The sequence below is a fragment of the Natrix helvetica genome, assembly GCF_964273705.1.
Source record: "Natrix helvetica genome assembly, chromosome: 1".
NCBI classification, from domain to species: Eukaryota; Metazoa; Chordata; class Lepidosauria; order Squamata; family Natricidae; genus Natrix; species Natrix helvetica.
In genome coordinates, this window is record NC_138548.1 from 169,765,543 (window position 1) to 169,826,917 (window position 61,375).

A 61,375-nucleotide genomic window follows, 5' to 3' on the forward strand; every position below is an offset into this window, starting at 1 on the left:
ATGATGCTTCTGCAAGCCTCCGTGACGCTCCAGTTGCTCGGTGGAGCATCGTGCAGGTGCTGTATGTGCCATGCGCATCCGCAGAAGCACCAACAGCTTCAAAAGACGGTAAGGAGCTCGGGCGGCTGTACCGGTGCAACCCGCCTGCAACCCACCACTGGAATAAACCCTGATGGATTTATCAATTTCGTAGCAATACCTTCTTTCTTGTCCCGCACCCTACCCTAGAAACTTGAAATGGTATAAAAGAGTCTGCCATATTTGATTCTAAAATCTGAGTCTGTTCATTAGTTTTCATAGATAAGTGCTTAAAGGTTGTAAATTAATTCTAGCATTATGCAGGATTGAAATCTATGTCCAATCTAGCCAGGTTATTTATTGGTGGTTATTATTTATATTTTATAAATTTTAATTTATAAATTTTATTAAATTTATATTACATTATTTATAAATTTATATTTAATATAAATATAACATGCCCCAAATGTAAAGATTCTTGACATTTGAAATGTGTTATGTGGCATTTTGACCATGTCCTGAAACTGATATTAGGTGTGTGGACCAAACTGGCCCTATGGCTTGTTTTCTAATTAAAATCTATTTCTATGCCACTAAGCATATAGAATGAATATGTATTTTATAGAAAGCATAAGGGAAGTGTGTTTTAAACAAGCCTTTTTTTAATTAACATATTACATTTTTAGAAATATAACTAAAAGTAGTTATATATAACTTCAGAAATTCACATCAAAAGCCCATATTAAAAGCCCAAAAGGTGGAGTTGCAAGTATTACAGAGTTTAAATAAAACATTCAAAATTATTTACAACTCTTTTCTCTCCTTCTCTCAAGAAACTAGATAAGTGTTTTCAGCTTCAAGAGGCATGCACTGCTTAAATTTTTAGGGTGTAATGTGTCCAAAAATTAAAAGAGAAACTGAAATATCTTCATGCATTATATAGGAAGAGCATGTCCTTTCAGAAATACTCAATATGTATTTTCAAATGTTGCTTAACAAGTTTTACTTGCAATGTGAAATATTTCCAAAACAATATTCTTGTTTTATTTATTTATTAAGTTTATATGCCACCCATCCTGCCTGGAGATAATTCTAGGCAGCTTACAACCAATGAAAACAACAAGAAAAAAGACTTAAGCATTGAAATAGTAAATATTAGCACTCAAATTGACTTAAAAATTAATGAAGATGGCAAGCAAGGGAGCAAGGTGCATATGGGGGAAGGTGGAGTCTTATCCCAGTCCATTAACTGCTTCCACTATGGCGCATCCCCATCAAGGCCCTAGGCCAGTGATGGCTAACCCTTTTCTAAAGGTGTGCCAAAATTGTGTGCGTGTATGCTATTGCGCGTGCGTGCCCAGACCCACAATGAAATGTGCCCCATCCACTTGTGCATGCACACGCCCCCCCTCGCATTGGAGGGGGAGTTTTCACTCTCCCCAGGCTCTGGAGGCTTTCATGAAACCTAAAGAGGGTAAAAATGGCCTCCCTCCCCCGGCCCCCTAGAGGCCCTCTGGAAGGCAGAAATGGATCATTTTCAAACTTCCAGTTGGCCCGTTGGGCCTGTTTTTTGCCCTCCCCAGGTTTCAGGAAAGCCTCGAGAGTTTGGAGAGGGCAGAAAATGGCCCAATGGGCCAACCGGAAGTTTGGGAACAACTTCTGGTTGGCCCATTGGGCCTCTTTTTCACCCTCTCTAGGCTCCGGAGGCTTTCCTGAAGCCCGGGGAGGGTGAAAACGGCCTCTCCCAGCCCTCTGGAAGGCCGAAAATCAGCTGGCTGGTGCACACATGCACATGGGAGCTGAGGGCTGTGTGCCAGAAAATATGGCTCTGCGTGCCACTTGTGGCACACGTGCCATAGGTTTGCCATCACAGCCCTAGGCCAATCGGCAAATCCAGGTCTGCAGACCATTTTGGAAGGCCAAAAGTGTGAGTGTGTATCTCACCTCAGGAGGCACGATGTTCTAGAATGTAGGAGCCATGGCAGAAAAGTTCTTCTCCTGGACCTTGTCAGCCAAAATTCCTTGACAGGGTCCCTAGCATTCTACTTCTGTTGGCATGGGTGGAGCATCCCAATCCTATTGGGATGAGACGATTCCTTTAGTTAACCTCAACCCATGCCATGAAGGGCTTTAAAGGTAAGAACCCACCCCTTGAATTGAACCAGGAAACAAACTTATATAGATGTTTTTAATGTACAACAAAGATGGTAGAGGCAGGGCTTGATATGTATGTTATATAAAGTAAAGCATGATATTTCTCTAGAAATACTATGGAAGCAGCAAAACATCTATGGAGATTCTTTGTCATCCAGGTCATAATTGTCCCAAAGTCAACAAAGTTCCTTTGTTTTTCCTTGAAGATGTTTCGCTTCTCATCCACGAAGTTCAGAGTCAGAATTGAAAAAGCTTCTTGGATGAAAAGCAAAAGGTCTTCAAGGAAAAACAAAGGAAGTCCAGTTGCCTTTTGAAAAAAGCACTTTTGGGATATGTTCAGAGCAGTTTTTAATAAGAGTCCCAAGTACTGTATATAGCATGTATATAGTGATCCAACCTGATAGCTATATGAATTGCTATAGGTACTGTACATCTTCCTGCCCTGGGTAGATTTACAACTGACATACCAGCCTAAGAGGATAAACAGACTTTCACATCCCGCTATCTCCACAGCAGCAGTCCTGGTCACAGATAAGACAACCCTTACAATTAGAGACACCGCACTCTTTTCTCTAGCCATGGTACTGATGTTGCTGAAGGACCTGATACCTGGCTGGGTAATCCCCATCAATGACAACATCATCACCTAGCTAGGTTTTGATAATACATGCCAGATCTGTTGTCTCATCCAATACCAAATCATGGATAAGAATAATCTTATTGCAGATATACAATATCTAGCATTAACTATCAACCATTTATGGCTCATGGCACCCACAACTGACCACCTGGTTCACAGGATGGGGTTGGCAGGTTAGAAGTGGAGAGAGTTCCCTTTTCCTGGGACAGCCAATCTGACACCTCCAGCCATATAGCCCTCAGCCCAAACTACAAGGCTATTCCTCCTCCTATCAAGGGCAGCTAGGACTCATTTCACCAAAACATCTTTCCCAATCAGAAATTTAAAAAAAGAGGAACCTCCCTCCAACTACTCAACTTCTAAACCAAGAATGTTCTGCAAAATAACTGTCCCCTGACATCTTCCCACTAGTATCAGGAAGCCACAGAATTTCATCTCATCTAACTTTTGCTTCTGTTGGTCTTGCCATTTGTCATGTTATCTTGCCTCCACCCAAATCACATTCCTCCAGTTGATGGGAAATAAGAAATAAAACCAAATTTAGGGAAGTCCCTAGATTAATTACAGATTAACTAAGAATATGTGAAATTTTCCATTTTGCATGTAAAACAAGAGTTTCAAACATGAACAGGCTACTTACATTTTGGAAGCATTTTAAGGTCAAAACACCTCTAATTCAAGCACAAAATATTTTAAGTTTGGAACACTTCTGGAGTGCTCAGAAAGTGATTTTCTGTGCTGGATACAACTGGTCCCATACCTGGAATGGGAGACTGCAATTTCATGAAGTTTTGCACTCAAAAGTGCAACACATTGAAGTGTTTTGCATAGCACTAAGAATTGCAGCATTCAGTTAGGATCACGGAATCTTACAGAACATTGCAATAGAAAGATGATAGGTTAAGCAGTTACAAATGATGATTTATTGTGCATAATGGGTGTGTAATGCCATACATCTGCACCCAGAAATAAATAAATGTAGGAAAACCGTAACATCCTTCTCATTGAATTGTGAGAATCAGTTTGGTCTAGTGAGTAATGCACCAAGGTAGAAACTGGAGACTGTGGGCATATTTAGGCATACAATTGAATCTGGACATAAAAACTGGTTCTGAGCCAGTCACATTCTCATAGCCCAACCCTTACAGGGTTGCTGTGGGGAAGGAAGGAATATTAGGTATGTTCGTCCCCTTGAATTCTTTATAAAAATAATAAAGGCAAGATAAATATGAATTATTTAAATATGTATTTATTTAAATTTAGATGTAGTCCATCTTGCTCTTCAGATACATAATATATATTAATAAATTCTGCTTTCAACATGCTGCTGCACTGCTTAGCTTCCTAAATAATTAGCTCAGCTGTCCAGAATGATACCTGTATATCTTATGAACCCTGAATTCTGCAACTTAGGAGTTGCCCTAGTTCCACATTTGAGGTTGTCCCAAGTGTTCATTTCACTGCACCAATTGGATGATTTATCTTATATTCACTAGTGATCCTGATTATGGATATCACCAGTAGAAAGTCTATTATCCTTCTTATCTTTCCCTGATGCAGGAGGTTTGGTTCTGCAATGCACCAGATCCCTGTAGTCATTCAGCAATCTGAACACAGTGCTTCTTAACTCCTTCAATTCATAGCCGAGTTGCGACTATTGCCGCCGCTGCTGCCGCCGTTCACAGGACCCGCCTCTCACCCTCTTCCTCCAGTCGGCAGGCTCCGATTCATTTGCTTCCTGCCAGGCCCTGGCGTCGCGTTCGAGCCGGAGGGGGAAAGGAGGAGGAGAAGGAGGACAACAAAGCCCCCTTTGCTTTCCCCGTTCCCCCCCCCTTTCGGCTTAATCCTTGCGACGCCCGCGCAAAGCCCCGAGGGGACAGATTCCTGTGCGGGACACATGGCAGGAAGGCCATAGAGTCCCCCCTCCCTCCGCCGTCCAGACGGTCCCTGAAGCCTTCGGAACGCTTAAAATGACGCTCCGAGCAACCCGGAAGTCACTTCCGTTTTGCTCGGAGGGTGGTTTTAAGCATTCCGAAGGCTTCAGGGACGGTCCCTGAAGCCTCCGGGGGGGGGGGGGCGGGGAGGCTCTTTTCGCCCTCCCCAGGCTCCTATAAAGCCTCTGGAGCCTAGGGAAGGCGAAAAATAGCTTTTAAAAAGGTGAACTCAGCTGGCCAGCTCGCGCATGCGCACTGGCCAGCTGACAGGGCAGAGCCTCGCGTGCCCTGACAAATGGCTCCACGTGCCACTTGTAGCACGCGTGCCATAGGTTCGCCATCACGGGCATATAGGAATGGGTGGCTATAATAAATTTAAACAAACATCGATAGAACTAGAATTTATTGGATCATTAGCACAATTGTCTGGATTTGCACAACTCATAAATTTATTGGTTAAAAAAATGAAGTTAGCAGAACATAGTAACATTGTAATCTAATGTATTTTTTAATTATTATTTTTTATTTTCAAAACAAACACAACACATCCTTCTTTACATACTGTAGAAAGTGTATCAGTTGGTTACAAAAAGGCTTTCATGCATCTCTTCCACAGTCAACAAACATAATCCATATTAACTCAAGTATTTTAACTCAGATACTTATACATGTTACCATCATCATGCCTCCATTTTCATTTGACTATAATTGTTTAAACGTCCTTCAACATAAAATATAGAAAGATTTAATACATAACCACATACTGGCATTTCATTTACTATTTCTAAAATCCTCCAATAACACTGAATCTTTATGTCCAATTCTAGCTAAACATCCATAATATTTAATAAGAAAGTTTTCTAATCCTCCTTTCCAAATCAGTTTACAATTTACATCCAGTTTCCTTATGTTGTACCCATACCTGTATATACGTTATCATTATTCCTCCTTTATTTAACTATATCCTGCATCATAACATTTCCCCCCTAATAATCAAGACTTAACTGTATCTAACTTAGTTCTTTTTTATTAACCTTTATATATAATCCAAAAGGATTTCTAATCTTCCTTTCATGGGTACCATTCAATATTCATATCCAATTACTACTTATCATAACACTACACATTGTATACATTATTATCATTATCAATTATTTATTTAACTATATCTATTGTCACTAAATTTCACTAAGTTTAACTAGTTTCAAATTTTACTCTTCCATCTATCAACCTGTATCTTTCCAGTAGCAAAACAATCTCATATCTTCTGCCATTTGTGGTATCACTCCTCTAATCATCTCCTTAATCAACTTTGGACTCCTCTTAGCAACTCCTTGCTTATAAAATCTCTCATGTAATTTCGATGCCCTTCTTCTGTTTCCTTAATCAGCTTATATTTGATTGTCGGTAGTGTTATCAATGATATTGCTAATAAAATTTCTCTCTTTAAATCCATAAATTCTTTTGTCTTTTCTTCTTCTGTATCTTGCCATCTGGGGTAGATTTCCCCTCCATTTAATTCCTCTTTCAGTATTCCACTCTTTCGATTTTCAGAGACAAACCAATCACCATAAATATCAGCAATTTTAATTTCTTTATATTCATTTTTTTCTTCGATTTTTAGGATTTTAACCACCACTTTTTTCACTTGATCAACATTTCCAACTTCTTCATCATATTTTGCTGTTAGATGCTCTAAGTCTTCCAACTTCTTCTCTATCCTCTCATGTATTTGATAATTTCTGTATTTCTGAGAATATCTTTTGCAGACTTAAAATTTCTTTCTGCTATTGAAATTGTGCCATTATCTCGAGCTAACAAACACTGCTGTTCTAGCTTGGAAGGTTTTAACAAGATTAAGCATAGATTCACAATAACGGTTTATTTTCACCTTTCTCTGGTTAAAGATATACTTCAAAGGGACATCTGTATGCTTTTCTTCTTATCACTCTCTATAAACAAGCAGTGAGACCTTGGAGTGCCAAGCCAGGATAATCAGTGAGAAAAGTAAGAGTGTTTCATTTCCAATACACAAACCTCCAGCCTCCGGGTAGCAGTGTTATTGTTGCAATTTTCTTTGTTTCTTTTTGTATCTTTTTTGTATTTCAAGTTTAAAAAAAGTTCAATTCTTAAATGAGTTAGAAAAACACCCACAGTAATGAAAGAGAATTCTAGTCCATAGGTTACAAAGAATAATAAAAGAAAAAAAATAGAAGAAAACTTAATCCATTTGCTTTAAAAGGCTTGCATAAATTCCATCCATGAAGATAGCATTTAAAAAGTAAGATAACCAACTGTCCAAAACCATTCCAAATTTAATTCCGCCGCTTATTTCTTCTATTCTCCAATTTAAATTAATTTTAAGTTTTTTATAGGCAGTCTCTTTTAAAATGGTAAAAATTCCTCACCAGCTGGAAACACTTTCTCTTTCATTATCCTTCTGTTTTGGAGCCACCCCGACTTCATCAGCCTAACGGCTGGATTTTTTGTCGCCAGCTTGAAGAACTTTTCTTGGATTGATCAGGGACTTTGCGATGTCCCTGAAATCAGCAAGATGTATTCTTCCTGTTCACAGTCTCTGCGGGACGGTTTAGGTCTGTTTGGACCACCCAGCGGCAAAAGCATCGACGGCAATCTCAGAGCATTGAGATCGCATGGCGTCTCATCGCGATATTGGCTCCTCCTCCGTAATCTAATGTATTTTTTACGATTTCAGATTCTGATTGATCAGGGTTGTTAGTAAACACAACTTTTTTGTGTGTCCACTACACAGTGGTATGGCATTCGCCAATGTTTCACAAACCTGGTAACTTCAGCTCCCAGAATTTTCCACCAAATACGACTATTATTGAAAATTGTAGAACAACTTCTACAATTTTCAGCAATGAAAATTGCTGAAACATCTGGAAGTTGCTAGGGTTAAGGAATATTGATATAGACATTCTAATCCTAATCTAATTGCTTTTTATACCACATTAGCAATGCTTGGATAACAGTATGAGCTGACAGCCTTTTAAATGCTATACTTCACATATGTGAAGCCACATTGTTGAACAAAGGTTGGAGTCACACACCAAATTAGCCTCCATCATTTCTGGCAACCTTTCGGAGTGTTTATGGATCTATGTACTGAGCATTTTATGTCACTTCATTTCAAAGCAATTTACAATTCTGCCCTGTTCTGAATAGAATAGAATTCTTTATTGGCCAAGTGTGATTGGACACACAAGGAATTTGTCTTTGGTAGCTTTCGTTAAGTTAAGGGGATAGTAAAAGTCTACCATGCAAAGACTTTCCATTCATAAGCATTGTTCTCATTCATCTCCAAAGATACTCAATTGGTTCCGCCTCAGTTTTATTTTACAAGCCCCTTTACTCCATTTTATTTTTACACATTCCTCGAGACCTCAATGGGGGGTGGGGAGCAATAATCTCGATTAGACACAGCCAAGAACATGTTACCAACGGACTTCTGGATCCTCTTAACTTCTTTCCTGAGGGTTTAAAAATTCGCCCGGACCGATGGACGCCTTTGGGATAATAAGGGAGAAATAATTTGCTCGCAGACGCTGACTCACGACTTTGGAACTTAAACGTCGCCCGAGAGAATTTGGAACCCCCTGGCCGCTTTTCGTGGCCTCTGCTTGGCACGTGGTTTGGGGAAGTCCGTGGGCTGAAGGAGCTTTTCCCCCGGGTGGAGTAGCCTGTCTACCTGTGGCGTAAATATGGGGGGGGGGAGAGGAGGAGTGCCACGTGTAGAGTTACCTCCAGGTAATTCTGAGAACATTTTCCCTTTAGTTTAATTTGCCGCCAGTTCCCAAGACCGCAGACTTTTCCCGCCCGGCGCCGCCAGGTCATTCTCCGGGGCAACCCAAGTACGTTTCATACACACATATACACACAACCCCCACTATCCCCCCCCCGCCCGACCGCCCGCTTCGTTGACATCCGCAGAGCCAGGCAGGCATCGGCTCCAAATTGAGAGCAGCTGCGGCGGCCCCGAGAGCTCGGACTCCCGCCCTCCGGGAGTCAACTTGGCGCTGTGTGGAAAAAAAAAGGGGGTTGCGAAGCGCCCCCGGAAACTCGTCGGAGTCGGCCCGCAGAGCCCACCCCACGACTCTAAAGCTGCCGCGGGGAGGCGGGTGGTGGTGGAGGAGGGCGAGGGCAGCTAAAGCGCAGCGTCAGCAATAATAAGTCATGAGAAGCCATCCCGACTTGGCGTTTTGGTAGCGGCGGTAAGGGCGGAGGGAGTTTCTCTGCTCCCCACCCCGTCCCCGTCGTCCGTCTCGTCCAGTCTTAACGGAGCGAAGCGGCTGGAGGCGACCAATTTATTTTTTCCCTGCTTGAATAGTTTGACCCCACCTCACTTCGCCCGCCCACCCTTTCCCTCCCTCCAACAACCCCAAGTTAGTGATGTGGGCTGCCTGGGACAAGCCGAAGATGGGATTTTCCTCCGCCCAGCTGCTGTTCTTGCTAAGCTGTTGCCCGACGGCTTGCCGCCTTTACAATCTAGATACTCGCAGCCCCCTGGTCTTCGAAGGGCTCAATGCGACGTGGTTCGGCTATTCGGTGCTGCTGCACAGCTTTGGCACCAGCCGGTGGTGAGTAAAGGAGGAGGAGAGGGGGGCTTTTCTCTGGAGGCTGCTCGCTTGTCCCGTGGGACTGAGGATTTTGTGACTAACCCCCCCCCCCCCGCCATTTAGCCCCCCCCCCCAGCGCACCTTTTTGAGCATGCCTTGCCTTGGACCAGTGGTCCCTAACCTTTTTTTGGCCATGCCCCACCTAAGCATCTCTAAAATCCTGATGTCCCCCTGTGATATATAATTCTTACTTTACTCAAAAAGTGAACTCCACTCAAGGGGAGGAAGCCTAAAAGGCCATTAACTTGGTTTAAACAAGGTTCAGATTTCCCCCGTTAAAAATATAATTGGCCCCCTCTGGGGCGTAGGCCCCACGTTGGACGGTTTATGGTTTTATTCAACGGTGGTTTCAAAGCAGGAGGTGAGTCCTCCTGTTCTGAGTCAGGCTAGTCTGGGAAAGGGTTTTTTTTTTTTTTTGTTTCCAGCAAAGTTTGGTGGCGTGTGTTGGCATCACAGCCTTCCCAATACCCTGGTGTGCCTTTCAGATGACTTAGAATTGCCGTTCCTAGTGATCTCTGAAAACATTTGGAACACGATGACAATATTCTCTGTTCGAAGAAAAGCTGTCCCTTTGGATGTCCTTACTGTTCTAAAACTGGCTTTTATCGTATCCTACAGGCATTTTTTTTATACATGATATACATATGCACGTCGATGTGAAAAATCTGGAAGCTGAATTAACTTTTTAAACTAAATTTACATACACGGTTTGATCTTTTTGTAAAGGTTTTCTTGTTTTTTGTCCTTGAATTTTCTTTTGCAAAGTGAAGTTATAAACATACAAAATGATTTATCCTTATGAACCTCTTTCAGAATTGCCCCCCTTTCAGATTTGGCCATTAATTGTTCCAAGAAACTAAGTTCACCATAATCTAGAGGTTACCAGCAGGAAGACAAGTTACTTCCTCACATCATATTTGGGTTATGGCTTCTGTGTTCTTCAGTCCCTTCCACACTTACCACAAACTAGCTATTAATGCAGAGTGGGGGAGTCTTCCAGTTTTATAAGTGGAAGCATTCATTTCTGTTTCTTTCTTGCTATCTCTGTGAGTCCCAGGCACTGAATGAATGCTTGGTTACTCAAGTCTGGACTGCTTTTGTGTGTGTGAGTGAGAGAAAGAGAGAGAGTTTTAAATCTTTTTCTTTCTTCCTTCAGGCTTATAGCCGGAGCCCCTAAAGCCAGCTGGCCCAGTAATAGCTCTGTGGTGAATCCAGGGGCAATATTCAGATGCCAAATTGGAAATAATCCTAAAAGAGATTGTGAGATTCTCCAAGTGGGTGAGTGGAAACTGAAAATTTGATCTTGCCTTTTTGGTTGTCAGAACCCTTCCTAAGCAACCATCGGGTCTGGAGAAGAAGAGCAAAGAAAGACTTCTCAGATTTAATAAGCTTTATTAGGAAAAATGTTGCTAATACAAGTATTCAAGCACATAACTTTGCTTCCAGAAAATGGTACCTATGTATAAGCAATTCAGTGTTAGAATCTGCCTATCTTCCTCCTGTGCGTTCACTGTAAGGACAAACTCCCTTCTCTATCCTTGGGGATTTTGATTACTAACCATATCAATGAAGAATCTCTTGCACTGGTGGTCAGTCCTGCTAACCTGAAATAGGAAGTTCTTTGCAACGCTTCAACCACGATCAGTTGATCAAATATATTGGGTAAACGCTTTACAAGAGTGTTCTGCATCACCTTATTTCATTATAACATTTATATACCAAATCTACATTGTCTTTTAGTAATTTCCTGGTGCCACTCTTGTCATGGCTTTCATAAAATGAAATGATAAAAGATTAAGGTGAGCACATAAAAGTTGATTATTCTGGAAGAAAACAAAGATTGATTAGCTTTTTAGGTAGTGCTTCCCATGGTAAACATGCTCTCTGATGCTTTAACTTTGGATTTTTTTCTTTATTTTAACGTATCTATTAATATTTACTGAACTGTAATGTATATTTATATAATATAAATAAATATATAATACTTAAATATAGTTTCTTCAATAAGACATCCAAAGCAGCATGTTTTGTTAATTACAAAAATTGCATTCCAAATTGTATATTTTGTCAAAAGTACAGTTCAGTTTCTTTTACCAAATGCTTATTTTAAAAATACACTGAAATCACAAACAAAAGAAAAGCTTCATAAATTGAAATGGAGTTAGAGGCCATAAACAGCAAATAATTTCTACATATCTATGTAGCTCTGTAATGGTTTGCACCTCTTTGAAGTGTATCCATACACTTTTAAGAAGATAGTTAAAACATACAAGACACTGACTACCAACATAATTAAGATTCAAGGCAATTTACAGATTAAAATCACTTAGCTGTTGACACTGAATTAGTTCTTGAAGCTAAAACTGTTCTCTCGTGTAGTCTCAATTTCTTCTTACAGACAAAGTTTGTGGAGTATTTATTCAAAAGCTTACTCTTAAAGATTTATAGAAATAAGAGTGTATGAATTTCAGAGAAAAAGTTAAGTTTTAATTTTAGCCAGTAAACAAAAAGAGGAGAATAACCTCTGGAATTTTAAAATTAGGCTAAGTGGACATTGATTTTCATTTCAGTTACTGAAATGCATTTTACTCAATGAGTAGATGCTGTAAGTAGAAGACATCATGATAAATTGGCAAAGGAATGCTCTCAGCACTGAGCATCTGTCTGCCATAATGTGTAGCTTTATGTAAAATACAACCATTCAAGGAAAAGGGTCATAGTGAGTGCTATATATTCCCTGTAGGCTTTTTGGGAACACAGTAAAATCTCTGTGTTGATGCATTGAAGACTAGGTGAAAGATCAACTCTTTTCTTTAAATCTTAAGAATTCCTGTGGACTGGATCACATATCTCTGCTCATTACTTCATAGCTGCAACTTCAAATGGCAGTATTTACAGTATGTGTGAAGGAATTGGGCCAAAGAAAGTTGTTGCACTATTTTACTACCTTAGGAAATATCTTCATATCATTCAATAATTGATTCACAAATCATGCAAAACCATGATTTACTTGCCAAATAAGTCACAGATCACTTGGTTTTATTATTTGTAAATTTTTGTACTACAAAAGTTGATTAAGTTGACAAGTTGATGTCATGCTATATCAAATCAAAACAAAAAACTTTTGTAGCTTAGTATGTTGTGTGAACTTTAGCAATTCATACAGGAAGTTAATTGACACATTGCAATGTAGTATGTATGATTTGAACGTGTTATAGGTCTTATGATTGTAAATGTATGTTATAGTATAATATATTGTATAATATATACCACGTTTCCCCGAAAATAAGATAGGGTCTCATTTTCTTTTGACCCCCGAAATAAGTACTTGGCCTTATTTTCGGGGAGGTATTATTTTTGAAGTGCAGGAGGCGGCTACCGTAATCACCTCATGGCTGCTGCTGTGTTGCAATATTTTCTGGGAGGGCTTATTTTAGCGCATGCGTTCAAAAGTCCGATTGGGCTTATTATCTGGGGAGGTCTTATTTTCAGGGAAACAGGGTAGTGTAATATAATAAAATAAGTTGTCTGTTGATTATAAGAAGAGATGCATTATTGTTTGTTTAGTTATGGCTTCCTTTCCCTAGCACACTATGTTCAAACAGTCCGTGGTAGGTTTATACAGTATAATAAAGCAAAGGGTTTCATGAAGAATTATCATTTAACTTTGGATAGTAACAATTCCATTAAAATCACCAAGATATTGACAAAACAGACCTTCATTGGTTTTCTTAATTTGAAAACAATTACAGTATCTCTCATTGCCAGCCAGTAAATTTATTTAAACATTGAAGTCTTGCATCCAGGTGCAGTATAATTAAATCCGAAACTAAACTTCCAAGTCTATCAGCCTGGAACTAAAAATACAGCTTTGAATGAATTGATTTTCACATTGAGGAAAGATATGCACTTTCAGCAAAGATGCACTTTCAGATTGGTATGTCATCAGACAGGTCATGGCACTTGAAAAGTACTTTCAGAATGAATCACCACAATCGGTAAGATTTATCATTTATTACTCTCTATTTTATAGATAAATCTTATGGTTTTTAGCAGTGAATTAAATAAATTGACTGCTTAGAATTTGCTTTAAGAGTGGAATTGGGATTGTCTGTTAAGTACATAGCAATTACTCAGAAATGGAGGATTGTCTCATTTCCAAATAAGTTGTACAAAAAAGCTATTGTGATGCTCAGCTCAGCACAGTCAAGAAAGTCAAAGTATGTACAGTATAGATTGGTAGCATACAGAAGTAAGCAAATTAACTGTAAGGGAGATTTTTTTGCCTTTGATGGATTTGTCATACCGGTAAACTTTGTTAGGGCCACTGTTGAAAACTAAAACATGAAGAAATGAAATTTGTTTTAAGGCAGATCAGAACTTGTATGATGCTACTCGTGTTTCTTTTAGGGGGACATTTGGAACTAGTATACAAACTCTGCTTCCCTTTGGTTTCACTCTTTACAAATAAGAGCTTCTTCTCTACTGAAACTCATCCTTTCTCATGTTTCATAATAATTTATGGAACGTGGCAAACAATTTTAAAGTTCTAATTTCTGTTGTCTGGTATTTAAATGTTTTGATCCTGTAATTGTTTTATTCTATTATTTAAGGTATTTTAAGACACCCAGAGTTCCTTGGTTGAGAGATGAGCACCATATAAATTTAATAAATAAATAAAATAAGACTTGGGACACCGAAAGGTTTAAATAGAGCCACTGGTGACATCTCTCCCAAGTATCAGACAGAGCAAGATTAGCCATACTAGAGAGGGCCATGATTAGATTTGGACCTACTAGTTATATACAGCATGTGCCTTTCCAATGAATTGCAGTCCCACTTGCTAGATATGCTAGAACAGTTGACTTCCAACCACGGACCGGTTTCATGGAGACAGTTTTTTCGCAGACTGGAGGGGAGTGGTTTCACGTGCATCCCATGGAGGGGCTTTGCTTGTTTGTGCGACTTGTTTTCTGCCATGCCGCGAACCTTTGCTGGGTGTTGGGGACCCTTGAGTAGAATGAGGGAGAAGGCTATAATCTGATATGAAGAGTGATTGTTTTTCTGTGACTGAATATCCTAAGCCGAAGAAGGATAGTTATACTGAAATATGCTCATAGAATGCAGTGTAGTTTTGAGGGGCTGCCATAAGTTTCAGTTCTAGGCCTTGTACTTATTAATATTTCTGTTAGAAACTTGGATAGAAAAATACCAAATTTGCAATGATGCATAATTGGATGGGATATTTATTACTCCAGAAGGCAGAAATCAGATTAAAAAAGAGAGCCAGATGGTGTTTTGGTTAAGGTGTTGGCCTAGAAACCTGGAGACTATCAGTTCTAATTCTATCCTATGATGAAAAACAGGTTGGTAACTTTAGGCCAGTCACTCTCTCTTAGTCCAACTCACCTCACAGAGTGGTTGCTATAAGGGAAATAGGAGGAAGAAGGTGTATTGGTATGTTCGCTGCCCTCAGTTGTAAATGGAAAAAAAATAGGTGGGAGTAAAAAAAAAAAAAATCCAGCGTTGATAGGAATATTCTTTATTAGCCAAGTGTGATTGGACACACAAGGAATTTGTCTCTGGTACATAAACTGTCAGCATACATACAAACAAAAAAGTAATGTCACAGATTATAAATCATAAGATACAAACAAGTGATAAATAATAAGATAACTAAAGGAGAAGTTAGTAAGAATTAGGTTTATATATGTAGGTTTAGCAATCAACAGAATTAAATTTTGCATAAAAGCAAAATTCTTCTGCTAGAAAACAGAACTAAATATTGGATGATGCCTATCTGGTTTAATAATACTGCTTTTCAGGAAGATCTTAGAATATAATAATTGGGCACTGCATTGGGCACTGAGTATGCATCAGCAATGTAATGTGAATACCAAAATATGCAGTTTTAGGCTGTATCAGCAAAAGTTTAATTGCCATGGCATAGAAAGTTATATGTTTGCCATGTGTTCTACATTGTTTAGAGTCACCTCAACTAACCTATTATGAGTACAACACTTTAAGAAGGGTTCAAAGAAACTGAAACTGATTTAGACAAAAGTAACAACGATCATGAAAGAATTGAATACTTAATCTCCGGAGAAGCTAAACGAATTGGGATAGTTTAGCCATGAGAACAGAATAAATATGTGAATGAATTCTCCAGCTTCTTGAAAATGGTCTTGAAGTTCTCAAGACCTCTTACCCTCTAAGAGTTAATCCATATGAGGCTGTTTTTGGTTTTCTGAAGCATTTTTGTTCATTTTCATTTGCAACATTATATGCTTGCTCATAAACTTGTATTTACATACATTCCGTTTTTCACTCTATAATGCAAGTTGTAAAAAGGAAAAACCTTTGACATAGTTACATATAGTTTGCTTTAAAATAATTAACTCTCAAATGCAAATCTTATGTATGGGCCAAACTGGAAATACGTTGGAGTAAAAAAAGAATACTAATTGCTTTTAGAATGGTTTCGTATTTCAAAATAAACATTTTACCTAATTTAGGAAATACAATCCCAGGGTTTTACAAAGAATTAACATTTTTGTTTTAATACAAAGTACTTGTCCCGTGTTAGATCATATATGTTTCTAGATCTAGAATATTTATTTTGAAAATGAGCTGTGCCTTATGGTATGCTGCATTTTACTTTTTACATTTAGTGTATTGTTTTAGAAAGCTTATGCGAGAGACAGTTATATAAGCAGCTAAATAGTTCAAACAGGGTTGACTAAGCTTAAAATCCAGAAAAATCATACTTCTGATCCTAAATACAACTATTGATGAAATAGGACTAAGCAGGTTGGATCAGATGGTTTGAAGTAATACACAGCCTCACCATTATTTAGGGACACATCTACTTCTGTTTTATGCACTTATGAGTTGGCAGAATGGCAGTTTTGTCAATGGAACCTGTTCTCCATTCCTTAGGATTCCCGGTTCTTGTTGGGCCCGGGAAGGAAACCTTTGTTTTTTTAAGAAAAACTTTATTAAATTTTAAGAAAAGCTAAAATATAAAGAAACAGGAAAATGGGAGTTAGAAAAAGGAGTCCAAAAAGCGCAAAATTTGGATTCCAAAAAAGTGTGTAGGGGAAATAAAACAACTTCAAATGTTATTTGATACAAATATAAAATAAATTAATCTCTTACTCTAAAATCAATAATACACAGTATAATCATAAACAGTTGCAATCTTCAAATCCTGGAATGAAATTTACTATATTTTATGATGCTGCTGGAATTACAGAATGTGGCTAAGAAACATTATTATAAAGACTTTGAACTGAGATGGTGTTACGGATTTTCCTTAAGTTTTTATAGGAACACCTATGAATTTCCAGTGAAGTTATCAGTTGACATGCAGAAATTATTTTCAAGCTCTCTTATGAAAGAATTATATTGAGAAATCAGTAATTAAGGTTGCTTGCTTATACCATAGGTTTTTTCCCCCCAACCTTCAGATTTCGGAACCTTTCCAAATTTGACAAGTGGTAGTTCTAAAATGCTGAGCAAGGGTGAAGAGAGAGGTTGAAAAAAGTTGCTGAATCGTGTTGGATGTGACTGGACTTATAGCCAGTTTTAGATATGTCTACTTGTACAATGTACACTCATGAAAGTCATAAAAGATTGAGAAGTAGAATTCTTATTTTTCAGCAAGAAAATACGAGAAGCTATGAAATATGCACTCAAAAGCAAAAGCTATCTGATAAGAGCATTTTAGCATTTGATAGAATAATGTATATCTGCAATAGGTGATAACCGCATAGCCCGAGATCACACTAAGGAAATTGGTGGCCTCCCCTGTGGTTTATATGTGGCAAGTGGAAATTGCAAATTCTTATTTACAGCTGGGTGTAACAGTCTTTGTTATTCTGGTGGTGAGGGTTTATGTGATTTTTGTCTAGGTTGTGTGCTTTTTTTCTCCCTGCACTGGATTTGCTATGAAATTAAGAATTCTGAGGACAAAGTGTTACTCATCTACCCTGCCTTTTTCACTTCTCTTTTGCTGGGTCACCTGCCAAACATGTATTCTCTCTATATGGACACAGAGATAAATCTAACTACCATATTTTTTGGCATATAAGACGCACTGGAGTATAAGACGCACCAAGGTTTTGAAGAGGCAATTTTTTTAAAAAAAGTTTTTTGCACTCTGCAAACATCCCAAAAATGGCCCGTTTTTCGCAAAAACTGGCCCGGCTTTTTTTTAAAAGGCATGAATAGCCTTTAGGGGGCTTGCAAACTGCTCCTGTGGGGTGTCCCCCAAAATGAGCAAAAAAGGCCCATTTTCGCAAAAACTGATACGTTTTTTGTCAAAAAAATTTGCAAGCATAGTCTTTAGGAGACTTATAGAGTGCTCCTGAGGGCTGGGGGGGGGGAATTGAGCAAAAAACAGCCCATTTTTCACTCGTTTCTGCCCACCCCAGCCCCCAGGAGCTCTCTGAAAGCCTTCTACGGGCTCTGCGTGGCCATTTTTGTGAAGGGGCGGGGCTTCGGGAGGCAAAAATATGCTGTATTCGATGTATAAGACGCATCCAGATTTTCAGTCTCTTTTTTGAGGGAAAAGGGTGCGTCTTATACTCTGAAAAATACAGTATATAGATTTTATATGTACAGCTATTAACTACTTTAGTAGGTGAATTATGTTTACTGAGTCAAACTTTATTTATGCACACGTACGAATGCATAATAAACTAAGGTGCAGGCAACCTGGGTGAGTATAAAAAACCTTTTAATTGCATTGTTAACAATAAAGCCATCTTTTCCAAGGTTTCATTGTATTATTTTCATCATTCCGCTTGTGTTCATTTTGATGTTTAGGTTTTTAGGAGAAATTTTTACATAAAGATTATATTTAGGATTAAGATTAACTAAGATTACAAGGACATGTGAGGGCAAAAAGTTCAGAGCCCCTGCACTAATGCAATGTCATTTTCTTTTAGGGCATCTCCATTATGGTGTAATTTTGAAATGTAACCCGTTTAATTATAATTTTATTTTCACATAGACAAAGCAGAGGTAGTTTGTTCAGTGACTTCAAAGTTCTGACAGCACTGAAAAAGTGGACTTGAAACCTAGCACTTGCGAGCATTGCAGCATCCCCGTGGTCACGTGATCTATAGTTGGGCGCTTAGCAACCAGCCAGCATTTATGACCATTGCTGCATCCTGCTTCAACTGCCCCTCCTCACCTATCTCCTCCCTCTCTCTGCTCTTTTGGCTGTCAAAATGCACAGCACGGCCAAAATGAAGAGATCTCTGTTCTGTCACCATAGCCTCCCTGCAGCAGCACGCTCTCTCTCTCTCTCTCTCTCTCACACACACACACACACACACACACACACACACCAGCTGGAGCAGCAAGCCCAGTGGAGGTGAGGAGAGGTGAAGACAGTCAAAGTAGCTGGGAGGGCTGTGGTGGGAAGGGACAACCGCTTTCCGGTTGCCTCTTCATTTTGGCACTGCTACGCAGGGCAAACAAAAGGACAGATATGTTGGGAAGCTTGAGAGAGTTGAAATGGAGACAGTTCACACAGGGCAGGAGAAGCATGAGGTCCTGGCCTAATGACTACAACTGGGATGGCTGGGACTGCCATATGCTGAGTGGTGCGTTCACATGATATTTAACAATTGCTTTGCTTAGCGATGGAAATTCCAACACGGCTTAGGACCATAGTTTGAAGACTACCTGTAACTAAAGAGTAACTCTACAATGTTACTGTGCTTTTGAGTACTTTCAAACCTTTTTTTAATTATTATTAAAGGTGATCCAAAAGGCGAAAGGTGTGGAAAAACCTGCACTGAAGAAAGAGATAATCAGTGGTTGGGAGTGAGCCTAGCAAGGCAGCCAGGAGAAAATGGCTCTATTGTTGTAAGTATTATCTTGCATTTCCGTGTGTAAATTAAGTATTTGGGAAAGGTCTCTGGTTTGATAACAAATTAAACAGAGGGCTGTAGTTCGACAGGCAAAAATACTGCATTTCTGAAACATTTTTCTTTAAAATCCTATAGTAGGATTTGATTGATGGATTAATAGCCTAACTTTGTGGCTCTGAAAGTAATTTTATCCTTTGTCAAGCTTTTTTTTTTTTCAATCACCACACTCATTTTCCTGTCTCATTTTTATCTAGGTCTGTGGACATAGGTGGAAAAATGTGTATTATATCTCAGAGCACAAACTTCCACATGGCATTTGTTACGAGGTACCTCCCAATTTTCGAACCTTGTTAAGTCAAAGAATATGCCCTTGCTATAAGGGTAAGTAAAAGATCTTGCTATTGAATAATAGAAAATAGAATTGTAAACAATTTGGAGAAGAGGCAACTAGGAAAACTTCATGTTCAGCCTCATGTATTTTGAGGCAGCTTTGAATGCAGTCTGTGTTTATTTTATTTAACAACATGGTTGGAAATCCTGCAAAGGAATTTTATAGTACATCTCTCTGTGTGACTGCAAATGTGCATTAAAATTATTTATATAAAAGGAAATGTTAAGGCTGTGTTGGAAAGACAGCATGATTGGTGTCTCTTCTAATATTTCCTGTATCCATAGGAAGACATGAACAAGAATGAAGCAAAAAATTTCTTAGGGTTCCTTGAACCTAGGCTGAACTTAGCCCTAGAGTATCATCCCAATACAGCTGGGTTCCATCCATGGACAAAAGCCCATTAAAAATGACAATAATAATAAAATTTCATCAGATTGCTTAGTTTTTCCAGGATTCCTCAAGATATTGGCCATTATAACTTAAAAAAATTATTTTGGTTTCCTCTTTGCTAGATTATCTGACAACCTTCCCCATGCTGATTTAGACTAAAAGTGGAAGTTAGTTGGACCAAGGCAAGCTGGTCTTCATTTGAGGCAGAGCCAAGGCCTGGAAGAATAAACAGAGTTTTAGAGAGAGAGAGAAATCCACTTGAACAGAACAAGTTTTCTGTGATGAGATTTTTACATCTTGATCAGGGGTCCCAGAATATTTTTAAACGGGAACATTCTCATATTCTTTTCACCAGATTGTGTCTGAAATTGTAAAGGGAATGGAAGAAAACAGCAATTCAAACAATTGTTGTCAGTAAAGTCTAAAATGGAAAATAAACAAATAAAAATCTACATAGCATACGTATTTATTAGGAAAATAATGAGTCTCTTCATTATTTAAATTATTTAAACTAGAGTTCTGGAAATGAGACTGGATAGCGATGGTTTCTTTTGAAAAAATTGCTTTCTTAAAAACCTTTATTCTTCTGGCATTAATAAGGATAATATCTTGCCATCAGGTAATAGTTTAGTTATTTTCGATTTGCTTGTCAAAACAACTGTAGAACGCATGTGATATTCATGAAGAATTATTTCTTTTAGTTCATTGGCCTTAATATGTTCTTTTTCTGAATCACATGGTGAATATTCAGATTTTTGGAGAAAATATGGAGAAAAATATGGATCTTGTCAGGCTGGGATATCAACGTTTTACACTCAGGTGCGCAAGTTAAGATTATTACTTCACTGTTGAAGCTATTTATTTTACTCATGAAATAAAATAGGTTTAGTTTGGTAATATACAGGTAGTCCTCATCTTACAATAATTCATTTAGCAACCGTTCAAAGTTACAACAGCATTTTAAAAAGTGACCTATGACCATTTTTCACACTAATGCCCTTACAGCATCCCCATGATCACATGATTTACATTCGGATGCTTGACAACTGACTCATATTTATGATGGTTGCAATGTACTGGAGTTATGTGATTTTCTTTAGCGACCTTCTGACAAGTTGAAGTTGAAGGGGAAAACCAGATTCAATTAACAACCATGTGACTAATTTAACAACTGCAGTGATTTGCTTAACAAATGTGGCAAGAAAAGTCGTAAAATGAGGCAAAACTTAACAAATTTGTCACTTAGCAACATAAATTTGGGGCTCAATTGTGATCATAAGTTGAGGGCTACCTGTATTGGGAAACTCACAGTTATTGCATGCTAACTCAAAGGTCTGAAACGAGACTTTTCTGGGAAGCTGCTACTTCATCTATCTGCAAACTGGAGCTTCTCCTTTATTCTCTTCAAGATTGAGCTTTCTCTCTCCCTTTTTAACCCCAACCATCACCTCTTTCCTTGGTGAGAGATGAGTGGAATGAGCTGTTGAAAAGAGGTTGCTTCAGGTTGTCCTCTCTAGAAGAGGGGGCCTCCAACCTTGGCAACTTTAAGCCTGGTGGACTGCAACTCCCAGAATTCCCCAGCCAGCAAAGGGGAATTCTGGGAGTTGAAGTCCTCCAGACTTATAGTTGCCAAGGTTGGAGACCCCTGCTCTAGGCTGCTTGCTGCATCTTCTTCCTGAGAAGCAGATGTTTTCACAGTGGCAGCTTGGAGTTCCAAGCAAAGATGGGATATTGTTGTTTAGTTTCAATCAAAACCAATCTGTAATCTTGGGCTGCTGTTGCAAAGATAGTAAGATTGTGACAAGGTTTTTCATAAATACAATACCCTGTATACGCCCAACATTTCTATTTTGAAATTACCAGAACATACATTATAATGCGATCTGGCGTTATTCATGCAAAGCAATAATAAAACTCACCACCTTCTCTCTGAGGTTGAACTTTTTTTATGCTTTACATGAGAAAATAACATTGTATAGTGTATTGCTCACAAAACGCCTTTTTTCATTTGGCCTGCTTGGATGTATTTATGAATGGAATAGCTTACTGGAGCTTCTAAACGGTGTATTAAAGGTTTACCCTTTTTGTTTTCTCCTAGGATTTAATTATTATGGGAGCCCCAGGATCAGATTATTGGGCTGGTTCCATCTTCGTGTACAATAAAACAGCAAACATATTTATCTCATATCTGGATGTGAGTCATCAGATAAAGTATGGAAGTTATTTAGGTAAATGTTTTTCTTTTTAATATTTGCGTATGAACCTTCAGCTTAACATGCCTCCTTGACAGTATGCTTCCCAGACAAAAAAAAAAAAGGAAGGTGTTGATGCTCTAGGGCAGTGATGGCTAACATTTTTGCCATCGCATGCCAAAAGCAGGGGGAGTGCGGGGGTCATGTGCGCACGTGCCCACACCCATAATTTTATGCGCCCCCCGTGTATATATGCGCAGCTCCCCCCATGCATGCAACCTCTGCCATCCCCCGCTTTTGGTGCGCGATAGCACAGTGGACTCGTTTTTTGCCCTCCCCAGGCTCCAGAGGCTTTCTAGGGGCCTGGGGAGGGTGAAAGTGGCCTCCCTCCAGAGGCCGGAAATGGTCTGTTTTTCGACTTCCAGTTTGTGCGTTGGGCTGTTTTTCGCCCTCTGGAGGCTTCAGGGAAGCCACCTGAAGTCTCCAGAGGGTGAAAAATGGCCCAACACGCAAACCGGAAGTTTGGGAACAGTCTTCCGGGTTTCCCTGTTAGGCCATTTTTCTTCCTCTGGAGGCTTCAGAAGGCTTCCCTGAAGCCTCCGGAGGGTGAAAGTCATGGCTGAAATCATGCGTACGCTGGAGTTCACAGGGCAATGCCTCACGTGCCCCCAGAAATGGCTCCGTGTGCCACCTGTGGCACGCGTGCCAGAAGTTCACCATCACAGCTCTAGGGAGCAGTGCACTTCCTGACAGGTTTCCTGTGCCCTACCTAGTTTAATTTTAACTTGTACGTTTCACTCAACAAAGTGAGTGAGAAATAAGCATGCTGTGGAGCTAAGCAGAAGCTTCAAGTATGATCAGCATTAACTTTGAGCCGTCAAAGTTCGTATTCATTCATATTCTTAATAAAGGAAAATGTTAAGGGACTTTGTTGTCTTCCAGACGTATGGGATTTTCCCTTTTAGCGCTGAACCTACAACAGGCCACACAGTTTATGGATTGTAGTTGTAGTAGAGTTAGACCATGTATAATTGACAGACTGGATTTTATTACAGATTTTAGTTATTTATTATTTTATATTAAAAAATTTAATTGTATATTTACTGAACACTTTTATTTGTTCTGGTATCTGGTCTAAGACTAATAAATTGGGAGTTGGGGGAGAGAAACAACTTTGAGCCCTCCATGGACTTTATTCGTATTCTTAGAAAAGGAAAATGTTAATGGACTTAGTTGCCTTCCTTATATATGGGATTTTGTGGGTTATGCAAAATATTTTGAGTGTGAGACATTTCTTGTGCTGTGCTTTTCGTTTAATGTGATGAGGGTTGTAAATCAGATTCCACCAGAGCTGATATTAAGATACTGCAGTTTCTTCTGTTTTCCCCAAGAATGTGTAGCATGCATTACTTTATTGCACTCTTTATGTAGAAAATCTATTTATTTTGATTCTAACTCAAAGGATTGTTTCATTTTTTTAAAAAAAAATTATTCACCTTTTAGATTTTCAACAGGACATATGCAAAGCAGTTCTCAGTGATTGCACTGCATATATATACACCCAGGAAGTTGGTTTTATAGTCAAACTTACCAATTTTAACTTTGGTGTAAGCAAACATTGAGCATTTCCCTCCCCCCACCCCTTGTTCAGTCATTCTGTTCAGTAAGATATGTCGAATGTGCCAATTCAGCATATAGTGGCATGTATTCCCACCCATATTGTGAGATAAACAACAGAGACACCTGATTGCCCTCTGGGCAGTATAAATGGGAATTATTCTATAGAAGCATATGTCCACATTCTGTTGAAATATCCTAATAGTTGTACCTAAATAGATTGCTAAAGGGATTGGATATCGAGCTTTTGGACATACAAGCACAGACTTAGTCTGTATATTTGTATGCAAACACACTCATTCCCAATTAATTGGGAATCAGTGCTCAAATAAAGAATTCCTTTAATCTAAAATTTCAGATTATTTGCAATGAAACAATGCTGCACCCGAAAACTCACTGCTTCCATTCACTGTTCTTTTATGGATAGGTTATTCTGTTGGAGCAGGTCACTTCCTTTCTGCAAGTAGTTCAGAAGTAATTGGAGGTGCTCCCCAGCAGGAGCAGACTGGTAAAGTAAGAGGATTTTCTTTAAAGTGGTAGATTATGAAAATATTTCTGTGTAAAAAATAAATGTATAGCTTGCAATGATACGGAAGAACTAACTGCCAGAGGTTCTTTGATGATAATGTAATAACACGAGGCTATTTTTTTCCATAAATGTTTTCCAAAGACATATTTTTCATGTATACATATGCTGCTTGTTTCAGTGGATGCAACTGCCAATGTGTATTTGTGCTAGAGATGGTCAACGATCCTCAGACTTTTATCCACCAAGTATTAATAGAAGGTTCATTTTTTCATTGCTAGAAGACTTGACGTGTCCAATTCAGACCATTGTCAAGAGATGTTCCTAAGTTGATCAGTGTTGCACTTTAGTGACCCAAGACATTTTGCTGCCTGAAGTGATTTCCTACTACTGATCTGTATAGAGAAGCTGGCTGGATCAGTGATTGAACCCTACATTTTAACTGATGAAGTAACCTCCTATTTCAGCTAAGACAGCAAGCAAGATTAGGTCAAATTGTGCAACATAATCATTTTGACAGAGGAACAGGAAGTTCATGAAAGTTGCTATGGCTTACTGCAACCCCATTGCCTCAGGCAGTTGCTCCATTCAGGCCATTTCTCATTTTTCACCTTGTAGAAACACTATATTTTATTAGCTTCTTTTACTGATAAAAGAAACTTCTTGGGTTTTGTTTGTTTGTTTAGGGCCTCTGATGCAGCTGACCTCTGTTGTTTGTTTCAGGTTTACATTTTTAAAATTGAACCCAAACAACTATCAATTTTAAGTGAATTAAGGGGTAAAAAGGTAATAATACTTCTGCATTTATAAAGTTTGTTAAATGTCACGATACATTCATACACCTTGGTGATTTCACGGCTAACCATTTTCTCTTCTGTGTGGGTAGTTTGGTTCTTACTTTGGAGCTACTATTTGTGCGGTGGATCTCAATGGTGATGGCCTTTCAGATTTACTAGTTGGAGCACCCATGCATAGTAAAGTCAGAGAAGAAGGAAGGGTTTATGTTTACCTCAACTCAGGTTCTGTAAGTATTTCTTCATTCTTGTTGAAGAATGTTGTGGGGTTCATTAAATGGATAAAAGATCCATTCCTAGGCCCAGCTTTTTCAAAACTATTATTATTTCTTTTATTCATTAAACATGAAATTCAGTCATTATTATTATTATTATTATTGCTTCCTTTGCAGGTAGAAATGTTTTAACATGGAAATGCAACAAATTTCTAGATAAAGCATCTATTTTGAAACTGTCAGAATATAGTTATGAAATTTTACAGTGGTCCAAATATTTCAACTCTTCTTCCATGCTATTTTTTTTCTTCTTCCCCACACATCTATAAAGAAAAGTCATGTTCTGACTGGTAGTGTTAGAAGGAGCCTTTACATCTGGAGACACCTAAGTTTTTTCTGACTAATTTCTGTCTTGTACCAGGTTAGCTTAGAGCAGTGATGGCTAATCTTTTTCATCACCAGGTGCCAACCTGCGTGCCGGAAATGGCACACAAAACCATCCCACAAGGAACGTGCAGCCTCGCTGGCCTTTGCACTTGTGGGAGTGCCGAAACCCAGAAGAGAGCATTCTGTCACACATGCATGTGCCGGAACCTGAACGTCCGGTTTCTGGCATGTGCACCCAACAAATAGCTGGCCTTCGCACATGTGTGCAACGAAAACCTGAAAGTTTTGGTGCCGGCGCGCATGCGTGATGGAACGCTGCTCTTCCGGGTTTCGGCACTCCCACATGCATGAAGGCAGGCTAGCCAGTGCACATGTGTGCATAGGAATGCAGAAGAGGAGCCAGTGAGGCCACACATCCCATGCGGGATGGCTCTGCATGCCGTTTCCAGCACGCGTGCCACCACATGCTTAGAGTGATGCAAAACAGTTCTTGGATGTCATCCCCCCTCCCTCTTTATAATTGAAAGATAGTATCGAAAAGCTAGGAAGCACAGCTACTTCTTTACATTTTTATAATGCTGTTGAAAGAACATTCATGGAAGTGAAACTGGGCATGTAACTTTTTCATGAGAATGGTTAGCTACAATGGATGGCTTCTTTTCCTTCAAATGTTGTTTGAACATCTGCATAGTCCCACTTTGAAAATGATTGACAGGAACTCTACTTTTTAACTTTTGGGTGTGGATTTTGATTTCTCAAAGTTATATAAACATACGACACTTTTAATGAAAAGGCTTTTTCATCTTATACTTGTAATTTACTAAAATGTCCTTTCACCCAGAAGCCAAGTCACTTACAGAGACTAAATGCCTTTAATTTAGGTTTCTCCTTTGTTAAATGATCCTCTAAAGGAGATGGCAGTGAAGAACTTTGTAGAGCACCATTGAAGTGTATTTCTACACTTCAAAAGTTGTTTTCTTCAGTTGAAGATTTAGTCAGTTACTTGTGTGATTATTTGGGGTCAGGTGAGGTATGACTTCCTTAATCAGTTTTCAGCCTTAATGATTTCATATAGAAAGTGTGACTGAATGACTCTGATACGGAGAACATTTTAATTTGGTAACATGCCTGGAGATTTGTGAAAGGTACACTTAATGGAAGCTGCATGTGGTTGCAGGATACAAATTATACACCTAAAAATAAAAGAGAACTCCTCATGATTGTAATATAATACCTAGAAACTCGGGGTTAATCAAACTTATTTTTATAGGGAGCAAAGATGGTGGAGCTGCAGACAGCACTAGCTGGAAGTGATTTGTATGCAGCAAGGTTCGGCGATTCCATTGCCAATTTAGGAGACATTGATAATGATGGCTTTGAAGGTATTATGTTTTTTTTTTAAAAAAAATCTGTAGTAGTGTAAAGGGAGGATGCATTTCTCAGTATTACCTGTAAGTGCCGCTATTCTGAACCATGTCTAGAGATGCATGTAATTATTTTAAGAGTGCAGAATTTTGATTCCCTGGTTATGTCTAGCAGAATATTTACAGTACAGCCAATCAAAACTGATGACTTCTCATCTAGCACCCCCTTTAATTGGCAGTAGCAATTTTTGTCTCGAGAAAAAGGTTTTCCAAATTCTTAACATCATTTTGTATGCAACTTTCAAGATGATGAATTCTGATTTAAAAAAATAATGTTGGCAGAGGAGCGTGGGTAGGAGTTTCCATGCAACATCCTTTCCCCTTTCATCCCTTTATGTCCCCCAAGTCCATTGTGGTGATAGAACTTTTAGAGAATATTCAGGGAGCGTGGGACCTATTCAGGAAATGGAAATTTATTTTGCCCAAGAAATCTATTTCCCATTGGATTTTGCTTGGTATAATTTATAATTGACTGAAACGAATTGTGTAAGAATGTACAGCAGTTGACATTTCTCTGCTTTACTGCTTCTCCATATGATCTATGAGAGCAGTTTAATAATTTCTATACAGAGATAGAGCAAATGATAAGTTTCTGCTACATTTTAAAGTTCTCCAATAGTTAATTACAAGATAATTAGCTTATTGGAATATCCCTCCCTAGCTCTGAGGGTTTGTCCCCTAATACCGATCTGCCTTTTTCTTCTTATTATTCTGTCCAGATTTCTCTTGTGATTCTTCTATAAAAAATAATTGAAGGGAGGGATCTATAGTAGTCATAATTATGTTTTTATTTAAAAAAAGAATTGTACAATGTAATTAATGCATGGTTAATTTCATTTTCCATTGTTTTTTAAACAGATATAGCCATTGGTGCTCCACAAGAAAATGATTTAGAAGGCTCGGTTTATATATACAATGGCAGAGAAGATGGAATATCACCAACCTTTTCACAAGTAGGCCTATTTAAATTGTCCTTGTGACTACTATTTTTAATATCTCGCTGTTACAGATTAGCTGTTCATTGGTTTAAGCAGGCTCAATTGTCAAGGACCCTGCTCAGTTGTTCAATATTTCCAGATAGGTTTGGATAGGTTTTCTCCAGCGTGGAGTCCTGGAAGACAATTGCCAATTTGGACTAGATAAGCTAGCATAAATCAGTTTCTCATATTCACATTTTTTTATATTAAGCAGAACATGGAAGTGGAAAGCATGCAGGGTAGGAATTCATTGACAGAATAGTTCCCCAGTCACAAATTCTGTGTTACACATGCAAAGTAGGAGTAAACTGGGGCAGAGAAAGAGGAAGGATTGAATACCTAACGAAGATCTTAATTGTCCCAATTACTTGGTGCTGTCAGTGTTGATTCTTAATCGAAACCCTTATGCATGCTAACTGTATTTTGCTACTTGCTTAACAGCCCTTTCCTCTATCAGCCATTAATGGGAAAAAACCCACTTTGTATCAACTCTTTTCTATTAGTATTAAATGGCAAATCTAAGTGAGTCATAATATCAGACTTAATGGTTCACAAGTAGTCCAGCTCAAATGTAGAAACAAGCTGCTTGTGTTAACAATATTTTAAGGTAGCAGCACAGAAGTATTTGTAGAACAGAAATGCATATGCCAGGTTCCAAAGCCACCTGTAGATGTTGAAAATATTTTACATATCCCATCCCTGTCCAAAGTTGTTACCAAATTGTAATATTTAATGAGACAGAAAAAAGACAAAGTAACTAATGTTACCTCTAACCAGTGTAATTATAATTAATTATATCATGAATGCATTCCTTTAAATGTGGATGGATTGAAACCAGTGCAACTTTTTCTGTGTCGTTTCCCCCCCCCCCCCTTTAACTTTTAAGAATATGGCCAATTTTGTGTTGGCCTAATAGACAATCTGAGGATGCTCTCAGACCACCTTACCTAATCCTAAGAAGATATTTGGGATATTGAAGGTATCATCATTTATACTTGGCACCAGGAGTGATATGCTCTGAAGTTTGCTACCTGTTTGCTTCACGAGTGCATGTGCGCTTCACCCACACCACAGGCGCTAAGAAGCCTTTTCTGAGACTGCAAAAATAAGTAGAACAGCGAGGGGTTGGGAATAGCTTTGCCGCGGGATTTAGATTTGGTAGAAAGCAGGATTTCCTGCTTTCAGGCAAATATAAATCGTGTGGCACAGCTGATCACCGGAACTTTTTTAAAACTTTTTTTTAGCATTATTTTTACTACCGGTTTCACCTGAACCAGTAGCAAAAAAATGCTTTTAAAAAGTTTTTAAAAAGTTCCGATGATCAGCTGTGTGATAATCAGCTGTGCCACGTGATTTCTAGTGAATATAAATCGTGTAGCACAGCTGATTGTCGCACAGCTGATCATCGGAACTACCAGTTCTCCTGAACTGGTAGATTTTTTTTACTACAGGTTCGGGCAAACGGTAGTAAAAACCAGTAGCATTTCACCCCTGCTTAGCACTGAATACAAAGCTCCCACAACGAAGGAAGGATGATTTTATTTTCTGTTATTTCTCTACTGCAGCTTTTTTATTTTTGTTTTAATAATAATTTTAGAGAATTCAAGGACATCAAATCAGCAATAGTTTACGCATGTTTGGTCAATCCATATCTGGGAGAATTGATGTAGACAGCAATGGGTATTCAGGTGAGTTAAGTACTTTGTGTGCTTTAAATCACTTGGGCAATGTTTTTTATTTCTTGCACAACTGTCTGGGACATAAACCTAAATGAATAAATAAAAATCATTATGAAGCAAATAACAAAATACAATAGAACTGGCATGGAACACACAAGTTGTAAAAAGCAATTTAAAGACAGCCTGTTTATAAGTAAGTTAATTAATATGCATGGTCCCATATGCATCTACTTAGCATTGAGTTTTATTGAATTAAACATACCTTTCTAATGCTTTAAAATTGTAGCATTGCTATGCTAATTTTTTTTTCAGACTAATGTACTGGAATTTGACAACTTGGAAAAAAGAAAATGGAAAAATAGAACCAGACATATAATTTTATTAGAGGTCTTTAGTAGTGGGGTAAGAAGATCAAAACACTTACAAATGTTAGTGCAGTATACCTACATGTGACATTAGTATTTTGCTCCATTCTGTATTAGTAAATCAAATTTAAGTATTCTCCTTTCATTGTAATATTTAGTTTCTTCCGGCTCCTCTAATGTCCAGCCTTCAAAAGTTCCATCCTATCATTTTAAGAATTCAAAATAACAGCATATTCTCATGGGAAAGAGTCTTATAATTAAGAATGAAAATTCTGTGACCTTTGAAAAGGCACTAACCATGATTTGAGCAAAGATGACTACTACCTTGTCTCCCAAGCTTTAAACTCACCAGAAATCACTGTCTTGTCACTGTAGGGAGCAGCTGTAAGGAGCACTTGTGGGCGATCTCAAGTTCTCTCCTTGTCTGGAGAGAGCTGGTGCAAAGTTCCCAAAAGATGCCCTAATTATTTTATGAGCCGTGAGACAAAGTTCAAAAGAAATCCAGTCATTGATTAGGAGCAACATTTTGACATGTTGTTCTGCAGAGCTGAAACTGATTTCTGGTTAATGGTCTCTGAACTTTACCCCTTGCCAACTCGTCATTCAACTGCAATTGTGAACCCCAGTTTTAGTGGAGCAGTCTCTAGTTTAACATTTGTTCCCCAGAAGTTGTGGGCAAGATAATTCTAGAGGGACCTAGAAGATAAGCCACATAAAGCTTTTTAGTTTATACCAGCACTTTGAATTGGAATCAGAAGCAATTTAGCAGATTAGTAGGGAGACCATCACATTTTGGAAGAGTAATAGTTTCCAAATTCTCAAAGGCAGTCTTATGTAGAGTGCATTGCAGTCTTTAACTTTGTGGTGCTAAGGGAATGAGTCATAGTTGTCAAAACTTCCTGATCAAAAAAGTGAAAAGATCTGGTCTTTCAATTAATGCACCAACTGAAGTTGGGCAAAGCCTCCCAACTCTAATGCTCCACTAGCTTTTCTAGCAGGCAACACCAGGAAGAATCCTAAACAATGAAGCACACCTTTGGGAGAATTGCACTTCTGTCTACAGTGAACACAAGTCGGGGTAGAGCCAGCGTGATCATGGCTCCATCTTGCAAGGATTTAATTTGAACTTACTTTGACCATACAAGGTCATAGCTGACTACACAGCTTCAAGACATTGGGTGAAGATTTCCACAGTATTCTCATACAGCCTGGATTAGCAGTGTGCAGTATCCTTCCTCCCAGACTGGCTGCTGACTTTGCCAATGGTATCATATAAACGTTAAATTGTTTAAGGGAGAGAACCAAGTCCTCTTGCACTGCACAGCAGAGCTTGGCTGTTTGTGTCCTGGGCTGGAACAAGAAAGGAGAAAAGCCAATGTAACAGGGTGCCTCCTGTCAGGGGAAAAATGCCCTGGGGAAATCTGAGATCAATGGACCGTGGCTGATTCCCTTCCGCATATCTTTTGAGATATTAAAAAATAAAATAAAAGTCTTTGACAAGTATATTCTAATTAATAAACAAACTTTAATACGAAAATAATAAAAGTAAATGAAACAGAAAATAACTAATTGTTACATTTTGATAATAAAAAGCTCCGGTTGCCAAGTTGGCAGCCGAACAAAGAAGAAAGGAATTTTGGAATGTGTAACGCGTGCGCAATAAATCACTTTCAGATAAGAACTTTTTGTTTTATGACCTGCGCAATAAAGCTTTCTTAGTTTAACTCTTGAGTGTCAGTTTAGGCAGTTCAGGCCTAGCGAACTTTTTAACATCGTGACACCTCCAATCTACAATCTTCACTGGTGGGGTCCGGTGGAATCCACTGGTCCAGAAGAATGCCATGATAATAAATAGGATGGTCATATCATGAAAAACATGTGAGGTATTGATGAACAAGACTTGTTTGTTCTATTGCTCCTTCTCTAGACCACATGCAGCTCGAGAACACTGTTTAATTTTGTTCATGACTTACTGAAATGTGAATTCTGCACTCTAGAAGCTTCTATCCAATGAGTATCACCCTTGAGAAGCCCAGAAGAAATCATGAAGATGCTCTCTGAAGTGTTCTCGCCAAATGTTCCTGGCATATTTTGTTGAAAATAGAAGCATGCAGGCATATTCACTGAAATTTTAACAAGTTGATTTGTCACATTGAGGAAATAGCCTCTGCATGCAAGATTTTACTTGAGAGAAGTTATAAAGAGAAGATTCAAAAGAAGAGTGAAATGAAAATAAATCATTATTATAGTACTCATGTTAGCTACTGTCTAACTTTGACTCTTAGGAAGTGTGAGGTGAAGATTAGATGTGATGTACCAGCACAGAGGCTAATGATGTTGACAACATTCTTTTTTCCTGTATATTGTTGGAGGTAGTTTGTAATCCAAACACATTTGCAGGCAGAACAAGTCCTTCAACAATTCTAATAAATATTTCCTAGGAAAGCAAAGAGAAATAAAAAGTGGACTGGACACTTGGTATATATACACCACAACTAGAATGTATATCATTCTCTTCCAATGCTTCCTCTCAAATATTGTGGAAAGTGCTTTTTTGACGAGAATATTTTGTTATAACTCCTTCGTTAATTGAGTGTTTCCCAGAGTGATGCAACAGACCCCTTTAGGCAACCAACAGAAGGACAGAGGGACCGTATGTTCTATGGTGCCAGAAGAAATTAGGAAGCATGCACTAACTTTATCCACACATCCCTAGAGGGGAAATGCTTTTTCTTTGCCCATTGAAACTAGGATATGCTTCAAGGTTTCTTCACTTTTCCATATGTTCTTGATTGCATATGGAATTTGAAGCAGCAGCATGTGTAAGAGAAGGAGTCAAACTGATAAAAGCAGTGCTATGGCATCATGAGGCACTTCCTGCTTTTTTTCTACATTGGATATTATATTGTACAGAGGCCCCAGAGAAGTGGAATTTGTGCCATGATGCCACAACACTGTTTTTCTCATTCTGACGAATTCAGTAAGATCCCACAGATGTTACTGAGGCAAACTACCTAAAGAACCTTTGTCAAAATGTAAAGGCCAGGGATGGTTATGTTCAAAGAACCCCTTTCCCCTGCAACATATAATTGGAAAGAAGACTGCAGAAGAAGGGGGAATCGTAAATTACTATCTTTAGATTTTGAGCAGGAGTTTTAATTTTTTGCTACAAATAACTGATCTTCCATTTAGAGGACTCTACAATTTACTTTCCTCCATTTCAGATTTCTTATGGATTTGGAGCAGAAGTAAATAAATAAATTAAAATAATGAAGCCATATTTTGATAAATCTGTTTTATGATTTTAAACATGCCTTAATGTATCAGCATATTCTTGTAATTAATGATGTGCAAACAGCACTTTGATGTAGTCTGGAGATGAATGTGCAATAAAAGAGAAGTGCCAAATAGAACATTTATAATGCCTCAGTCCTCAAACTATATTCCTGTTTTATTTATTTATTTATCCAGTCATTTATTCAGTCATTCATTTATTTTTACAGATGTAGCAGTTGGTGCTTTTTTGTCAGATTCTGCTGTATTACTGAGGTGGGTAGAACACATTTTAGGGTTAGAGGCAACTGAATCACACACACGCAAACACACACACACACACACACACATATATATATATATTGTTGTATTTGTGCTGATAAATAAATAAAGGGAGACTAGTATAGATCTATTTCAACCTATTTAGGTCTCATCAGATAGCCATACCCTTACTGGGAATTGAACCAGGGCTGTATTGCATATTAGGCCGATGTAATTGCCACTAAGCCACAGGCTCTCTTCCTTATCAGCTACCTCTGTAATGAGCTGAAGGACAGAAAGGGGGACTAGTGAGCTCCCTCCCATATTTGGGCATACCAGGGGTTGTAAAACACACACACACACACACACGCACACACACATATAATTTCATCAAGCTCTATTAAATTCTGAACTTAATCATTAAGCTAGAGCAGTGATGGCGAAACTTTTTTGGCTCGTGTGCCACAAGTGGGAGCGCAGGGGGGTTGTGTGCGGGCGTGCCGCACCCATAATGCAATGCATGACTCCCCAGTGCGCATGTGCGCACAACGCGCGAATCTCCCCATTTTTACATGCTTTTTTCGCCCTCCCCAGGCTCCAGAGGCTTTATAGGAGCCTGGGGAGGGCGAAAAGAGCCTCCCCTGCCCCCCGGAGGCCCTCTGGAGGCTTCAGGGACCATCTGGAGGCTTCCTTGAAGCCTTCGGAACGCTTAAAACAACCCTCCGAGCAAACTGGAAGTCACTTCCGGTTTGCTTGGAGGGTCGTTTTAAGCGCTCCGAAGGCGTCAGGGAAGCCTCCAGACAGTCCCAGAAGCCTTCGGAACGCTTAAAACCACCCTCCGAGCAAACCGGAAGCGACTTCCGGTTTGCTCGGAGGGTCGTTTTAAGCGCTCCGAAGGCATCAGGAAAGCCTCCGGACGGTCCCTGAAGCCTTCGGAACGCTTAAAACCACTCTGGGCAAACCGGAAGTCACTTCCAGTTTGCTCAGAGGGTTGCTTTAAGCACTCCGAAGGCATCAGGGAAGCCTCTGGACGGTCCCTGAAGCCTCCGGAGGCCATCTGGGCGGGCAGGGGAGGCTCTTTTCGCCCTCCCCAGGCTCCTATAAAGCCTCTGGAGCTTGGGGAGGGCGAAAAATGGCTTTTAAAAAGGTGAACTCAGCTGGCCAGCATGCGCATGAGCGCTGGCCAGCTAACGGCAGTGCCTCGCGTGCCCTGACAAATGGCTCCGCCTGCCACTTGTGGCACGCGTGCCATAGGTTCGCCATCACTGAGCTAGAGTATTAGTATATCACTTAAATCTTTAATATATGGGACCATTAGGAGTTACGGTCTAAGCAATGGGAACCTCAGAATTTATATATCTCACAGTCAAGTCTTGCATACTAGGATATTGCCATTAGGTGATCATTAACAATCAGAGGATGATTTGAAGTCAAAAGGAAAAGTAGCATTTCTTCATCAAACTTTCTCAAGTTAAACTATTTATCTGTACCTAGCACAAAACTCAATCTGTTTTCAAAGTAAGTATGTGTACTTTGATCCAGATAGAGATTTTTAACTTTCAGAAGTGGCCCAATTCTTTCATCCCCATCTATGCCTTTCTATAAAATCTCTTTATGTTATCACACAGAAAGGCAAATGGCACTTTGATCAGGAAAGACAAGCAAGGAAAGAAAAAGTCAATCTCTGTTGTTCAGCTCAGTACAATTCTGATCTTAAATAATAAATTAGACTTGTGTGCTATTTAATTAATATGTCATTTGATCTGTTAGAATCTTAATTCTTGTATATGTCTTTAAAAAATTGAATGCCCGTCATTATTAATATTGATAGAACATCTTGTGATCACAAATTTCCCCTTTTTAGGACAAGGGCTGTAATTATTGTGGAATCATCCTTAAAACACCCCAACTCTGTAAACCGAACCATACTGGACTGTGTGAGAAATGGACAACCAGCTGTGTGTGTTAATCTAATGCTTTGTTTTAACTATACTAGCCAAACCATTCCAGGTTACATAGGTAAGCCTCTATGTGCTTAGCACTTTCATAACTGAATATTTTAAAAAAAGTTGGTGGTTATGACAAATTTATTACTAGCTGATCCATAAATCAAAACTAGTGGTTATCCACTACTATTTTATCAGTAATTTAAAATACATATGAGGGTTCTATGACCTCTAAGTTCCCTAGAAATGGTGCCTCTGAAACTGGCAGCAAGATTTCCTGTCATTTTTTTATCGGAAAGCAAGAAAGTAAGGCACACCAAGTTGCCAAAATTAATCCCCCCCCCCGGGGGGGGGAAGGTCAGCTTTCAATAGCAAAAATCTTGGTGATACTCATTTCATCTCTGGCGGCCAATTGGTACGGTAACATTTAGGGGGAAGGCACTCATATGGCAAGAAGTTCCAAAGACAGAGAATCCAAGACAGAGAGTTAAAGAGTTCACTTCTACAAGAGTGTTTTAGGATGAAGGTTCCTAACTCTGGCAGAAGGCAATGTCTGGCGAGGATGAAACCCAGTGATTGAAAGGGATTAAGAAAAATAGCAGAAATTCAAGTTGGTAACAGAGCAATAACAGTTCCTTCAATATCTGTCTCTTTCTTGAAAATTACTTCCTTGTCCTAAGTTTAGAAATGAAGCCCTGTGTTTTCTATATGTAAACTATATACATATGTACACTATAGTATAGTATATATATGGATAATTTATATTATAATATAGATCGTATAATATATACAGTATAACACACACACACACACACATAATACTGCATATGTGTGTGTGTGTGTATGTATATGTGCATATGTCAGAGGTAGTATTCTGCTGGTTCTCACCGGTTCAGGCAAACTGGTAGTAGCGGCAGCGCGAGGCTCCGCCCACCCACCCAGACGTCATAATGAAGGTTCTGTGCATGCCCAAACGTACCACATGCATGGGTGTGCACGCTCCCGCTACCGAACCGGTAGTGAAGATAAGAGGATACCATTACTGATGTATGTATATATTCCAAATATGAATAGTGGAACTTTTTTTAAAAAATACTAAAGTTAATGTGATCTAATATGAGAGCAAATTAAGTTTTTTGGTTAAAAGCATTAGGTTAGAGAGAGGAAATTCTGAATTCTGGTCTTGCCTTAGGCATGGTAGTCTTTAGCCAGTTGTTCTCTCTCAGGAAAAGGAGACTGCAATCCATTTACAAAAATGTTGCCATGAAAACAGTGCAGAATTCTCCAGACATCTCTCAAAGGCATGGGCATGCACGCACACACGAAGAGACACAGTGTAAATAATTTGAAAGTAATTTATCCTGGCATGATTAGCCCACAATGTTCCTCCTTAGGGGTTATGATAATAAAGAGAGTGTTTTGCTCATAATCTTGAGGCTATGTTCCCCTAAAACATATGCATAGGCATTTGTACTATAATTTACTTTTCAAACAGAGAATAAAAAGGTTAAGTACATAGTATTTTATGCATATTATCGTGTCTTGGTAAATTACAAACTTAGAGCATGCTCTGGAGAAAAGCTGCATATTCTTTAAGCAGTGTCATGTTTGTATGAAGACAGAACTATGTCACACCAAAAGGCATCAACATGTCCTCGTTATTTACATGCTCGCGCACAAGCACATACCAGATTCTGAATACACATTTTGATATTTTTTTCCTTTTAAGATTTAATAATAAAAAGTGATGTTCCAAAGATTGGACAGAAAAATCCTGAAAATGTAGAACCACTTACAACTGGCTTCCTTGTTTATGTTAACATAAGTAGTAGCTCACCATCACTTAAATGAATATGGAAATGTTATTAAAGATTTCTTTTAATCCTTCCTCTTATTTTTTTTAATCTTTACAGTATTGCTTTATAATCTAAGCCTGGATATTAATAGAAGGCCAGATACTGCAGCGAGGTTTTATTTTTTCTCAAATGGAACCTCTGAAGCCACCTCTGGAAGTGTCCGGATCTATGGCAATAACAATGTTACATGCAGAACCCATCAGGCATTCATGAGGGTAAGATGGTCTTCATTGTTGGGATGGAAGTATTCACTGAGAAGGTTATCCAAAAAGCTGTAGCTGTTAGAAAATCTACAGCAAACTCTTACCATGTTTGTCAAGATTTATTCAAGTCATGAAAATAGACACTTTTGCTTCTTACATCACAATTATGTTTCACATCAGTGGTGGGTTGCAGGTGGTAAGCCCTAGTATGGGCGTACCAGAACCTGCCTGGAGCACTGAGTACCGGTACGGTGCTCCGGAGGGCCCGCCTGCCCACGCTCCTTACCTGTCTTTAATATCTTCGGCACTTACGCGCACAGCTCATACAGCACCTGCACGATGCTCCGCCAAGCAGCTGGAGCATCGCGGAGGCATCACTGGATGCTAAGACGCATGCGCATGCTGCACGTATCCATGTGGACGACGCCAGGCCCGTTCCAACCATACCGTTGGAACGGGATCCGGAACCCACCACTGTTTCACATCTATCACAAGTCAACTATGGAGATTTTCAGTCATGCAGGTCATGGTTGTCCCAAAGGTGCTTTTTCAAGAGGCAACTGGACTTTCTTGGTTTTCTTTGAAGACCTTTTGCTTCTCATCCAAGAAGCTTCTTCAGCTTTTTCTTTCTCCTCCTGCAACTTTTGACTTTGTAAGAAGACACGAAGGTTAAGTGAATTTGGTGTCAGGTATCAAACTTCCATTTTCCAAATCGTGCTTTGTTAACACCTGAGAAAATAATAATAATAGCTAATTGGTGTAAATGAAAATAATATAGAGCAGATGCAAGGAAACCTTGTGGAAAATCAGAACGAATTGGAAAACATGTGAACTGATTAAAACAAACTTGTTATTGAAAGTTAGGGCAGGGAACCTCCCACATCAAGGAAATAATTTAATCAACTTTAATATAATCTGTGATAGATTTTATTTTTACAAGCAGTTAAACACAATATAAAAACTTCCATACTTAGTTAAATGTAAAAAAAGTGTACTTTTTCCAGCATAAAAGTGTCGTAATTATGTAGCGTACAAGATTCCATTTCTTGTATTTAAACATAAATTTACTTTTTAAGTTAAGAATGACTTTCGTTATGCTCAATGGGACTTACATCCTAGTAAAATTAGGACTGCACCATTAATCAAAGAAAGAAATAGAGTATCAGCTTCACTGCTGTTTCAAGATTTATGCTCATTCTTCCACTATCCTTCCTGAGTCCTTCAATATAGGCAGCACTTCAATCTGTATTACAGTACAATAAATCTAAGGGGCTGAAAACATTTAAATACGACTCAGTGTGAGCTTTATAAATCGATTGAGTAAACAGTGTGGGCCATAGGGGGAAGGGTATCTTCCTTGATATTAGGGATGCGGTGGCTAAGACACTGAGCTTGTCGATCAGAAAGGTCGGCAGTTTGAATCCCTAGTGCCATGTAACGGAGTGATCTCCCGTTACTTGTCCCAGCTTCTGCCAGCCTAGCAATTCGAAAGCATGTAAAAGTGCAAGTAGAAAAATAGGAACCACCTTTGGTGGGAAGTTAACAGCGTTCCACGTGCCTTTGGCATTTAGTCATGCCAGCCACATGACCATGAAGACCTCTTCGGACAGCGCTGGCTCTTTGGCTTTGAAACGGAGATGAACAGCGCTTCCTAGAGTCGGAAACAATTAGCACATATGTGCAAGGGGGACCTTTTACCTTTACCTATCTTTCTAGAGCAATAAAATCTCATGTGCTCTGTGTTATGAAAAATCTTAATAAAAATTATGCTAAAAACATTCTTAAATATGCAATGTTCAAGCTATTTGGACTTCATTTTTTTGCATACCGTTGCCTGGGGTTTGCTTTTGAGTGGATTTCCTCAGAAGCATTATAAGACAGAATTCAAATTTGGGATGTACGCTGCCATGCAAAACCTTGTGTGTTGTTTCAGGATAAATGATGAAATCTAGAAACAGCTTATATTGTTGATTGGTAAATATTGTTTCCAGTTCTATGCAATTCATTTATTTGATTTCGCCATGTTTAGAAAGATGTAAGGGATATTAGGACTCCTATACATGTTGAAGCCACCTATCACCTGGGACACCATGTTTTGAAGAAGAGAAATGCTGATGAACTCCAACCACTCCAGCCAGTACTTCAGCAACGGAAGGAGGATAATATTGTGCGCAGCAAGGTAGGTCAAGTATTCTTCTCGTCACCCATAATTTTGCTGCATCTTGTCATAAGGCAGTGTGATATGACTGTCCCAGAAATTGTTTTTGATTATTTTTGTTGAGAAATGGCAACAACTGGCTAATTATTTAATTTATTACTGTTTTTTTAGGCAAGTTAGGGGAAATATTTTGCTTCTTTCTAGGGTTTGGCACCTTTGCATATTTGTGTGTCGGAAAGGACTTTTGTGGCTTTTTTTAATAGCTATTCTTATAAGAACACCCCGTGTTTGATGTTGTGGTTTGTCGGAAGCTTTATGTGGTGAAAAGGGCTGATTTGAACTTTTGGTACAGTGATGACAAAAGCCTTTTATTTCAGAAAGATGCCCTTTAGATTTATTTAATGTAATTATTTCTTTTCTTGGTTTTGCTTTTGGATTTTACTTCATAAAGTTATAAAACATTTTTTTATCCTTATGAACCCCTTTTTCAGGTTTGTGTTTTATTTATTTTTCCCCCCAAGAAAATATAGCCACTGTAATTATTGATTTAAAAAGCTGCCTAAAATGAGCCTTCCGTAGAGACAGAATGGCATGAACTGAAATAGAGGGTGCCAAATTCGTGTAATTTGAAAAGCAGAAGATGACATTTCCTTATTGGATATTTTGGATTTCATGGTAATAATGTTTTTGAATATATACGTTCAAAATTGTTCTAAAAAGTTGTTTCTGTTCTTCTTTCAAAGTTTGCCTTTGCAAGATTTTGTACTCAAGAAAACTGTTCTGCAAACCTTCAAGTTTCTGGAAAACTTATATTTCCAAAGTAAGTCCATTATAATTGAGAGAAAGTGAATAAGGTTCATGAACTTAGCTTTCTATCTAAAAAAGTTCTTTTTAGAAAGATTGGAATCAGGTATCAGAAAGTTCTGCAAGGCATAAAGAATCATGTCTGAGTGGAGTCATAGAGGAGCTGAGTAAATTGACACAAAGATAGCTGAATAAACATGTGGAGCCCTGGCACTGTATGAGAAACTATGTTTATATGATTATATTCTGCAATTATTCTGCTATCCTCAAAACATATTTCACTGGTCTGTTTATATATACTGAACTATTATATACAGTAGTTTGCTTTTTTTGTTCAGCATACTATGCAGACTGTTTCCAGTTCAATGTTATTTGTTTAATCAGGTCAATCTGTCCCATTCAACAAACAATGGTTTAAAAAACCTGGCTTGATAATACGTGTGAATGCAACAAATGCATTAATGTCCATATAGACCATTGCACTATAATTTAACAAAATAGTACATTGTTGAAATAGCATAGCAACTCCCTAAGATTAGATAATATAAAATATTCCTATAACCATTCAGTCAGGTGGTACAAGCTCACCTTGGTGCTGCCACTTGATTAGATAGAACAATGAAATTCCACTCATGCGCAGATTTATAATACCTTCCCAAGCTATTTTAGGCAGAGAAGGAATGTTCTCCCTTTTTTTTCTCTAGAAAGCATAGACTTACTCACCACAGACTTTGCATTTACTAATGGAAAGCATACACCTTTCTCCCTGGATCTTTGCATGTCCTCTGTTATAAAATTGTACCTGTCACCTCATGCTGTCTTTTGCTTCCTACCCTGTAATGATAATTGGAGATCTGGCATTAATGAGAGTTGATTCAGATTGTGGGAACTCCAAGGAGTTTATAAGGGGCTCATAAGTGTTTTCCAGTCACTGATAAATGTAGGCATTGATCTTTCTCTAATCAAACAAGTTAATTTTGTCATCTCTGCTGTTTCTGTCATCTTCACCACCCATTTTTTCTGTTGTGATAGTTCACAGTCTTTCTATTTTTGTGCATATAATAGTCTCGCAGGCCAGTCTTATCTATCATGATGTGGGTAAAAAGATGTACAGACTTCAGTGATACCATCTGCAAACCTAGTTTTCGGTTTAAAAAAAAAGTATTTTCACAATCATTGTGCATAAATTAAATGGAAAGTACTGGATTTTTCGGAGTATAAGACGCACCCTTTTCCCTCAGAAAAGAGGCTGAGAATCTGGGTGCATCTTATACACTGAATACAGCATTTTTTGCCTCCTGAAACCCCGCCCCCTTCACCAAAATGGCCATGCATAGCTTTTAGGAGGCTTTCAGAGTGCTCCTGGGGGCTGGGCAGAAATGAGCAAAAAACAGGCCCTTTTTTCTCATTTTTTGGGGGGCCCACCGCCCAGGAGCACTCTACAAGCCTCCTAAAGGATATTCATGCCCTTTTTAAAAAAGAAAAACGGGACCGTTTTTGGGAGGGCTGCAGGATGCAAAAAAGGTTTTTTTTTAATTTGCCTCTTCAAAATCTTGGTGCGTCTTATACTCTAGAGCGTCTTAAACTCCAAAAAATATGGTAATTGATTTTCACATTCAAGCAGTGATTCTGCTGAACTGCAAAATGCATTTATGGTTTACAAAGACTAGAATTTTTAAATTACCTTTTTATAAAGGCCAAAGTTGCATAATCTGTTCTTCTGTTTCATGAATTTACCTAGCCTTTTTTTCAGGGCTGAATTAAAAAGTTTCCCCTTCCTTAGGAAACAAGCAAAGCCCTAGCTTAGAAACATTTCTCTACCTGAATGCTAATCTGATTTCATTTCTTTTTTGTATTGTCTTCTTTGACAGCCATTCTGCATGATGTCAAAATAATTCATTTTAAATCTTACTTAGAAATTGACAGTCATTCAGTTCCTACTGTTCCTCTCTTTCCCTTCTCTCCAGGGACCTGTTTCCTATAGAGATGAGTTGTAGCCTGTTTATGCCCTTCTGAACCATCCAGGAATTCATAGTGATTTGGCCTGTTTTAGAGGACTTCTGTTTCCTCTCAAAAATCTCCTGGAGCTTTCAACATCTGCCCAATTTGAGATTCATCAAATTTTCCTGGGTATCCTATTTCTTAGGGTTGGAATAGACTAGGCTGAAGATTAATGCCACTTTAAAAAATATTTAATTCATTTTTTCATTAGTTACATAGTGCCAAGCCTACTATAAGAATGGGAGATCAATCTGTTTAAATATATAAGGTAAAAGAGGGAGGCTTAACTTTTATGGCAAAATGGTTGGGAAGGGGAACATCTCCTTATCTTTACTGTTTTTATTTCCATTCCTCTTCCTACCCTGAAAGTTTTTCTTTTCAATAGATGAAAACTACAAGAAAAACCCCTATTCTAATCATGTCATCTTTTGCTGGTTTAAAAAAAGCCCCCAACTTGAATCGTGGCAGGCAGAGGTGTAAATAAATGGGATTGGTGCTATCACATCTCCCTTGTTTTGCTTTCCACAAAGTGTGAAATGCCAAATTATTTTCTCCAGATACTTATTCTTTACCTGCAAACAGCATTTTTTCCCCAGGCTACTAACTTCTTATAATCAGAGGCTGGTGGTGTCGTTTTCGACTAACAAATGCTATTAGAAGGCATAAGTTTTTGCGATCAGTTGCTTGCCATATGCATAAGATCAGGTTTATGCATTTGATGCGGCAACTTGTGAAAACTTATGCCTTTTAATAAAATTTGTCAGTCAGAAAGACACTATCAGATTTCTTCTGACATTTTGTTACATTACACTAACATGGCTCTCCACCAACCGTCTTACCTAAGAAAGCCAGGTAAGAATATTTATGGTTTACTTTAGTGTACACTTATGTCCATCTGCCCTTTCTAAATTACTTTAATCAGATAACTTAATTAGTTTGAGTTGACAGGTATATAGTTCGTATAAATTGCATGCACTGGGTGAAAGGAAGAACAAGAAACTAGTGAACAACTGTTAGTTTGCTTTATGGATGCTTATAATCTACACATCACTCTGCTAACAAAGCAAAACACTATAAAAGCTGAAAGCAGGAAAGGAAAGAATATCAATTATTTATATTTAAAGAAATTTTCAAGTATACCATTAACCAGAGGCCCAGCCACTGAAATATTAGCATTTGTATTTCACATTTTCATTTGAAACTTACTGCTTATGTAGTACTTTTACCTTCTGTTGCTTGTCTAAGTGCCAATTTTCTCCCCCAAGGTATTAAATGACTAATGTATTGGTCTCAAGCCAGAATGTTTGATAAATGCCTATTGCAAGGCAGCTCTTCTGCAAGTCTTAATTAAAGTTTAATGTCAAATGGAAGTTTACTTTCAAATCCTCTTAGGTGTTTCTTTTTTCCTTTTTACTTGTTAACATGATTAGAGAACACTGGGTGAAACATAAGATAGACATGTTCACTCGTGTGCACAAGTCCTGCCTTTCATTTACTCTTGATTGAGAGTGAAATGAGAGGCGCTCTTGTGCAACATAAGATAATGTATCAGCTGCATTAAAAAGGGAACGTTTAACCAACAGTGATAGTGGGAGTAGCACACATAGAAGGTATGTCTTGTTAATTATAGTTATATAGAGCGAAACAGATTTTCTAGAAAGGATAAAGAACTAAAGAATCAGTGTTTGACCAGAGAATGAGGACAAACAAAAGTTTGTTGTGGTGTTTGATGTGTGGTTACGGATCGTTTGCTCAGGGGTGGGTTTCACATTTTGTTACCACCATTTTGCTGCACATGAGCCTGGCCTTCCATGCATCTGCTTTGTTCACACGTGCACCATCCGCGCATGCGCCCAGCCTCAAAAACGTGCCTAAATAGGATGGCATAGAGCTGGGGCGGGGGGGGGGGGGGGCTGGCCCAACCACGATTTCTGCTACAGGTTCAGGCAAATCTGTCCAAACCAGCTGAATACCTCTGCATTTGCTATTATACATTGCTTAAATGGTAGGGAAAATTAAATCACACACATACCTAATCGGCTGAGGAATGGAAAAATTCTCAATTTAGCAGGGAAGTAGATAACAGTTGTGTGCTGACTACTTCAAATGTGTAGTAAAATGTTTTTTTCATTCCATGGTAGAAAGGCAGAGGCAGCTACTCTATCTTGCAAAAAGATCAATGGATTCCTAGTACAGAAACCGAATTTTATGCACTTTTTTCAGCCCAAAGGCCACCCTCCAAAAAGCAGAATAAAAGCTAAATTGGGTCTGATATGAGTTTTAATTAAAATGCATTTGTGTTAAGTAAAGTTAACATGCATATTCCCAATGCATTTTTTTCCCTTTTTGTTACATTGACATTTGCTGGAGGAACTTCTGTAGAAACCACACTCAGGGCCTTGGGAGATACAACATGTGGGCTCCAAATATAGCTGAAAAAAATATTTGGTTATAACTATTTTATCTTACCCTTCATCTAGACAGCTCAAAGTATCACACAGGGATTTTCCTTTGACCCAGTGAAACCCATTTGGTGCTATGATATCTGTGATCTAGTTAGCTCTTGTATTCATCTATTACATACATTTGCATAAAGCACATAAATCCACAGAACCTGGTTGATATTTCCTCACTTTTTTCCAGGATCTCACTGCTGGTCTATCCTGGAACAAGGTGCACTGAGATTTTTTTTTTATGCTTTAAGATGGACATAAACAACCAGCTTACTAAGTAATCAAATATATTCATTTGGTAAATTATCACTAGACAGTTGGCTGCTTCTCTTCATTCTGAGATCAAATCAGCTTGCAGGAATTCATCTGAAAAATATAAATATGGGTAGTATACTTCAATTGTCCACAGGCAGTGTTTCATATCAAAGATACATTTCAGAAATGATTACTTTCCAAAATGATAGCATAGGTAAAGGTTCCCCTCGCACATATGCGCCAGTCATTCCTGAATCTAACGGGCGGTGCTCATCTCCGTTTTAAAGCTGAAGAGCCAGCGCTGTCGGAAGATGTCTCGGTGGTCATGTGGCCGGTATGACAACACTGAAGGCACACCGAACGCTGTTACCTTTCCACCAAAGGTGGTTCCTATTTTTCTACTTACACTTTCACATGCTTTCGAACTGCTAGGTTGGCAGAAGCTGGGATAAGTAACAGGAGCTCACTCCGTTTCATGGCACTAGGGATTCAAACTGCCGACATTTCTGATCGACAAGCTCAGTGTCCTAGCTCCTGAGCCACCGCGTCCCGAATGATAGCATAGTTAAGAGCAAATTCCAGTTTTTCTAATGATAGGATGCACATATTTAATTTTGCAATGGAAAAGCCAAGTCTAAACTTTTAACAGTAGGATGCAGGACTAAAGAAGAAATCTAAAATTAAACACAGTGTTTCCTTTTCTGTTGTATTAAAATTGCAGGTCAAAAAGAAGTGGTTTAAATTATAATGATGCATATTCTTACTCATTTTGCATAGGCCTTATGAAAAGAAACCTTACCTTTCAGTGGGAAATGTAAAACAGTTGATGTTAAATATCAGCTTGTACAATGCCGGTGATGATGCTTATCAGACCAGCCTTCATATCCAACTGCCTAAAGGTCTCTATTTCACCAAACTTGTAGCACAGGTAAGAAACCTATCTTCTATATCTGTGTACAAAATAATTTGCCAGACACTTTTTCATTCGCTCAGCTAAAAATAAACAAAAGTTTCATTTTAAAACATTTGAAACTCAATTCACAAGACAGACTGAAATAAAACAGATATAAACCAATGTACAAAACTACAGTCATTCTTCCAGACTGTTTGGTCCTCATAATATTACTTGTTGAATAAGAAGAAAAAGATGAATAGATTAAAACAAAAGGTTTTTCTTCTTATTTCATAGAAATCAGTGGAATTTACTGCAGAATAAGTATGTTAAGGACTATATAGTAAAGTTGTTTATAAAGCCATATAATTTTTCCTTCCAAAATTTCCCTTTTTTCTTTGGGGAAGACTACAGGTACAATTTTCTAGCAAGGCAAAGTATAATTATAAAGGGAAATGTCCAAGTATTATCTGATGAAGCTGCAAGCAAACTATATGTCAAATACCACTTTTTGTCCAAAACAAAAAGGTGAAAAGCAGAATTTTAACATTAAAACACTTTGCTATTTAGACCTATAAATTGTCTCCTCCATGTGGCCAGTGACACATGGCCAACACAAAGTAATTTACTCTGTGTTGAACGTAAGGACTTCAAACAGCTTCCAATTTGCTTAGAAAAAATTAAGTTTATAGGAACTGTCAGCCAACAGTTCCACAACAGCCCTTGTGGAAATCATCCCTTATGGAAATCACTTTTGTTGGACCACACTACAGACTATGATTACACATGCAACAAAAGATTGTGCCTTCTTCATGATGGTCCATTTCCTTTCCACTTTTCTCTATCCAAAATAACAATGTCCCATCAACTTCATAAATCATAAGTTTTCTTTATAATTTGAAAGATTTGAAACTTATCAATAGAAATAATGTAACTGGAAAGATAGAGTTCATGATAAGCCTAATCGATGTTTTCTGTAAAAACCTGAGGTTTACATTGAAGTGAATTAAACTTTCAGATTTTTTAATCAGTGGTAGTGCTGGTGGTATTGTTGCCCTGCAAAGATCCCAGGCAGTATGACGATGATTACTGCCACAGATGTTCTGTGTAAATGTTTCCCTTTTTCTTGTTTTATTCACTCTTCCAAATACCTCTGTATTTTTTAATAAAGAGCAACGGGGATGTAGGATTTTGATTTGGAGAAGTGGGATTGCTGTTAACTTTTTCTCCCTAAAAAAGATAAAGGAGCCCCTGCAGATTTTACTCCGCTTGGCATTGCCCACCATAGGGGATGGTGCTCATTTCTGTTTCAAGGCCATTGAGCCAGGGCTGTTCAGAGACATTTCCGCAGTCATGTGGCCACTTTGACATCATGGAGAACTGTTACCTTTCCACTGAAGTGATACCTATTTATCTACTTAGATTTGCATACTTTTGTGCTACTTTGGCAGAAACTGGAGCGAGGATGGCTCAGGTCTCAAATATGAGCTGTCAGCTTTTCAGCTGATAAGCCCAGAATCTTGATCACTGAGTCGCCACACCGCCATTTCTCCCTAAATCATTTTCTGATTATTATTTTTATTCCTTCAAAACTGCTATTTTCGTTTTGGAAAGACATACTGGTACCTTTTTCTAGCAAAGCAAACCCTTTCAGAAAATACGGAAAATTTTTAGTCAGGAAAGAAGCATAACGGGAAAAGGTTAGATAACATTCCTTTTTCAGTCTTCCTTATAATCAAAGTCTCACAGAACATGTAGAGTTTGGCCCACTACCAGGCCACAGCCTATTTGGAACCAGGCTGCACAAGTTGCGGGCTGGCGTGCTTTGCGCATGCAGCTTCACTTGCACAAGTGGCGAGCTGGTTCGCATGCAGTTCCACTGATGTGAGTGGCAGACTGGCATGCAAGTGCATGCACACTAGTTTGTCACTCACACCAGCAGAGCTGCATGCATCCAGCCGACTCACAGAGCCCAGTTCCCATCTCCCCCCCACCCAAGCCGGGCCACCAAACCGCAAATGTTGAGGATCTCTGATCTAGATAAAGATTTTTGTGGCCTTGTCAATTTAAAAAATTGTTTTTTTGCAAAACTTTCACCTTCTTCTGTCTTCTTACATATTATTCATTTTTACAATAGGAAGAAACACAGATACATTTACAAATATCAGAAAAGGAAAGTCATGGAGTGACAATTAACTGTAACATTGGATATTTATATGTTGATCATCTTTCAAAGGTAAGAATAAATATGAAAAGTGACTTGATTAGTATATAATAGCCTATACCGGTCATTGCTATCATATTTGTATACCAAGGAACTATGATGGATCGCCTCAAGTATATATTTTCTTACCAGAGTATTAGTAAGTATTAACCAAAGATGGTATCCATATGCATTTTCTAGTATGTCTAATAATTGGTAAAAAAGGTTAAATAGATTAGATTAAAATGTCAAACTGCAGCATCTCTTAGGTATGAGAACAGTAGTATGACTTACGATAACAATTTGTGGCTTCTTTGTTGTAGTTGTTTACATGTTCAGTTCAGTTCAGTGAAATGTTTGGAAATCATAAAAATGGAGCATGGCTAGCTCTTAAACAGGGTCAAAGGTACATCTTTATAGACAGGATTCCTATGATGCTTAGTAGTTAAATTAGGTTAAGTCAAAGATCTGCATGTTGAGAACTGTATTGATAGTTAATCTACACGCTGCCTTCATAAGTGAATAAGTTATAGACTTCAATAGCATAATTACAGCTAATTTACTGAATACAGTGCTTATTATGCATTCTGATAGAATATACAGATTGATTAATGGAAGCTGAAAAAAAATCATTTTTTTCAGGTGGACATTAGCTTTGTGTTGGATTCAAGTTCACTCAGCAGAGCAGAAGATGACTTGCACATCCTCATTAATGCAACTTGGTAAGCGTTGCTTACTACAGGTTGTTACCTTAGACCCATATTTGAAAAAAATATATCAAAGAACTGCATAAAAATACATTTCATAATTTGCACAAATTTCACAGAAATCTAATGTAATGGGGCACCAATATTTCTCTTCTCTGGGGTTGGGTAAATAGGCTATGGATACAATCCTCAGATGGGTAAAACTCTTGTACCAAAATGATAGGAAAATGTGCTTGCTGGCATTTGATCATGCTACCTATTGCCAAATGTACTATGTTAACAAAGAAAACCAAACAGTACCTCAGGGATGTCAGTAGACATTGTGATACATTTCTTTCCTTCTGTAGTGAAAATGAATTAGACCATGACCTGCTGTCCGACAACAGTGTGGTGTTAGCTTTGGCTCAGAAACACGAAGTCGAACTGAACATTTATGGGTAAGCGAAAGCAGTTGGAATTGTGTATTGAACTGTTGCATTCAGAGGTCTGCTGATTTCTCAGTGTTTCGATCCTGTGGATGTTCTTGTCTGTTCTTTTCATTGATTGGCCTTTGCTCATTTTTATGAAAAGGTGGTATAAAAGCTTCACAAATGCTGTTTTAACAGGATAACCAGGTAAATTCAGTGTTTGGGTTTTCAACCTTATAGAGAGGCTTAATGTTGTCCTTATGACTTATAAAGATGGACAGCTGAGATTTATTTGACCTACAAAAACCCCAATTTCTGAAAAAGATATTAAAGTGCATAGTAGCTCTTGATCCTAATACAGCTTTTTAATAAATGAAAACTTGTTGAGATCTGTGTATATAAAATATGTATTTAATCTAATTGTAAATATGTATTTAATTGTGTGTGTGTGTGTGTGTGTATTTGTTTTCGTAGATTTTCATGGGTGTAGGTGTGCTGGTTTTGTTGTATTCGGGTCTTTTCCCGTGTAAGGTTGAGATTGTCTTTGCAACGTTTCGGCAGGATCTCACCTGCCATCTTCAAGCTTGGGCTTAAAATGGGAACGGAGCTGCCGTCTTTCTGTAAGTCTCCAAAACAGAACACCTCCACAAGAGAATAATTATGGAAGCCATCGAAATAGAGAAACACCCCCACAACATGAATAAACGTGATGATACCTCCCGCCTACCAAACATCTGGAAACCAGCCCTAGCCAACAAACGAACACCACCCACCACCCAAGCTGTTACAATACAAAACATCAATGCACACACAGCCGGCACCAATCAGCACCAATCTACCAATCATGATACAACCACACAACCAATCATTCCACTTACTGAAACAAAGCCAGCACCCCATCCCCTCCCACCAAGACTTACAGAAAGACGGCAGCTCCGTTCCCATTTTAAGCCCAAGCTTGAAGATGGCAGGTGAGATCCTGCCGAAACGTTGCAAAGACAATCTCAACCTTACACGGGAAAAGACCCGAATACAACAAAACCAGCATATATATGTATGTATGTATGTATGTATGTATGTATGTATGTATGAATGAATGAATATGGATAACGTAAAACTCAAGGAATAGGAAGGGATATATACCAGCATTATTATTATTTTTTTAAAAGTGCCATACATTTGGTAGACTGCATGCATTTGCAATTTAAAATGCACCTGTCTTCTTCAGAGAAGGCTGGAATATATTCTTGTTGCAAATGTTGCAGAGATAAATACAATATTGTAGATAGAACAGTCATCCCAAAAGAGATGAGTTCTTTTCTGATACCCAGAAGCCAGCTGGATATGTGACTGACTCTACCAGGACAGTCAGTTCCTGCAGATGAGACTTCTATCTCATCTGCACCTCCACCTCCTCCTGTACTTCTCAGAACTTATTTGGAAGGTCACATTCAGGTTTAAAGGCCACATAGGAAAGCAGGAGGAAGGACAGCAATGAAAGTTATGAGAGTTGAGTTGGATGTAACTAACTTCTTCTCAAAGAATCTATCATATGATTGATCCCACTTTAATCAATGTTTTCTCTGTCATTTGTTTTTTGGGGGAAACACATTATTTATAGGTCTGTGTCTCCAGGATCATTTATTTATGGACCCAGTGAAGAAAATTCACCAGTTTCTTGCATGGAGGAGACAATCAACGTCACTTTCTATGTATGAATATTATTCTCTATTTTCATTGCCTTTTGGAAACATGAATTAAATGAAATTAATTTTTTATAAACAAGAATGCTTTCTCATGAACTGAGATAGATTTGAACCTAGGTCTTTCCAATCCAAGTCCGACATCTTCTACAAAGCTGCTTTCTTAGCCACTGAAGCTCCTTCCATATTGAACACTCTCTAAATATATTCCTTTAATTTTACTCATTATGTCACAACTACTGTCTTTTCACAATGAGGGAAGTCCTCTCAGTTTTTGAACTATAAGTGCCATTGTGAATTGCCATGTTTATTATAATGTAAATATCCATTTTCAAAAATGGGGTTTAATTTTTGTTTGGTATATCCATTGTTTCAAAAATATTTCCTTGCTGGAGGAATGGCAAATATGGGCTATTTTTTTTCTCTTCTACCACAGTTTTAATTATTTAATTATGCTTTTCCTGTGGTCTTGCACTGTCCTTTAATGCCATTTTGTCTACCTTAAGTATGCTTTGGATACAGATTTTTTTTTCTGTGTCATATAATATATGTTGGTATATGCATAATTTTGTATTTATTTTGTCATGTTTATGCAGTGTATATTTGGAGGTCGTGACCCTTTGAGAGCTGTATGCAATGTAATTTCATTTTAATGTATGCCGATTAGTTTACATTCAAAGTGATGACAAAGTTATTCTAAGTTCTAATCCGCAAATATTAAACTATACAGATGCTTTAACTTGCAGCATCAGGAACTATGTGTTCAAAATTCAACATTTGGAAGTGAAGGTTTTTAATACTACAATTGTTTTAAGATTTACCTGGAGGAAGGTGATAGGGTGCAATGGTTCTGATACCAATTCAGATAAACTACTAATTCAACTCTCGCCTTCTGTACCTCAAAGGTCAGTAATCCTGGAGTAAGTCTGGCTCCCGATGTAAATCTGCTCATACAGATACCCAATTCTTTTCTACCAAGAGATAACAAGCTGTTTAATATACTGGATGTCAAGGTATGCTTAATTTATTTTCTGGATTTGGAACATGAAATGGGATATGGCATAACAAATTATGCAATTGTTACCTTCCCGCATAGATCTGCAAGCTTTATGAATGATTGTGATAGGCTGTCTTTGACGTTTATGATTTAAGAGGAAGGCTATACCAGCAGTGCCATTAATGGAAAAAGGTGTAAAGCAGCATAGAGGAGAGTATGTTACAACAGATTAAGACAGGCGGGCGCTTAAGGATCTTTGTGTATTGATGAGTTGCTTTGCCTGCAGAAAACATCATCAGAAAATACTGTGAAAATATAAGAATAGGTGAATAATTGTATTTCCACACAAGGGATCACAATCTACAAGATAGCGGGGATGATGCAAGACCCAGTCCTTTTGTACATCCCTCAAGGTCACACAAACGTACAAAAAGAAGAGGTCTGGTCTCATGGACCTGTCTTCTTGCAGATTTTGACACACATCCCATAGATGTTCCTGAGAAGGCATTTGCCTCAAGATTGATGCTGCCTGCCTGAAATGTTTGTGGTTCCCTGATGTGGATTTACACTGTAATTGACATCTTGCCTTTCGGCTGTCCTATTCAAGATCAGCACATAATTTTAATTCAAAAGTAATAAGTAATATGCAACTTCCATAGAAAGGGAAAGAGGGTTAGGTAGGGAGGTGCAAAACTTTTCAAACGGGTAAGTCCCAAATAGTTGTTTTGAGTTCAAAACAGCTGGTTTGCATTGTTTCAGTCACTTCGGAAGTGTTCTGAGCTCAGGGCGATGGTTTCACACTCAAAATACTCTCAGCACAAGTGACACAGCTGTAGCATATCAGAACAATATATTTGGAATTTGAAGCTTTTCTCATGGCTCATATTAGGAGAAAAGACTCAATGATGCTGCATCAACAATAAAATGCATAAGCGAGTGCAGTTGGTCATAGAATATTTGGGGTTCTTTTTCCCAAATAGAATCATCTTTTTCCAATATGGGCATGACTTGTGATAGGCACTACGAGTCCTTATGTATTGTGATCACTGCATGCTTCCCTATCCTATGAAATGCCTTAAGAAATCTTGCAAAGGATTGCAGTTGTCTAGGTGTCACTTCAAACTGAGATGGACAGCAAATAAATTTAATAATAAAAATATAAAACAACTCTCCTGTTATAAAACTATATCCCCTTTTCTTCACTCTATCCTCATGCCCCAAGATATTTAAAGACCTGGATTAAAGTATGGATCAAATTTAGATAGTATTAAAGCTTAGCTATAAGCTTGCTTTTCCCAGTGTTACTTCAATTTATTTTAATTTAATTTAAGAATGCTTTATTAAAACAGGGTAATCTTTTACTGAGCTGATTTGTTTATGTTGTTATATGCAATGTCTACAAATTTCTTTGGTATCAAAATGTAAGACAATTATGATTTTGCTCATTTTCAGACCTCTGATGGACAATGTACCTATGAAAGTCATAGGAGAGACTGTATTTTACCAGAGGAACAGGGAAATATGGTGCAAGATCTTATTACGTTCCTCACAAAACTTGACAATAGGCCACTGGTAATTTCATTGGGTGTTTTTTTTTCTGATTTGTTAAAGCTGTAAATACGTCCTGTTGCATATTTCTGCCTTATAAGCAGAGTTTTCAGAACTACAGAGCAGCTCGATTATGCTAAAATAATCTAATTTATGCCTTATTTCAGTGTTAAGCTATCTGGAGAAAAGTCACATTATACACGAGGGTTTTTATTTACCCAAAGATATAGGCAGGTTATGCTGTCAGGAATTCAACAGTTGGAAACAAACTTATAAAAGAGTTAAGGAAAACTCTGCTGAGGCTTCAGTACAATTAAAATCCGAAAGCTTAATGGCTCATATTCAAAACAGTTGACAAGTGTGTTCTTCTAAAGGTCTTTCCGGATATGAAATACTATCAAGGCTTTACGCCATCTAATGCTTACATGTGAGGATTTTCCAGAAAGCAGATTAACTTGTTTTCTTCCAGACAGGAGTTGGCACAAGGTAGCTCAGCAAAACACACGTTCTGCCTATACAAACAATACCATCTCTGTCTCAGGGGAACTGTCCTAAGAAACAATGTGCTGGGTTGATAGGTTTACCTAACCAGCAAAAAAAAAAAAAACAACACCTACCTATTACTCTCCCTGGAGCAAAGGTTATAATGCTGAGTTTGTCAGAGCTTGATCAGCTGAGAGGGAGAGTTCTGGTTTACTGTTGCTATGTGTCTCTCTTGCATCCACCGCAGTCACCCCATCACAGCTGTTAGGGTAACATTTGCAGCAAAACAAAGCTGCAAATGGAGGGCTGTCAAGTAGCATGTGAAATATGAAGTAGTGCCTTGCTAGTCTGCCCCTGTCTTAGAGCACTTGTTGGAGTTCATGAGTTGGAGTGAACCATTATATTGGCTTCCTAGATTACTCATGCAACCTGTTAACACACCGAAGCAGGAAAGATTGCTCCTTGCCCATCCTTCTGATCCCAAATCCAGCTACGCCAGGTAGCTGTAACGGTACATAGAGATGACTTTGGGAGGCAGGGCAATGAGACTCAACCAATAGAACAGTCGTATAAAAGTCATCTTATCCCACAGCAGGAGTGTGTGGGGCAAGAGGCTTGCAAAAGACCCTCCCTAATTGGGGGGGGGGGCTGTAAAGGAGATTTGGGGGGGGGGGGGGCAGAAGCACTTTCAAACTTGCAAGATTATGTTAACATAACCTAAAGTAGAATTAGGTCACCTGGTTATGGTTCCCAGTCTGGTATATCTCATAAGGCTGACAGTAGTGTAGATAGCATTGACTTCAGCCAATTGCCATATCATGCAATCTGCCAAATGTTAGGTGAGGGATTGAGGAAGGAGTAAATAGGACGTCAAAAAATCATCCTCTGTCCATTGTACAGTTGTCTGTCAGCTACTACCGTAGAGAGGGCCGTATAGATATGTTATTCAAAAATCCTCAAAGCTGCATTTAAGGGGACATGTAAATGTGCTTATATTAGCTATTGCCTATGAGCTAATGTGATTTGTGGGATAAGAAATGAATCCCCTATTCTCTTCTAATTTGAGCAAGCCTGGAGTCAAAAATTATTTATATATTCCAGTTGGGGTACAAATATACTTAGCCTCCATTTTGCATATATATATATATATCTGTGTGTTGCACTAATTTTACTCTGTATAATACATCTTTATATTCTTTCTCTCCCAAAGTTTTGTATGAAGAATGATCAACTGTGTTCGCAAATATTTTGCAAATTTGGAGACATGGAGAGTGGAAAGGAATCGACTGTTCATGTTCATCTTGAGGCAACACCTTCACTATTAAGCATAGTAAATATTTTAATATTTGTGCTATCATACTGAAGACCGTGTAATCATATTCTTAAGCGTCAGAGAACCACAGACAAAAAGTCATATTTCAATACCAGATTATGTAATTGCTTAATATTCTTCCTCTGAATACCCTCAGTTGAAAAGCATTTAATTTTGAGTTGGCTTAGTCTTATGAAAACTCTCCATCTTACCTCCTTAGCCTCACTTATTATTTCTTATTATTTTTTATTTGAACTTTTAAAGAGAGTTGATTTCAAATAGTGTTTTTTTTACTTCTTAACAATAGGATGAAGCTTCAGTGCTTACCTTTGAGATAAAAGGAGAAGTTTCAGCAGATCAAAATCCTAGAGTTATTGAACTCCACAAAAATAAGCAAACCACTCATGTAAGTATCAGACAGTGAAGGAGAGAAAACACTGGACAATTTGAATATTAATTCAGATCTGCTTGGATTTATTTTCTAACCCAGAGCAGGCATGGTTTATCATTCATTTGGTATTAGTTCTTGCATTATTTCAGCATCCAATGCCTATTCTGCTACATCTAAACCAAGGACTGTTGTGAAGAAACACATTATGTTGTTTGCATCTATTTGCAAGAAAGCCTAATTTGCAGTGTCATAAACGCAGGATCTTTATTGCATGATTATTCCATCAGAAATCGTACTGTAATCAGAATTAAAGCATACATCTGAAATCAGTGGCATTTGACTTCCATGAAATCTCTTTTATATATCTACCTTGACGGTAAACAAGTCACAGCTCAAATCCAAATTGTACTTCTATGAGAAGTGAAACAAAGGCCTCCTAAAGAGTATTTGGAATACGTGTTTGTACCTGCAATAACTGTGTGTTTTATTTTCTACAGGTCATTTTGGAGGGACGTCATAACCAGAAGACAAAATATAGTGTCAGTGCCCTGCTTATTGTAATAGGTTCCCTATTTGGAATTGTTTTGCTTTTGCTTCTTGTATTATTTTTATGGAAGGTACGTATTTCAGTATTAATTTACACCTTGGTGCATTTTAATGGGTTGGCTAGATACCCATCCCAAAGGGAAAATATAGGTTTTCTAAACACTAAAAGAAATCTGCAGTGTTCTCTAGAACACACAGCTTTTGCTATGATTTTTATTTGGCATTCGGGAATATATGTGGTTTTTATGTAGCCTGTTACATTTTAATGTGATTTGGGGAAATTGACAGCATAAAATGAGCAGAGAATTCCAATAGCCATTTGGACAGATGACAAGGGGAAGGAGAAATAAGGCTTTGGAATTTATGGGGGAAAGTGGTAATCAGATATAACTCGAGAGATTTTAGGTTGCCTGACTTCCCAAATAAAGAATTCTTGCTTCATTTTAAACACTTTACAATTTGGGAAATGATACAGATTTAAACATTAGAGGAAGAATGCTTTTTACTTGGTTCATGGGATCCTCCTGCTGGATGAAATGTGCCTGGGTTTCTTTTCAGTATAAAAAATAAGTTTTTATTCAGGCTATTTAAACTTTGGGATGCATTTTGAGTATAGTTGAATCTTTGTATATTAAAGCAATGGGCAATGTTCTTTTTCTAAAATATAAATATGCATACATATTATTGCTTTGAAATTGCAAACCTTGTAACTGTTTTTGGAACTGTGTATTCCAGATGGGATTCTTCAAAAGAAAATACAAACGTTTTCCTGAGGAAAGAAATGGAAGTGAAAGTTTGGAGTTTTTTAAACATATTCACAATGATACCTCAGAGTAGGAAGTTTGGTAGAAGTTAAGAACTATCTGCTACAAGAACTGTTAAGTCTTAAGCCCCCATATCATATGTGAAAGAAATAGCCATCAAAGTGGGCTTCCAAAAGCACAAATCATAGAAAACTCTGAAGGATATACATTTTCAAGAGTTCTAATCAAAAGGAAAGAAAAACTCAAAATGCAAGAACAAGGAAACACTAGGAATTGCTCCTTTCTTTTTAAAAAGTACTTGAGAAGGAGTTAATCATACTTGAATTGCGAATGTATAACTTTGTTTCCCAAGACATTCCAGTGTTCAGGAGGATGCTAAACTAGGCTAATTTTAGTCTCCACACAATGCAGATCCGTGTTCTCCCCTTCTGGTTCCTAAAATTAAACCTGTGACATCGGGGTTTTTTAGATTTGCCAATTTAGTGGATGCTGAAATTTTTTTTATTCTGCTTCCTCCACCTTGCTCTGGAAATACTGGGAACATCCAGATAAGAAGAACAATTCAAAACTCACTGACGATGTCTCCTCGGATTGTGATGAAACGTTTGCAACCAAATCGCCAAGCTCGGAGCTCAAACCAACAGCCTAATTACCAACCCGAGCTACTAATACTCAAACACATTTCAAGAAGAACTATGCTTGTATGTAGGATCTCTCCAATGAAAGGAGAGGCATTTTTTTTTGTGGAGGGGAAGCAACATGCAATCTTGGATGTCCCCTCCATTGTATCTCTTCAGACATACCATGCAACTAACCCTGGAATATTGGCACTCTATTAGTAGGGACCCTACTAAGAGAAAAGGCTTCCTTGGCAGAGAATGAGGGGTCAAGCCAGGGAGAGGAAGAAACTAACTTGGTTTTGATCCAGTGGTGGGTTCCAGATCCCATTGCAACCGGTATGGTTGTAACGGGACCTGGCATCCGCCACATGAACGTGCGCAGTACACACGCAGCATACGTGCATGCATCCTTACCCCTTGCAACGCCTCCATGATGCTCCAGCTGCTTGAAGCATCGCATAGGCTCTGTGCGCCGAAGCGCCAAAGAGCTCAAATACAGGTGAGCTCAGGCAGGCGGGTGGCCCTCCGGAGCACCGTACTGGAACGGTACCCGGTGCTCCGGACAGGCACTGGTACACCCGTACCGGGGCATACCACCTGCAAACCACCACTGTTTTGATCTCTTCCTATGTACAGTACCTTGAACTGAAAAACCAAATGGTAGCACAGAGCTTTGGGCTCAAGGTCTATGATATTTTTGTTGTTGTGTGACTCTCGACAATGTTTTAAGGGGTTCTACCTGGCTGGATGGGAGAAGTCCTCCCATTGTGTAAAATCAGGGAAACGGCAGTTACCATTTCTTATGCAATCATTTTATTTATTTTTGTATTTTGATAGAATCTTTGCCTAATATCTAATGTCTAATCTTTAGACAAATGTATTTTCTTGCACACATTATACAGGTTCAGAATGTTTTGCATAAGACTTAAGAAGATGGTAAAGTACTGCACTTTAACCCCAAGGTGATTATTATTTGAACAAAACAAGTCTATGGCATCAGTTGTACCTCAAATGCTCGAAAGCATTAAAGACTCTGATTTTTTTTTTAAACCAATCTGTTCCGTCACTGTATATCCCTACACTGTAAAAAGGAATGATCACCAACATTGAACTAATAAAATATGAAATAAAATGGAACATGAAGCTGTCATATAATTGTATATATTTGAATTCATCCCTAAATGTACAATTTTTGTGACATAGGTATTTTTAAAGTGAATATTTACAAACATCAAACTTATTAATAATTAGACTTTCCCTATATAATTTACTTATGAAGGCTGGTATTTACAATGTTGTGTCATTTAACTCTTTGGAAAGCCTAAGAAAACTTACTTTAAAATGAACAGTTTATTTTCTGACAATCTCTCCCATACTCTCCATGTTAACAATGTAAATGTATTACTGTAATTTGCTTACTAATCTTTTGTACAGAGGCTGCAAACATCTGTATTAGACATAAATGTTTGTATGGTATTTTCCCATCTTAAAAAGGTATGTCCTACTGGGACTACTGCATTGTGCTCAAAGCCTCCTTGAGAAGCATCTGGAAGCTTCAGCTAGTACAAAATGCAGAAACACAGGTTGTAAATGATGTTGGCTATTTGGCACATGTGACACCCTTGCTTCGGGGACTGCCAGGATGCTTCTGTGCAGAATTCAAGGTGCTGGTTATCACCTTTAAAGCCCTTATGAGATTTAACTGAAGGACTGTCTTCTCCCATTGTTTCTGCCCAACCAATCTGATCCAGCAGGATAGACATGCTCTGGGTCCCTTCAGCCAAGGAATGTCACCATGAGATGTGCCTTTTCTGCCACAGCACCTGTCCTCTGGAACACACTCCCTCCTGAGATTAGGATGGCCCCAACCCTTGCTGGCCTTCTGGAAGGCCTTGAAGACATGGCAATGTGCCTGGATTCAGATCCCAAGTGTGTAGTAATGCTGACCCTGACAGATAATATCATCTCTTGGTTTCTATTTGTATTTCACTTATTTTGGTATCGTGCTTTAATCATTGTTTGCCATGCAGAGACACTGGTTTGAGATAAGCGGCTGTACGAATTGAATAATTCAATTTTCAATTCAGAATAGAGCTGGAAGGGATATCTGAGGTCTTCCTAGTCCAATCCTCTGCTCAAGCAGGAGACCCTATGCCATTCCAGACAAGTGGCTGTCCAGTCTCTTTAAAAAAACCCGTGATGAAGCACCCACAACTTCTGATGGCAAGCTGTTCCACTGGTTAATTGCTCTCACTGTTAGGAAGTTTCTCAGTTTTAGGTTGCTTCTCTCCATTGTTGTTTCCTCCATTGTTTCTCGTCCTGCCCGCTGGTGCTTTGGAAAATAAGTTGACCCATTCTTCTTTGTGGCAGCTCCTCAAATGCTGGGATATTGCTATCGGGTGTTCCCCCCCCCCCTTAGTCCTTCTTTTCTCTAGATTATCCATACCCAAATCCTGCAACCATTCTTCATATTTATGTCACCAGGCCTTTAATCATCCTAGTTGCTCTTCTCTGCACTTTTCCCAACATCTTTTTTTGTAACGTGACCAAAACTGGATGCAGTATTCCAGGTGTGGCCTTACTAAGGCTTTATAAAACGATAGTAATACTTCATGTGATTTTGATTCTATGCCTCTGTTTGCACAACCAAGGATTGTATTAGCTTTTTTGACTACTGCCAAAAAACTGACTCCTATTTAAGTGATCATCCGCTAGGATTCCAAGGTCTCTCTCACAGTTACTGTTTTTGAGCCAAGTACAGCTAATCTGTACCTGTACCTTTGGTTTTTCCAGCCTGGATGCAAAACCTTGCTTTTCTCCACATTAGATTTCATTTTATTGGATAGAGCCTATTGTTCAAGTCTGTCAAGATCCTTTTGGAACCTGTGCTTGTCTTCCAGCGTGTTGGGTATTCCTGCCAGCTTTGTGTGATCTGATAATTTGATGAATTCCTTTCTACTAACATTTATGTTAGTTATTTTATAAATACTAGGGCCGTGATAAATCTGTGAAAGTCTTCCCAGTGAATGGAACCATACATGAAAATCCTTTCTTGAAATTATTAAAGCAGGCAGGTCTTTCAGAAGCTGATCCCATCTTACTTTGCATTTGCATGAAATGGACGTTTATGCACAGAGACAACTGGGAGCAGCTGGATGAAAAAGGCAGCTGAGTTAATCATTAAAAAGGAGTGCATTGAATGCAGTCCCATTTATTACAGAACCCCTCTTTCAAAGAATCAGCACATCCCCAGTGATGTTAATAATTGTGTTAGTCAGACAGCCAGTTTGGTGGTGTGGCAAGGCACCAGGGTAAAAACTGAAAGACCGCAGGTCCTAGCCCTGCCTTGGGCACAAAGCCAGCTG

The 61,375-nt window shown here is 38.4% G+C and overlaps 1 protein-coding gene across 1 annotated transcript; it reads left to right on the forward strand.

Moving 5' to 3' along the window:
- The first annotated feature begins 8,945 nt into the window (after positions 1–8,945).
- ITGA4 (integrin subunit alpha 4) lies at positions 8,946–59,165 on the forward strand. The gene is made up of 28 exons (XM_081935293.1): positions 8,946–9,347; positions 10,543–10,664; positions 19,159–19,265; positions 19,525–19,651; positions 20,803–20,870; positions 22,150–22,279; positions 24,288–24,373; positions 25,110–25,172; positions 25,273–25,410; positions 27,053–27,164; positions 28,065–28,159; positions 29,781–29,871; positions 33,731–33,776; positions 35,626–35,780; positions 37,621–37,778; positions 39,796–39,945; positions 40,668–40,744; positions 46,215–46,365; positions 48,467–48,565; positions 49,175–49,254; positions 49,587–49,676; positions 51,268–51,358; positions 52,255–52,362; positions 53,799–53,918; positions 55,588–55,707; positions 55,997–56,095; positions 56,578–56,697; positions 57,362–59,165. Exons 1-28 carry the CDS (start codon positions 9,160–9,162, stop codon positions 57,461–57,463), a joined length of 3,093 nt encoding a protein of 1,030 aa, XP_081791419.1. The 5' UTR covers positions 8,946–9,159; the 3' UTR covers positions 57,464–59,165.
- The last annotated feature ends 2,210 nt before the right edge of the window (positions 59,166–61,375 follow it).

Excerpts from the sequence above, each read along its gene's own strand:
- ITGA4 (XM_081935293.1), top strand. The coding sequence starts at position 9,160 with ATGTGGGCTGCCTGGGACAAGCCGAAGATGGGATTTTCCTCCGCCCAG. Across the intron at positions 10,665-19,158 it reads TTGTGAGATTCTCCAAGTGG|GTGATCCAAAAGGCGAAAGG; the intron begins GTGAGTGGAAAC and ends TTATTATTAAAG. Across the intron at positions 56,096-56,577 it reads AAAATAAGCAAACCACTCAT|GTCATTTTGGAGGGACGTCA; the intron begins GTAAGTATCAGA and ends TATTTTCTACAG.